General features: G+C 30.4%; 7 protein-coding genes and 1 long non-coding RNA gene across 12 annotated transcripts; 3 read left to right on the top strand and 5 right to left on the bottom strand.

The window, feature by feature from the left end:
• Nucleotides 1-7,755: 7,755 nt before the first annotated feature.
• LOC130974351 (major allergen Pru ar 1-like) lies at nt 7,756-9,180 on the bottom strand. The gene is made up of 2 exons (XM_057899197.1): nt 8,937-9,180; nt 7,756-8,236 (listed from the first exon to the last, which is right to left on the bottom strand). Exons 1-2 carry the CDS (start codon nt 9,118-9,120, stop codon nt 7,950-7,952), a joined length of 471 nt encoding a protein of 156 aa, XP_057755180.1. The 5' UTR covers nt 9,121-9,180; the 3' UTR covers nt 7,756-7,949.
• A 3,788-nt stretch (nt 9,181-12,968) lies between these two features.
• On the top strand, nt 12,969-16,326 carry LOC130974350 (uncharacterized). The gene is made up of 6 exons (XM_057899196.1): nt 12,969-13,199; nt 13,273-13,519; nt 14,473-14,625; nt 14,825-14,930; nt 15,056-15,170; nt 15,942-16,326. The coding sequence occupies exons 1-6, from the start codon at nt 13,152-13,154 to the stop codon at nt 15,966-15,968; spliced, it is 696 nt and encodes a 231-aa protein (XP_057755179.1). The 5' UTR covers nt 12,969-13,151; the 3' UTR covers nt 15,969-16,326.
• A 1,758-nt stretch (nt 16,327-18,084) lies between these two features.
• Nucleotides 18,085-20,884, bottom strand: LOC130974352 (callose synthase 5-like). 5 transcript variants are annotated; one of them, XR_009084472.1, is made up of 7 exons: nt 20,401-20,883; nt 19,564-20,198; nt 19,344-19,445; nt 19,140-19,232; nt 18,936-19,027; nt 18,714-18,840; nt 18,085-18,590 (listed from the first exon to the last, which is right to left on the bottom strand). XR_009084472.1 is itself a non-coding variant. In XM_057899198.1 (6 exons), the coding sequence occupies exons 2-6, from the start codon at nt 19,633-19,635 to the stop codon at nt 18,825-18,827; spliced, it is 375 nt and encodes a 124-aa protein (XP_057755181.1). In that variant the 5' UTR covers nt 19,636-20,178; nt 20,401-20,884; the 3' UTR covers nt 18,085-18,824. The 5 variants fall into 5 exon arrangements, 1 of the variants encoding a protein (XP_057755181.1); XR_009084471.1 differs by having other exon boundaries at nt 19,564-20,178; XR_009084473.1 differs by having other exon boundaries at nt 19,564-20,133.
• A 5,030-nt stretch (nt 20,885-25,914) lies between these two features.
• Nucleotides 25,915-26,580, top strand: LOC130974349 (uncharacterized). Its single transcript, XR_009084470.1, has 3 exons — nt 25,915-26,074; nt 26,172-26,226; nt 26,324-26,580. It is a non-coding gene; the product is annotated as an uncharacterized LOC130974349 (long non-coding RNA).
• Nucleotides 26,581-32,049: 5,469 nt separating this feature from the next.
• Nucleotides 32,050-33,700, bottom strand: LOC130974348 (ABA-responsive protein ABR17-like). The gene is made up of 2 exons (XM_057899195.1): nt 33,375-33,700; nt 32,050-32,613 (listed from the first exon to the last, which is right to left on the bottom strand). The coding sequence occupies exons 1-2, from the start codon at nt 33,553-33,555 to the stop codon at nt 32,333-32,335; spliced, it is 462 nt and encodes a 153-aa protein (XP_057755178.1). The 5' UTR covers nt 33,556-33,700; the 3' UTR covers nt 32,050-32,332.
• Nucleotides 33,701-39,143: 5,443 nt separating this feature from the next.
• On the bottom strand, nt 39,144-40,260 carry LOC130976215 (class-10 pathogenesis-related protein 1-like). The gene is made up of 2 exons (XM_057901009.1): nt 39,977-40,260; nt 39,144-39,535 (listed from the first exon to the last, which is right to left on the bottom strand). Exons 1-2 carry the CDS (start codon nt 40,155-40,157, stop codon nt 39,234-39,236), a joined length of 483 nt encoding a protein of 160 aa, XP_057756992.1. The 5' UTR covers nt 40,158-40,260; the 3' UTR covers nt 39,144-39,233.
• Nucleotides 40,261-43,036: 2,776 nt separating this feature from the next.
• LOC130974717 (uncharacterized) lies at nt 43,037-43,363 on the top strand. Its single transcript, XM_057899573.1, has one exon. The coding sequence runs from the start codon at nt 43,037-43,039 to the stop codon at nt 43,361-43,363; it is 327 nt and encodes a 108-aa protein (XP_057755556.1).
• A 13,731-nt stretch (nt 43,364-57,094) lies between these two features.
• Nucleotides 57,095-58,719, bottom strand: LOC130976207 (pathogenesis-related protein 10-like). Its single transcript, XM_057900997.1, has 2 exons — nt 58,396-58,719; nt 57,095-57,661 (listed from the first exon to the last, which is right to left on the bottom strand). The coding sequence occupies exons 1-2, from the start codon at nt 58,574-58,576 to the stop codon at nt 57,366-57,368; spliced, it is 477 nt and encodes a 158-aa protein (XP_057756980.1). The 5' UTR covers nt 58,577-58,719; the 3' UTR covers nt 57,095-57,365.
• Between the last annotated feature and the right edge of the window lie 5,302 nt (nt 58,720-64,021).

Raw genomic sequence — 64,021 nt, 5'->3', positions numbered from 1 at the left:
CTCAACAATCTGATAGTATGAAGTAATCTATTTTTTACTAAAAACCTCAGAAGAACAAAGTATAATTCCTTTCATCTTTCTAGCTCTTGGTTAACCTTAAAGTATGGATTAATTGTCAAATACTAACTTGTTACCATTATTATAATGAACTGTGAATAACCTAAAAAACTCATTTCTTCATTCATTCAATCTCCTTGGCCAAAGTTTTATTTATCTCAATCATTATAATCATAGAGCTCAAACTCTTTATCGAGAGTTGACGGATTACTTATTGACTAATCATTAATTCTACAAATATTTAAATCATACCAAATATCTATTCAACTAGCACCCTAAGGTATTAGGTGTCCGAAATCAAAGTATAATAAATACGTTGTTAATTACTACGATAGTCGCAGGTCAAAGGAAACTCTATTACCATGTTCATTTTGAGAATATCCTATTGACAAATATGTGGTAATTATAACCATTAGGAATTCTCAAAGTGAGTCAGTTCAATGGTCATATCTCTATATGCACCATATATATATATAATTTAATAAAAGAGATGTATTAATCTTCATCCAATGAAGACCATATATATATATATATATATATATATATATATATATATATATATATTGATCTTTTCGGATTATAATGTCATTTTTAATAATCATATGACCAAGAACAATTTAGATTAACTTATAAAAGATTTATCTCTCAATATTATTATCACTATCACAATGATAAATCTCTAAATTTAATCAAGGATCTTATTATATTAACATTTTAATATAATAATAATAACAAATTATTTGACACATGATTGATTGGATTGTGGTATTAATAGCAAAATATCTCACCAACCAAAAATAACCACAGACCCAATCCTATTTTGACAAAAAAAAAATACTCCCTTTGCGGTAACAAACTGTTAGACTAAGAATTGCAAAAACAACGTAATGGAATGAAAAAAGATTTGTATTGATGAATGGGAAAAGATTAACGACGAAAGGACGGTAAGAAAATATGCCCCTATTCGAATTGGGTGCTCACTCTAATTCACAACCGAATCCACTAATTTCTCTACTGAACTCTCATCACGTTCTCTCCAATATATTCCTCTCTAACTAACTTGCCTAGTTGTCACTGTGATGCCATTTTATCGCCTTTCTCCTCTCATCAGTTAAGCACAAAATCCTTCATCTAAGTGGGCTTGTTTCTAGTCTTGGGAGCAATGGGTTCAACTTTCGTTGGCCCAACCTCCAATTCTGTTACTGCTACAGGAACATTTTTACATTCATTTGGGCTAGAGCTATCAATAATCCTGCCCTCCACAAAGATCTTGTCCTCAAGGTCAATGTTGGGAAACAACATGCGAATTGTGGCTTCATCCTCCCAGGTTGTCTCCTCATGCAAAAGACCTTCCCAATCCACGAGAACTTGAGATCGTGGTCCTTCTGGGGTGTTGGCAGTGCAGCGGGAAAAAATTGCAAGCGGGTGGGGCTGAACAGAGGAGGGCAAGTCGGCAGTCGAAGACAACGCCATAGTCGGGTCGTCGTGGTACTCCTTCAATACAGATACATGAAACACGGGATGCAAGGCACACCCATCAGGTAGCTTCAAACAGTAAGCCATTAATCCAATCTTTTGAACTATATGATATGGACCATAATATCATTTATAGAATTTGTTAAATTTGTCTCATGTGAGAGAACATTGTTTGTAGGCTCTGATTTTTAACAAAACCCACCATCCCACCTCAAATTGTTTCTCCCTTCTATGTTTATTAGCCTGGTTTTGCATCTTGTCCTAAGCCTGTTGCAGTGAGTAGCATAACTCGCGATCGAGAGCAGCTCTCAGACACAACATGTCATCCACCTCCCACACAGTAGTAGAGCCAGGGGTATAGCCAGGTATAGTGGTTATAGGGAAGCCATACAAGGCCTCATGGGGAGACATATTGATTGCTGAATGAAAAGATCCATTGTAACAAAACTCAGCTCAGACAAGGTAGGAGACCCACTTGTGCGGAAAGGAGTGAGTGAAACCCGCAAATACTGTTCCACTATCCTGTTCACCACCTCAGTTTGACCGTCACTCTGAGGGTGATAAGCGGTATTGTAATGCAGTTTGGTGCTGTTGAACTCAAACAGGTTTCACCAAAACTTGCTTAGAAAAATAGGGTCGCTATCCAAAACCATGGTAGTAGGAAACCCGTGGAGCTACACAATTGTATGAACGAAGGCTGTGGCTGCGTCCTTTGCGGTAAAGCCTGGCTTTAGCGCCAAAAAATGACCCATTTTACTGAAACGATCAACCACGACCATAATGGCACTGTGCCCCGCTAATTTGGGTAATTGGACTATGAAGTCCAAAGAAGCGGCCTCCCAGGGTCTGGTAGGAATAGGGAGAGGTTGTAGTAAGCCTTGAGCCTTAGTTGGCACGTACTTAGTAACTTAACAATCTAAACACTGCGCAATAAACTTGTGCACATCGGCACGCATCCCTGGCCAAAAAAAGGGATCACTAAGACCTTTGTAAGTCTTAAGCACTCCTCCATGTCCCTCCTGCAAGGAAGTGTGGAACTCACTTATGAGCAATTCTCGCAACCCTTGAAAATCTGGAACCCAAATGCGACCTTGGTATTGTAGTACTCCCTCTGTCACAACATAATCTGGCCCAAGTTTCCCCTCTCGCAGTTGCTGGTGCATACCAAGCAACTCTTCACACTGCTGGTTAGCATCCCTTAAGGATTGCAACAACGAGTTCTGTACCATAGACAAGGCCTGAAATTCCGGTTGGAGAACTGAGTTTTGGGTGGCGGGAGAGGGCATTTGCCACTTGGTTTAGTTTTTCAGGTCTATACTCAATCACAAAGCCAAGCAACTTAGCTAGGTAATATTGCTGATCTGGAGTAAGGATGACTTGAGTTAGCAACTCCTTCAAGCCTTGGTGATCTATCTTAATAGTAAATTGCCTTCCCAAAAGGTAATGTCGCCATTTTACAACTGCCTAGGTAATCGCATAGAGCTTACGGACATAAGCTGAGACTAGCATCATCTTGCGGTTTATCTTCTTGCTAAAATAGGCGAGGGGGTGGCCATCCTAGGTAAGTACTGCCCCAATTCCTGTGTGGGATGCATCAATCTCCACAATGAATTATTTACTAAAATCCGGTAGGGCCAGCACCGGGGTGTGAAACATGGCAACTTTGAGGTCATGAAAGGCCCGTTCAGCCTTTGCACCCCAAGAGAAGTTATTCTTCTTTAGCAACTCTGTAAGAGGGTGAGCAATAGTAGTATAGCCAGCCACAAATTTCCTATAATATCCTATCAAGCTGAGGAATCCTCTTAGCTATTTGAGTGTCTTTGGTAAGGGCCACGCTTGAATGGCCTCAATCTTTGCCGGATCAACCTTTACACCGGCCACACATATAATGTGTCCCAAATAATCGACTTGTTGCTGGCCAAACGTACACTTTGAGCATTTAGCAAATAGCCGATGTTGAGCAAGGACATTCAGAGCAAACTCTAGGTGTTGTAAATGTTCCTCCCACATCTTGCTGTACACTAGGATGTCGTAAAAAAAAAACAGCGATGAACTTTTGGAGATATGGCTAAAATATCTTGTTCATAGTGGCTTGGAATGTCGACGGGGCGTTAGTTAGCCCAAATGGCATGACCACGAACTCATAATGCCCTTGATGTGTCCGAAAAGCCGTCATAGGAATAGCATCCTCGTTCATACGAATCTGGTGGTATCCGGACCTTAGGTCAATTTTGGAGATAAATTCTGCACCAAACAACTCATCTAGTATCTCTTCAATATTGGGAATAAGAAACTTGTCTTTGATGATGATTGCATTTAGGACTCGATAATCTGCACAAAATCTCCAACTACCATCCTTCTTGCGAACCAACAGCACTGGGCTCGAGAAGGCGCTCTGGCTTTTCCTAATAACCCCTGTTTCTAGCATTTCAGCCACTAATCGTTCCATCTCTTCTTTTTGAAAATGAGGGTACTTATATGGTCGGACACTAACCGATTGCGACCCTGGTACAAGGTGGATTTTATGATCAATCTCTCGATGTAGGGGCAGTTGGGAGGGCTTGGTGAAAACCTCCTCATGGAGGTTTAAAATCTGTTGCACCTCGTCAGCAACCTGGGCAGCCACGATGTCTTCTTGGTTAGTCACCATTTTCATATGATAAAGTGTAGTCACCACCTCCGAAGAGACCATTTTCTACAACATCTTATCGCTGATGGCTTCAGACTGTAGTAGTCGTTCACCCTGTAGCTTAACAGCTGTATTGTTGACAATGAATTCCATTGTTAGTAGTCCATAATGGGTAGTAACATACCCTAAACACATTAGCCATTAGACTCCAAGAACTACATCAGCTCCCTGTAATTCCAAAACAAAAGTACTCACATTGAATTGGTACCCTTGCATGACCAGCGGGACATCTTCACACGAGGCCCTACATCCTATAACATCACCATTACCCACTAATACCTGTAGAGGTGTTGTTTGCTTGATCAGAAACTCTAATTTCTCAGCCACGCTTGCCTTAACAAAATTATGAGTGCTTCCGCCATCGATAAGAACCATAATCGTTTGCCCTTTGTATGTTCCTTTCAATCAAAAGATAGTCAGCTGGTATTGGCCAACCATGGCATTAAAGCTAATCTCGGGTCTCATAGGTTCAACAACAATGGGACTGTCAATCTCAAGTGACTGGACAACCTCTGGTTCCGGTTCTTCCAATATTTCTTGCCACTCCTCTTCCCCTATTAAAAGGTAGCAAGAGGTCTTACAACAGTGTACCAGAGACCACTTTTCTTCACAATGATAACAAAGGCCCTTTTCCCTTTTAGTTTAATTTCAGATGCCGTGAGTTTCCTAAAGGGTGGGTTAGGATTTGGTAAGTTGGGTGTTTGTGTGGTGGTGTTTGATGAGGAGAGCATGGTAGATGGTGAATTATTTTTCTGGGTAGAATTGCGGATGAGGTGTGGTTGGGTGACAAGGTTTGGTGTAAGGTGTAAAGGTTGAGAGGTGTGGGTTGTGGGTGATTTACGATAAAGGGGTGCAATAGCTGCAAGCTTCTGCTTATGCAGCTGTGCCAATGACACTGCAGTGACATATGAGGTTGGTTTGGCTAAGAATAACTCACACTTCATATGATCATACAACCCGACCACAAATAGCGAAATTAACCATTCTTCACTCAATCCAGTCACTTGATTGGACAATTCTTCAAACTAGTTCTGGTATTCAGCCACCGTAGAAGTTTGTTTTAGCTCCTTAAGAGCTGCCTTAGGGTCATAGAATTGATTTTGGCCAAATCTGATCAACAAAGCATCCAAAAAATTCTCCCAAGTGTATTGAATATTATTGTTAATTACTCATCTATACCAGGAATAAGCAGATCCACTTAGGTGAAAGGAAAGCATACGTATCCTCATTTCACTGGGTACCAAGTACCACTCAAAGTACTCACGAGCTTTGAACACCCATTATTCCTCCACCCGATCTCCATCAAACAATGGTAGTTCAGGTTTGTATGCCCGATTCAATGGTAGATGAGAGCTTGGGCTTCCATGTGTATAGGAATTACGAGAAATTACTTCTTCATTGAATTCATCTTCAATCCGTTTCATTTTTAGTGATTCCTTTAACATAGTGTGAATGTCACATATTGAATTTTCTAATCCATCCATATGTGCACTGCAGGTTCCAAGCTGCCTAGCCACTTCTACGTGATCACGTTGCAATGCAGCAATTTCTGTCATGCGGTTAAGTTCATCAGGATTAGCCATTCCCTCTCAATGAAAGCACATGTTGTTAGACTAAGAATTGCAAAAAACAACATAATGGAATGAAAGAAGATTTGTATTGATGAATGGGAAAAGATTAATAACGGACGAACGGTAAAAAAATATGCCCCTATTCGAGTTGGGTGCTCACTCCAATTCATAATCGAATCCACTAATTTCTCTACTGAACTCTCATCACGTTCTCTCCAATATATTCCTCTCTAACTAACTTGCCTAGTTGTCACGGTGATGCCATTTTCACGCCTTTCTCCTCTCATCAGTTAAGCACAAAATCCTTCATGCAAGTGGGCTTGTTTCTGGTCCTGAGAGCAATGGGTTCAGCTTCCGTTGGTCTAACATCCAATTTCATTACTGCTGCAGGAACATTTTCACATTCATTTAGGCTAGAGCAATCACAAACACTCATCAGAAATATTAAAAAATAAAAAATATGAACTATTTTTCTTCAATATCTCCTTGCCACACCCTTAAACCTCCATCTATAGTTACATGCAACACTTAGCTCCTTCTGCTTCAGATTCTTAAACAAACCAGAATAACTCCAACATTCGAGTCCTACAACACACAATGCATGCATCCCCATTTACACATGCACAAATATCACTATCTTTCCCCACTTCACCAATAACCAACCCATTGACCTCACAATTGGCTTCCACCTTCGGTCATATTTACCGAAAATAAGCTGACAACAATCGACACATAACCAACCCACTTCGAGCAGATTTTCTCCAACAACATCATCATAGTTCATCCCTTTCCAGCACCGGCCAGCAACCCTTTTCGGTGAAAGAAATGAAAGCCATTTCATGGCATATTCTTAACGTTGGAACATCACCTATTGCTATTTGCATTCAATTTTTCGTTATAAAAGAATAAAAATTAACTGTGCTTAATGTTTTAAAGAGATGTCAATGCCACTAACGAAAAAGCTACTTATGAACATCTCATTAGATAGTCAGCCCATAGTCACCGCTAACCACCACGGACATAGCCATCAGAGATGCAACCTAATTTTAGTTATATTTACAAGTTTTATGTATCTTGTCTATTTTAATTAAATATAAAATAAAGATATTTTTAAATTTTATCTACTATAACTAAATGTAATATAAAAGATACATAAAATTTTTAATTTTCTATCCTCCACTATTATTTTTGTATCTCTATTTTAGTATCTCAACACAAACACTAAATATACTATAAGATAGTGTTTATTTTCAAATACTAAAATTAGGATTGAGAGATTGTGACTTAGAATACAAAATTTTAGTTTTTTTAATATATTTAAAAAATAAAAATACAAAAAACTAAAATTTTTAAAAATTAAAATTAAAATTTTAACAATATTTTTTTTAATAATGTAACTAAAAATATTTTAATAAAAATTTTTATTTTATATTTATATTAAATTTAAATTAAATAAAATACTAAGACATAAATTAATTTAATCTTAATCTTTCTATCTCTATTTTTTAATTTTTGTCGCTAAGCCTCAATTTCTCTTGCAAACCGACCCTAAGTGATTTTGGTTTCCTCTAAACAACAGAGTGCAATTTTATTGAATTCAGCGTTCTAGTCTTGTGCCAAGTGTAACAAGTTGATTTCTTCAATTTTTAGTTTGACAATTTCCAGAAAATGATTTTTCAGATTTTTCTGTTACTAAAGCATATGCATATGCATATCCCAAGATTCTTCTCTCTAAGAACACAATTGTGTTCCCACATAATATTAATTATGCTTATAATTGAATATCCCTTAATGTTTCTTATTATGAATTTGTTTAGTTTTTTAGCCTACAATTATTACTTAATTATTCTTTCAAAATGCCCAACCTTTTTTCATACAACCTATAATTCTGTAATTTTCTGTTGAATATGTAATTATCATGTGAAATGTTTATATAGCACAAATAAAACAGCAGAGTCAAAATAATCAAACAGAGAACTTTTATTCTTAGCAATATCATTTTTACATATGGCTTCATGATAACTTATGGACTAAACCGATAGGAAATCCATCACGCACGAAATATATAATGAAAATTATATTTGTATATCACGATTTAGTATATGATTAAATATTTATTTCTCTTATGATCGCCAAATATATGACTTGAGTATAATTCAAGCATATGCCTCGGGGTTAGCAACAAGATAGGCTTCAACAACCTTAAAGACAGCCAAAGATTCCTCTTTAGAAGCCTTGATATCTTCCTCTTTGATCTCAACACCTTGTTTGGGATAAAACTTGCTCACACTCTTGGACTTGCAACCACCTTCAGGAGTAGGCTCAAATTTTATGTCATATGACACTGATTCAGCCTTGTCCCCCTCAATCACACTGTAGCTGTATGTGAGATTCTCTTTGTCTATTGCATCAATTCTATGCTTCAAGTGTTTGGTTTCAGAACCTGCATTCATCAAGTTATCGCTACACCATATAATTCTTGAATCAAACGTTTCTTATTATTAGGCCAAATTAAAAGAGTCCAGTTATATATTAGTAATAATAACGTTATTTGATCATTTAAAACCAATAATAATGATGTCGTATTAAAGTAAAAACTCAAATGCAATTGTCTACTTATATTTTTTTTTTAATTAAATCATTTAATAATTTTTAGTTATCAATTTTAGAAAAATTAAAACTTTAAAATGATTTGTGCACTACTGAATCTATTATTCTATACGTGTGTACATATTTTATTTCATTTTAATATTAAAATTAGACAATTATTTCGATATTTTTAAAAACTAAAAAGTAAACTATTATTTTTTATATATTATTACATAATAGAATTATTTTGCATACTTTTAACATATGAGATAGTTACATATTTATTAACCAATTTAACACAGCTAAATTTTTAATAAAAATAATTTTTTAAAATACACATTAAATATACTTTAATTTTTTTAAATCAAACAATATTTTAGATATATTAATATAAAAAGGAAAAAGTATATATTTATTATACAAATAACATAATTCTGACGAGATATATAGTTTTTGAGCAATCCCAAGGATAAAGTGCAATATTTAATTTTTTTTAACTAAACCATTTCTAATCGGATGATGTCAATGTTAAAATATATATAAAATAAACTAGCCTTGAACAATGGTTAACTCCTGAATAGATCCTGGGCCACCATCGCCCTGAACAAGTTGAATGTTCTTAATAGCCTGAGGCATGAGCTTGGGAATGAGATTCTGAGCATCAATGATCAAAGCCTTGAACATTCTCTTTGCTTCCACACTGCTAGTCACCTCATCACTAATTGTCAGAGGATCCATCTTCTTCCTTAATTAAGATAATTAATAACTCTCTTAATCTAATTAAAATAGTGTGACAGATGATCGAGAAGATGACATAGAAACAACAAAGGTGGAGTCATGTATTTATAGATGGTAGCTAAGATCAGAGCACATGATATTGTTCATTATTATTTTGGTGTTCATCATGGTACCTTTCAACCACTTAGATTGCCTGAATTATGAAGGGTGCATGTCCCATAATTATTACCAGCATATGGTAGGTGTTCATTTTTTATATGGCGGGATAAAAACAAAATTAGATAGAAGACTTTAAACATTAAAAATATTATTTGATCGAACAATCTGTATTTTACGACGTTTTTGACCGTCAATAATATAATATTTTATAGTAACGTGTATATTATATATTTAAAAATGAAATTTAGAACACGATATTTAAATAATTTTTTGGTTATTTACAGTATCTTTTAATTTGACAAATTTATTGTAGATCGAAATTTTATTTAAGGGTTTATTATTAATAAATAAATTATATAAAATAGAATTCGAATCCCTAATACAACAGATTCAAAAATTTTAATATGAAGATGCCAAATTTTAGATGACCTTTTTAATTATTTTTTATTCCATAAAAATAATTTAAACATAATATATAGTTATTGAGTTAGTTTTTAAAAAGATTTATCAAAATATGTATATACTAAAAAAATTATAATTTTTTTATAATTTTATTTTTAACATGATAGCTATATAAAAAAATATAACAATATCAATAGTACATTATGAAATTATAAAATGTTAATAATTTATAGTGTTTTTAATTAAAAGATTATCACATATCTTATTAATTAAAATTGATTTTTTCAAAAAATTTAAAAAATTTATAAATAAATTATAAACTATTAATTATGTAAAAGATACAGTATTTTTATAGAATATCTTTATAAATTTTTTCTTTTAACAATAAAAATTAAAAAAAATGAGTATATTTTTATAAGAAAAGAATATCTAAAATATATAATGTGATTACCAAAATATAACTATGGAAGTTATTATTAATATTTTATATAATAATATAAATATTAAATATGTTAATATTAAAAACAAATATCTTTTTTAAAAATAGGTATAGAGATGATTATACAAAAACTAATTTAAAAAGTACAAAAACTTGAGGGTATGATATTAAATTAGTTAAGTAAAAGATATTTTAGTAAGCTAAATAATTGAGACATAAATCCATTACACAGTGAAAAATAATACATATAAAATTATTAAATTATATAATATTTTTTATTTCTGTAAACACATATCTTATATATAAGTATAATCTCTTAAAATTTTAAAAGGCCGAGGTTACTACTTGTCTCTTCTAAATCTATTTCTGCCTAAAACTTACTTAAATAGATTAGTAAATTAATCATTAGATCAACTAAAATTAATTATTTAAAAAATTGAATAACTACCATAGATTGCATAGTTATTTAATAAACTAATTAATTAAAAATTTTGTCCTTTTACTTTCTCCTAAAAAAATTGCTCAAACCTAAGGAATTTTCTTTTGAGTTTAACTTATTTATATCCACCGACTCACCGCTATTATAAGTATGAATATTGTACAAAAACTTTAAATGAAGATGTTATATTTCTATGTGACTATAATAAAGTTGAAAATTTATTTGTTGGTGCAATAATTCATCCTCCACCACTACTATGGATTATCTATTCTTGACATAAACCAGGGATTGAAACTTTTATTAGCATGACCATTTTAATGAGGATCTGTACGCATGCAAAAATAGGAATTGAAACTTAGCCTATTTAATTTAATGGCCGAAATATGTGGTGGAGGTTGCTATTATTACTTTTTAACTGCATTCTTGTGTCCATCAGGGAATCTTCTTAATAACTTGGATCGGAAAAGCCTAGGAAGGCTTCTACCTCTGTATGTGAATTGTGAAGAATGATGCTATCATTATCATCGTATGATTCGGATGTGGAAATGCTTAATACGTATAATACAGATAAAATAGAACTTATAAAATGGACACAAAATTAAGGCAAAAACAAATAATGTGTGTACTATTATGAACAAAATACTCTTATTAGGGATATTTTTTCGGTATGTCTGTTTATGTAATATAATTTTAAAAAATACTTTATTTTTTAAAATAAAATTAAAACAATTTTAATAATAAAAAACACTTTTTAAAAATTTATCTAAATATAAAATAACTTTTATTTTTTTAAAATAAAAATAAATTTTTATTTTCAAAAGTCAATCTAAATTAATCCTAAATAATGTTAATTAGTCAATTATTAATGAAATTTACTAATTTTAAATTAAACAAATTAAAATAAATTACTTGTATTAAAAGAATTTCTTTTAACATAAATTTACACTTAAAAACAAAACTTTAAACCATACAATTTTTTTTTTTTGTTTTTCACAATATCCCCCAACTCAACAGGTCAAAGACTAATCTGTCGCGAATTTGAACTCTATTTAAGGGTCTACTGCAGGCAACTCTATTTAAGGGTCTACTGCAGGCAAATGGGTTGCTGCATGCACAAGACGTAATTCGAGCCTCCGACACTTACTTAAGGCTCCGTTTGTTTGCTGTCTTAACCAGCAATGGACAGAGACACAAAGACACAACAGCACATAGACATGAACATACACAAAATTTGTATCTTGTTTAGCAACATTATACATAATAGTACACTGGTATACATAAATTTATCAAAATAATAAATTTATCCTCACCAATAACACTAATGTATCCACAACTACCACCATCTATAGCCACCATCACCATCTACTACCACCATCTACAGTCACCATCACCAACTACTACCACCATCACTACCATTATTAGATTTATCATCTTTAGTATCATCTAATTACCAAAAAATCACAATAAAAAAAATCACAGGAGAATGAAAGAGACGAGGGAGACGGTGAGAGAAGGAGCAGAGGAAGGTGCTGCAATTTTCTGGGTCACGAGCGTTGGATGGCGACACTGACTTGCTGTGTCGAGAGGGTTGGACAATGCTGCGACTCGCTGTGGGTTGGACGGTGCTGTGACTCTGTGTCGCGAGGAATGGACGACGAGGACGACAGATCTATACAAGTGGCGGCAGCGATGTAGAGGCGGCACAGATTCGAAAAAGGCAACGACAGAAGAGCGTGGAAGAGACACAAATTTAAGAAAGCAAGAAAGAAGAGTGCGGCGATGGAGAGAGACGACCGTCGAAGGATGGAGGCATAGCGGCGGCGACGGGATCTATGGCAGAGGAGAAGAATTTGGAGAGAGATAAAAGGCTAACGGAGAAGAAAGAGGGAGTAGAGAAAAGGGTTAGGATAGGGTTGAGGTAGGGATAAGGCTGAAATTTTTGAAATTAACTAGGAATAAAAGTGAAAAAAATTGTGCCTCATAAGTTGTATCACAGTGTCTCAGCTTTAAGGAGAGACACTAAAAACATGTATTCTGTGTGTATCTGTGTACCACCGTGTTCATTCAAAAATCGTGTCTCAGCAAACAAACAGTAAACGTTACCGTGTTCATTCAAAAATCGTGTCTCAGCAAACAAACAGTAAACGTGTACCACCGTGTCTATGTATCAGTGTCCATGTCTAAGTAAACAAACGCAGCCTAAGCGGACAAATGAGCTTGACCAATCGACCATTTCAAATTAATTATCATACAAATTTTTTAATTGTAACAAATGAAAAAAAAGAAAGAAAAAAGCGCCATGAAAATTGGGTTGAGCCTGATGTATTTGCCTCAAAATTTAGTGAAGCCCAACCCATTATTTATTTTAGGAAATTATTTTTCTCTTGAATATTTTCTGAAAAATTTCCTTCATGAATCATCACTACCGCTGCTTTGTGCTTTCCCTCCAACCTCCAACCTCCAACCTTCAACTTTCAAGGATATCGGTCAACGACGTCGTTTCATACAAAACCCTAATAGTGACCGTTAAAGACGCTGCTGCCGTGAGGAGCGAGGAAGAGGAGGAGTAAGGTGCTTCACTCCGCCGTCAGAATGGCAGATCCCGCCAATGACTTCGCTCATTTCGGCATTTCCGTCATGGTAGGTACCTTTGCCATTTTTTTTCGATTCATTAGCAGAAGAACAAATTGAGCGGTGTTGTGGTGTTTTTCAGGAAAAGGACAAGCTTGTAGGAGAAGTAGTGCGGTTCATGCTTTTCAAAACTCATCAGAACTCTGGTTGCCCTGTTAAGAGGGAAGAACTCACTCAACTCGTGACCAAGACCTACCATCAGCGTAACCTTCCAGCTTACGTCATCAATGAGGCCAAAAACAAGCTTTCTTCTATCTTTGGCTATGAAATGAGGGAGCTTCAGAGAATCCTCCCTTCCTCCAAGTCCAATGCACGCTTCTCCCAATCAAGTTAGCCTTCTCATTTTTAGAATCTTACTTAGCATAGTTCTGTTTTGATTGTGTTCTTTGCATGGCGAAGGAGTTCAATGAATTCTTTTTCTTTTTAATACAAGAGCAATTTTGTAAAGGGATTTGTTTGCTTTGCAGAAGAAAAAATATAGGGAAAAGGTATTATTTAGGGTCTAGAATTTAAAACAAACAAAATAATTTAAAAAAAAAAGTTTGGTTGATGTTGGATGAAAAAAAGTTGGCCTAACATCACTTTTTGCAGAATTGAGTTGAGCCATGCCCTAGATGGTACCTTGCTAAAATTGAGCTCAGCTTTTTAACAAAGGAGCCTACTTCTAAAGCTCAAGCTGTCTCACTTTAGGTCGGGTTTGTTTGTATTGAGAACCATGATGGGACATTGAAATGGGGTTGAATTGATTGTATAATGATTCATGGTATGTTGTATCACTTGTGTTTCTTGATTCTGGAAATCTTTTGTGCCAACAAACTGTGTCTTTTGTTATTTTTTTATGGGTTATATTGTTGCTGTGGATTTGAATTTGTCATCAGAGTTTAATTCTTTGGTGTGTTGTTGAGATCAGTTCACAACCAGTTGCTACCACCATGATTAATAAGCCTTACTTGATTTACAACTTTTCTAGTAATTGATCTTTATCATCATCGGTGTACTCTTGATTATCTTTAATCAGTTGCTGCCACCATATTCTATGTATATTGTATAAAGAATACTTTGGACGACTGAATTCTCATGTATTTTTAATTAGCAGTGCATAGGGTAGAGCCTAGAGAAGGTGTGGTGCATATAGATACAAAGAAAGTAACTCTTTATCTCTTTCTTTTTTATAATTGTTGTGATCATTGTGTATTTCTAGAGTGTTCTGAGTTCTGTGTTTTATGTGCTTTTAGCCTTTGTGCTTCCCTCTAATTGTTGTTGTGTGACTGCTTTCTTTCAGATGTTGCGGATTCAAAATCATATATTCTTGTTAGTCAACTCGAGCCTCAAGTATATGAAAAATATGTTGTAGATGTGAATGCTGCACATCTTTCTGGTTTCACTTTTGTCATAATTAGTATTGTTTATCTTGCTGGTGGAAAAATTACAGAAGGTATGTTAGCAGATTTGTTATCATTGTGCTCAAATTAAATATCTATACATATGCATGTGGTAACTTATGGAATTCACTGTGCCTAAAATCTGAAGGTTTTTCTCTTCAAGATTTTATTGTTGTTGGCTTAGAATTTACCATTGTAACTCTACTTATGTCTTCTTAACATTATCGGGTTCCCTTGTTGAGAATATTGCAGAAGTTTTATGGAGCCAAATGAGAAGGATGGGTTTGAGTGAAGACGAAGGAAAACATCCTGTACTGGGAAACATTAAGCAAACACTGGAACTGCTTGTTCTGCAAAGGTTAGAACAATTTACCATGTGGGTTTAAATTAAAAGATCTGTTGCATTTTGTGGCACCTCTAATTCTACTAAGAAACAACAAAGTAATGCCTAATTGTCCTTTTTTTTTTTTTAAATTGGGATAGGTATTTACAGAAGGACAAAGTGAATGGTCCTGAAGGCACTACTATTTATTACGAGCTTGCTGAGAGAGCTTTGGATGAACCAATTAACAAGAAGATCAAGGAATATGTAGCTCAGGTAGTGTTATGGAAATTAAAAATGCAAGTTTTGTGGTTATGTCTTGTAGGTCCTTAAGGAACTTATAGGTCCTTGAGGAAAATAAAGTACCAAGTAAGTTTAGAAAAAAATTGTGACAGACTTATAAGTCATCGATGAAAAAAATAACAAAATAAGTTCTTGAAGAATTGAAATATTGGACTTGTTGGTCTCTGAAAAATTGCAATATTGGACATGATTCATCTGTCTGTCAAGAGTCTATAAGTCTACTGTTGTAATCTTTCAACGACTTGGTATTTTTTTATCAGTACTTGTAAGTCTATAACAAAATTTTCTCAGAAACTTACTTGGTACTTTATTTTTCTTAAGAAACTGTAAGTTCATTGCAAAATTCTTCAGAGATTTATTTGTCTTATTACTCTCAAATTTGATATAAATCATCAAATGTTTTATGACTTTCCTTTTGCGTAGTTCTGGCTTAGTATCAGCGCATGCTTGCTATTTATATTACTATTGTTGCATTGTTGCTGAACATAGTTGTCAACCTCGAGAAGACAACTAAATCAAATAGAAACACTGTTGTTTTAATGTGTTTCACTAGAAGTTTGTTAAAAAAATTATGGATTGCCTGGTATGTGAATTGAGTACAGATGATGATGCAAATGTTTGATTTAGTTAAAGAAAACCTGGTGAATAATATCAGCTAATGTTTCGAAATGTCAAATATCTTGTTGATTTTGAATACCCTTGTTCTTGCAACTATGCTTCACTGAAAACATGATGCTATTGCAGATCGTCAAGAAGGACAATATTTCATAGGTTCTGCGAGAGTTGTTCGCTCTTCCAGCGCCTCCATTGAGTTATATGCATCGAAGGAATCTCGGTTTACATTTTGCCTTCAGCAAACTCTGCTGAATGAATGTACGTATGCATGGTAGTAAAAATGCTTTACTTTTTTGGGTAAATAGTAAAATGCTTTTACTTGCTAAATGCACCATGCTCTTTTGGGTAAATAGTAGGTTTTCAGTAGTTAGTTACAATTTAGGGGTGAAAATTTCATTACTCTGCATTATATTTGGCTTAGTTTGACAAGGGGCAAACTGATAATTTTGCGTGACCTAAAAGAAAATGACAGAATGCAACATACTAGTAGGTTTATTTAATTAAGTTTGTAAATATCTCCATTCTTTTGTGCATTATTTATTTATTAAAAATTTATATTTTTAATTCATGATTGTGTGTAGCTTGTTGGTATATGGTGTGGTCTTAAAATGTGATATTTTTTATTTCTTAACTCTAAAAAGAAATTAATTTCAAACTTCTTTTTTCATTTCTTTTTTTTTATTTATTTTCCAAAATATGAAACATTATCTTAAAAATAAATGAATTTGACAAGTTCATAGAAGATCAAACCCAACAAGGTCACATGCAAAAATTGCTGTTTCAATTCATTTTTTTATATGAATAACGTGAACTCATTCAAACACATCTGATAACAAGAAATGCAATAATACAAAGGCAACAATATTGAGAAATAGAATCATAGCTCACACCGATCCCTCAAATTATTGCCAGGTAACTAAAAATAAAGAAAGCAACATTATGTTGATAGTAACTGAAAAGACTAATTAAGGGACCTTAATTAAGTTAATTAGTTGTAGTCAGGATTAGCCAAGAGATAAGCCTCAACAGCCTTGGTGAAGGCAGCAGATTTTTCCTTTCCGACATTGAGAAACTCCTCGGTCAATTGTTCATCGCCTTCGGTATAATATTTGTTTATGGACTTAATAATGCATCCTCCATCATCCCTTGGCACCAATTTGTACTCATTTGAGATCTTCTCCAAGTTCTCTGGCAACACTGTCCCTTCAATTATGCTGTAGTGGTAAACAAAGTTCTCTGCATCAAGTGCATCTACCTTGTGCTTCACATACCCTACATTCATTCAATGTTGCATGCACACTAGCTAGTGATTGTTGCATATACTACCTAAAATACTATTCTATGGTTTGAGGTAATTAAGACTTGGTAAATAACTTTAAAAGGATGTATTAAATTAAGGCTTTGTCTTTGGTGGGGAAAATATTTTCCAGATCTTGATGGATCAAGTAAAAAGATGCTAATTCAATGGTTAGGATTATATCTGTACAACAAGTGTTAGAAATTCTATGTTTGATTAGACCAATTATTTAAAAATCGTTTTTTTTTTTTTTTGAAAAAATTGATTTTTTTGGATCAGCTATTTTTTTTGTAACATGGGCTTAAAACAATGTAATGCAAATCCATATTAATTACTACCCATATTTTAATGATCAAACACTACATATTTTAATCAAACACATATTCTCCTGTACAATTTCTTCTTTCATATTGAAATATGATTTTTTTTTTCTGGAAAAACTTGACGAAGCAAATGAAAAAGAGTTTATAATAAATTCCAAGTGATTTAATTTATCATTTCTAATAAGAACAACAATACATATTTTTAAAAAAAATTAGAATAATAAACAATACACAAAAATTACAATGATAAATTTTACACTATCAAACAAAAAATTCTATAATTGTTTTAATATTTTCAGTATTTTTTATTTAGTATTATTTTGGACGATAACATTTTATTATTTATGACTCTATTGTTAGGTATGATCAAATTTTTATTTATTTTGTCATTTTTAATAAAATCAATAATTCATATTATAACAAAATTATAATAAAAATTTAATAAAAAATCAAAATATAAAAAAAAGTATTAAAAATGATAAAAAAAATTAGGGAGAAAATTATTAAAACCAATAATGATCAACAACAAACCTAAACACACGTTAAGTGCGCAAAAGCTACAGTTTCTTGTGTCAAGTGAACGCGCTTTTAGGATACAAAATTATGTCTACTCAGAGAAAAAAAAAAAGTAAAGTTGCCAAACATCTCAACGTATTTGCCAAACTCATCCTTAATAGTAATAGTGCATCAAAAATTATAGTGTCTTGTTTGAACAGAATGAGTACATCAGCTAACGGAATTCCTAAAAATTTATATACCAACATAATCCACAAAATACTAATCTGATTAATAAAAAAAATAGCAAGATTGATCAGCTCTAAGCTTCGTCGTGACATCGGACCTGCAGTATTGTGACTAGCTCAATTGAGATGACCTCAAACACCCCAACACCTTCGAGCTTGAAGTCAGGGTTGTTGTGTTCCCATCTTCCTCTGGCTCTGAAATTTCACCAATTTGTTTATGTGAATCGCCTCCCAGCACATCAATTGCAGGCACATTTGATTCAGGGAGACAATATTCTTGCTGCTGAGTAACCTTATCGAATTCTCTGTCTCCTCCATATCTCCATTAAATTTCAAATACTGAAAAATGGCAGCTAAGGATTCCAGTAGTAGCCTCCACTTACACCCCACTTCACAGATAGAAACTGCCTCTTTCCTACATCGAACAGCCATCGAAAAAATTTCTTTGTGGAATATATCCAAGCAAGAATATAGCACATTTACATGAGATTCAAGCACAAACAAAATGAACCATGCGCAGATTAATTTGTACACTCACGTTATGAAATATGTAGCATAGGCACTTAGGCATGAAGCGAACATTGGACGCCTCACCCCAGATGAGAAGGTACAAGCCCATATAAAGCAACTTCCTCTGTTGCACCTCTTGCTAACCTTGAGGAAGTCTATATAAGAGAACATTATAAAAGTGACCATTAAATTTTATGAGCTAATAATAGAAGCACAAGTGTTCACTGATGCATATACTGTTATGCCTCACCGTAAACTATGTTTTCGTCCCAAGAATTTGCACCGTTTTTTATAATTCTTAAAAAGCTTTTTCATCACTTCATCAAAAGCACGATCATCAAGCTGCAATTCATTCAAATAAAATAAAATACAAATAAAAATAAAAATAAATTAATAGAAAGAAACAGCAGAATAAAAACTATAGGCCAAAGCCAAATGCAAGACAGGTACGTGCCATGTTTAGAGGCTCAGGTTTAGGGTGTAGTCTTATATGAGAATTAGCAAGAAGCAGAATCAAATGCTCTCTCTGATTCCTGATGTTGTCCCTCTGCACACAAATTTACCATATGCAATAAAAATTTAAGCAGATTATACAAAAAAAGTGTAATGAATAATAAATCATTCTCCTCTAGCATAGCGTGTCAGTCAAAATACATGCCTGGAAACCAAACATGGCTTTAAGCCAATCAAGCAAGTCTAGGTCTCCTGTTCTCTGTCTTTGTTGCTCGAAAGAACTAGGCCAGTTCAAGCCTTGTGTGTTCTATAGCGCAAAAACAACAGCTTTAATCTAATAAGGAAAGAAAGTCCAAGAACTCAGTGCAATCCAAATAAAACACAGATAATCAACAACGAAACTTCACTACCAACAGAAGCAATACCTCTTCAAGTTGCATAATGGGTAGAGTATCCTTTCTCAGACATCCAAAATGATACCTGCAAACACGGTTCATTTTCACAAAGATCCCAAAACTCAACACAGAAAAACATAGTGTCTTACTATCTTATAACATTTGAATCGCATTTTACAGCTAGATCAAGAGTTCGTAGCTAAGAGTTCTGCCATCCTGAACCCACTGCTCGAGAATCGTAATCCTTTTCAATGTTTATCAGGCCTGATAAATCATTGTCACCCTTTCTCACAATTACCAAGTTCAAATCAGAGAGGTTATTGAATATGGAAGAATCAATACACAACACACAAGACTTGAATGAATGCTCTAATCTGAATAAATCAGGTTGGGGACAAGGTTTACTGATTTCATTTTCATTAGCAATTCTTAATCTGAATAAACATGTGAGATGTCCAAAGCATGTCTAATTCAGTATCTTTAGTAAAACTATATTGCTTTAATTTAGATGTCCAAAGCAAATAACAAACCTATTCTTTTCCGTATGATTTTCTCCAGAGCCTCCAGCTCAATGAACCTCCTCTGTGGCCTGTGAAAATGCTGCTCAGAGTAAAATTTGTGTCACTTCTTGAAATCATCCTTCATCTACAATCATTTGAACCAAGCTAGATACATAATTAAATAATTTATCAAAAGCCTAGAAACCAACAAAGAGATCAGACTATAATTTTGAGCTACTTGAATATTTAAGAAATTAGATTCTAAACTTTAAAGTAAGCACAAAAAAAACAAAGAAACATGAGCGATAAAAAATTAAGAATTTAAAAACCCTAAATTGAGGAAAAATGTGAAAAGATGTAAAAAGACCTAATATGCACTGATAGATGGACTTGGCCATGCCGGACTTGAAGACGAGAATATGAAGGCAGCACTCGAGGAAGTTCTCGACAGTGAGAGAGAGAGGATGTAATTGAGCTTGTTCTGCGTCTCGTCGAGGAGGTCGTAATGGAACATCCTCAGAGGCTTGGGCGTTGCGACTAGATCTGGAGAGGCGATGAACTGCGGTGGCAACAGCAACAACGACGGTGAGGCGAGCTCTCTCTCCTCTCTGAATCTCTCTATTTTGCTCTTCTCTCAGATCTCCTCAGCCAGCGGCACCGAGTCCACGCCCAAACTGTGCTCCGAGTGCTTCACATCCGCCAGAGCAAAAGCAGAACAAGCGGCAGGACTTGCCGGAGAAGACGACGCAGCGATGACACAGTGCAGATCTCCTCCACCATGACGCGCCGTTGGTGCTTTCTTGTAATAAGAAATTCTGAACTTTTTTCAAATTTCTCTCAACCGTTATTCTGCGAGTGCGAGTGAAGTACCAATTCGGCCCTGTCCATTTTCAAGAATGACAACGCGACACCTCAAAATAAAATCGATCCACTTCGGTTCCTGTCCCATGATTCCGTCACACAACGCGGTCTCTGTGGGTATTTTTCCGTCAACTCTGAACGGAAAATGACGTGTCACGTTTAGAAATGGACAGGAGTCTAATTGTCTCTAAATTTAAATTGGTTAGGGATTTATTTGTCTTTATAATTTTTTAAACAATATTTTTTTAGATTATTTTTTTATTTATTATATTAATATTCTTTTTCTAATAAATTATTAAATATATAGTATAATAAGTACAAACTAATTAATAAATTATTTAAATTTAAAAATATCATTTATTATGAAACTAAATAAATCATTCTCAAATATAATTTTTAAATACATAAATAATAAACATTAAAATTCAGTTAATACATTAATAATAATAACCCTATGATATACTATTAGTATTATGATCTAGATAATTTTTTACAATAAAGTAAAAACTAATGAACACATTACTTGATATATAGTAAAATATTTTTGAGTAATAACAAATTTATTTTTTTATCTCTTTAAACTAAATTAATAATCTATTTGATATCTTTATACTAAAATACACTATGAGTAAACTACTAATACTAAATGAAGTAATATATATATATATATATATATGATGGAGACCATTTATAAACTCAACAAATTTAAGGTATCAATAATATTATTAATCTATTAATAATACATATGATCATAAGGTTATAGATTGATAAAGATTTATCAATAAGAATAATATAAATTAATTAAAATTTTAAGTATATTAAAATTCAATTAAAGAGATAAAAAATAGAATTATTTCAATTAGTATTTAATTATTTCATTAAAGGTTATATATTTTAATTATTTCATTTAGTATTAGTAGCTTGATCATAATGTATTTTAGTACAAAGATATTAAATAAAATTATTAATTTAGTTTAAAGAGATAAAAAATTAAATTTGTTATTACTCAAAAATATTTTACTATATATCAAGTAATGTGTTCATTAGTTTTTACTTTATTGTAAAAAATTATCTAGATTATAATACTAATAGTATATCATAGAGTATTATTATTAATGTATTAACTGAATTTTAATGTTTATTATTTATGTATTTAAAAATTATATTTGAGAATGATTTATTTAGTTTTATAATAAATAATATTTTTAAATTTGAATAATTTATTAATTAGTTTGTATTTATTATACCATATATTTAATAATTTATTGAAAAAATATTAATACAATAAATAAAAAAATCTAAAAAAATATTGTTTGAAAAATTATAAAGACAAATAAACTCCTAACCAATTTAAATTTAGAGACAATTAGACCACTGTCCATTTCTGAACGTGACACGTCAGCATTTTCTGTTGAGAGTTGACGGAAAAATATCCACAGGGACCGCGTTGTGTGACGAAATCACAGGACAGGACCGAAGTGGATCGATTTTATTTTGAGAGGTCGCGTTGTCATTCTTAAAAATGGACAGAAGTCAAATTGATACTTCACTCTTATTCTGCTTTATTTGTGAACCAACCCATGTATTTTTTATTATTTAAATTTATAACCTGATTCTTCAAAGTCCAGATTATTCTTTCCCCACCGTAAAAAGCTCCATGTATCAATTTATTTATGGAAAAGTCTAGTGGGCCAGCAGTTTTATTGAATTTTGGCCAGCATGTAACCAGCAGAGGAAGGTGAGCCATTGGATGAAATTTCACACCAATCTCACATCATCAAATCATCATTGATGGCTAGTTGATGGCTAACAATCACAAAAATTACTGGCCCCTAGCATTGCTCTTTATTTATTTATTTAAAATACCAATCAATGTAATGCTCAAAATATTCTTAATTCGGTATTATCAGGCACGGACTCGCATAGGGAAATGGGGGGCACTTGGCCCCACTGACATTTCAATATTTTTTTTGTATTATACCTATATATAATATGTTTTTGTTATAAATTTTAAATGAGCTACTACAAATAAACTGAATTTATTTACTCAAATTCTAAATTTATTTTTTATCTTTTTAACATTTTGACTATTGATTAATCTATTTAAATTTAGCCTTCTCCTATTTTTAAGTCTTAGTCCTTACTTATTCTCTTAAACTTTCTTTTTAATTTCTTTTCAAATTATTATCAATATTGAAGTGAAGAGAAAACAAAATAGTAAAATATCAAATCTCTCATTATTTATTAATTTTATATTTTTAACTTTTTTTATTCCTTATTTAATAATTATTTTTTTTTCATCAAAAGATAAATTGTAAATTTTCTATGTTTTTTATATATAGCTCTTCATGACTTTATGTATCTTCTAATTTTATTATTCTTCTTTTTGATATTTTCAATTACAAATTTTAATTCAATCAATTATAGTTTAAATATTAATCTAATTTTTTATTCTTTTCATGACTTTATATATTTTATTTCATTCTCAATTTATTACTCTTTATTATTTGTTTTTTTATCTTTTGTTCTAATTTATGTAGTTCTAATTTATGTAATTATGTTATATATAAATTTTTTAAATGAAAGATGAGTGATTGAATGATTGTTTAGTTACATATATAAAAAGAGAGACATTCAATCAGGCTGATAATAAAGCAAATATTTAACATTCTCAAATTATGAAAATAAAAAGAGAAGTATTTTTAAGATTTGCAGAAAAAAAAATTAATGACTAATGTAATTTTTTTTATTTGAATAACTAATGTGTATTTTTATTTTTTTTATTATAGATTAATATATCTTTTAACAATAATATGTATTATTTTTGTCTTTAACACAATTTTCTGAGTCTGTCAATAATATTATATTATATATTTCTCATTTGACTTGAATAAGACATAAAATTAGATTAAAAAATACCCTCAACAAGAGTGAGCTTCTTGATGGATCCAGAGCCTCCATTACCTTCAATGGTTTCGGCACTCTGAGTGAAACCTGGTAGAGCTTTCGGCTACACATTGCTATAGTCCAAGACTATGGCTTTGAATAGTTTTGCAGCCCCTACTGGAGAACATTCCTTACACCCCTACTGGAGAACATTGCTTACTTTCGGAAGTGAAAATTCCCATGATATTTTTATTTTGGAAAAAGGCTTCTAAGAAGATTTAAAACACTAAGTAAGAATTTGTTATTTTTTGCTTTGAAAGTGATGCAGGAAGGATTGAGTATATGTCAATATTTATAAGGGTTTTAAGGTCTCCCAATAAATAATCAACTCAACATTTGGTCAAACGATCTGAATTCATACGAAACTTAATGGGAAACACAGAGAGAATGAGAGAGAGAGAAAGTTAGAGAGAGAGAGGGTGGGAAATAGAGAGGGATAGAACTAGGAATCAGATCAACGATCTTCGAGTTTGGAATCGAGAAGAGTATCAGCAGTTGGAGAATGAGTCGTTCTTAATTTTTTTGGATAATCTCCTAGAAAACATTTCGAAAAGAAAACCGTTTCAATTGTTCAGTTGGATTGGACGCATAAATGAGATATATCTATCACGTAAACAAAAAAGTTGTAATTTACACATTTTTGCATTCATACAATACACTACAAAGGGAGGGGCGTTGAAGGCTATAACAAAAATTAATCGTATGAAATTGAGAAGTAAAGTTGTGTTTGTCGGAGAGAAAAAAATACAGGAGAATGTCGGATGCGAAGGACACGAAGAAGTTACAGCCAAGAGGTGGCAATCGAAATGAAATGGTACGTCAGCCGCAACGAGAACGAGAGAAAATCCAGAAATCCTCAGCTAGCTGCTCTCAAGATGTGAGAAAGGAAAAAAAGGACCAAGTTCCACATGGAAATGGGTGGACGAAGAAGTTGAAAGTGGCTGTAGTGAAAGAAAATTGGGACTGGCTACAAAAAAGTCTAATAGGTGGAACGACGACGGCTATTGATTTTAGGTCCTTAAAGGATATGGTTGCGAAGAACTTGTCTCAAGTTATTCAAGTACGCGAAATGGGAGCGTATAAAGCTCTTTTGACTTTCGACAGTCTGTTAAATGCTGAATAGACATATACGTTCAAAATGAACAGCCTACTACAGATATTTCATAGTATTTGAAGGTGGAAAGAGTCGGAAAAAAGTGAATATCAAAGAGTATGGTTAGAATACTTCGGAGTTCTATTACATGCTTGGTCAGTGGATACATTCAATAAGATAGGGGTCAATGGAGGGAGGTGGTTGGGTATGATAAAGCAACGGAATCGTATATATCATTTAGTGTCGGCCGTGTACTTATTGATACGTGTGTTATGGATGTGATCAACGAATGGGTCCACATCACAATAGGCACCAATGGCTTCGACGTATTGGTAAAAGAGGTGGGACGTATTGGCGACGATTTTGGGGAGGGAGGAACGTGCGTTGGATGTTGACGGAGACGAGTCGCGGCATCAGTTGGGCAGTGTAGTGGGCGCTGGCTTGACGGAGGTTGACCGTGACTCCCGCATTAGAGAAGGACGACTTGCAAACAGAGGTGAAGCCAATTCGCAGCGGACTTGTAAGACCCAAGAAAATTATAAAAAGGATTAATTGAATAATTAATCATCAAGTTAAAATAGTTAAAACGCGTCTGGACGGAGTCAAAAATCAAAACTAAAGAATTTAAAGATTTAACTATGATAATTGGATTCAGTGAATTTTTTTGAATGGGAAAAAATAATCTTCTGCAGAAATATACATAAAAATGCGTACTGGTAATTCAACCGGCAGTACCGGCTTAAGTCTGTCCGACACTGCGAATGAGTAAATTAATTATAAGTAAATAAGATTAAGAATTTAGAATTTATAATTTGAGAAGACAGAAATATTTAAAATAAAAATTTAAATATTAATTTTAAATATTTTGACCTAAAATTGAGCCAACGGGCTAAACCAAATGAACCGGGTCCAAGTGGCCCAAGCCCACACTATACAAAGATCTATTTCAGCACAAAACACCTCATTCTTTCATTCTTTTAAAAGAGAACACGGTGAGAAAGAAGAGAGTAACCAAAACCTAGAGCACTATTCACTTTCATCTTGTTTTGCTTGTAACTTTCGATCTGGAGCACTGATTGACGAGTCGTTTGCGGCCACGCGTAGCTCTTCTCATCCTCTTCAATTTTATCCAATATTTGTGGTAAGGAACTCTCAGTTTTTAGCCCAGTTTTCTGTTCCTTACAGATTCACATTTTTTGTTTTGGGGTTGTTGAATTTTTGTGATTTTGGTTGTTTAGGGATGCTCTAACATGAATTTCTAGTGAGTTCCATCTATATTTCGTGTCGGTTAAGGTAAGGAAGTTTAATTCTCTTCATTATCTCCAATTTTATGTATGAACCCTAGAATAAATGTTAAGATATATTGTTGTGATTATATTATATGGAATAGAGAATTGTTGGGGCTGAATTTGGTGTGGAGTGGAATTTGATTGGCAAATTTGGGTGGCGGACCTTGGAGATTGAGCGAGGAAAGGCTTCAAGAGTTTGAACCGCTGACATTCAAAGTACGGGTTTGAGTTTCGAGTAGACATTGTGTAAAGTTATGTGAATGCCTAGGTTAGTTGACCTTAGGATAGGTGTGGATTGAAATTGGTTGTTGTTATGGATAGTGAATGGCTATATGTATGTGTGTATTGATTAAGAATTATTGTGACATTATGAAGTGAATGACATTTATTGATTTTATTGTTAATTGATTTGGATATTGGGCCGGAGGCCGTAATAGGGTGAAGAAACCCCTATGAGGTAAGTGAAGGTAATCAGTGTGAATTATTGTAATGGTGGTGGACTTGGTGATTGATTGGAATTGAATTTAGAGAATATTTGAAGGATTGAATCTTAAAATGTTGAACTACTTGCTGAGAATATGAATTTTGAAGTCAAACAGAAATTTTGAAAGTGAACCAGTAACTCAATAGTGTTTGAAATGATAAGAAAGTAAGAGCTAAGTAAACTATAACAAGTATGATTGTTAAGATTCAATTGTGAAGGTTTTGTATTAACTGGAATATTAGTTATGATTTTTCAAAGTTAAATCGTGGGATCTGATTTTTTGCATTATTTTAAACGAAGTGAGAAACTTTGAAAATCTATAACTAATTCTGTAATGATCGGAATTGCATGAGACTAAGACTGGATTAAGATTGGGAATATAAGGAGCTGGACTGCTGAATTTGAGTCATTTTTGTTAAGTTTATGATTTATGGTAAATTTTTGAAGTGTGGTTGTTAAATCTGATTTTTCTGCAGAATGCTTAACACAACAGCAATTTGCTTTTTCTATTGGAATGTATCTAGTTTGAATTTTGAAATGAAATCAATTTTAAATGAAACTCTGGTCCTAATACTTTAATTTTATAAAAATTTATAATTTTTGAAATTGTAGTTTTAAAGATATGAATTTTTGAAATATGACGCGTTATGTAGTAAAAGTCATATTCTGCTCTTGTAAATCAATAAATTTGAAAGTTTATAACTTTTGATTCTGGATTAGTATTGAGGTGCAACTAATTGGAGGTGAAAATTAAGTATGTTTAGCATATGTAATTTAAATTTTAGGGTTGTCCATGTTTTACTGAGTGAATTATGGGACTTGGAAGAGGATATGCTCATTGGCTTTTAAAACAGAATTCTGTAGAAAATTACTCAACTTTCAAGTTACATAACTTTCTCATTAAAAATAGTATTTACCTGGAACCAATTGAAAAAGAAACCTAAATGAGTGAAGTTGAAGCATGTTAATTTTTAAGGTAATTGGATTTAATTTGAATTTTATATTGAATTTTGAATATCATATGCTGCTGCTGTTTTCTGATTTTTAAGCACTGCAGAATAATCACGGTTTTTCTTCTATTCCCGAAGATAGAGTAAGTGAAAAATTATTATTTTTGGTTTAATAGAAAGTTTAATCCGAAAAGGTCGTATGGATATAAAGTTTGTGTAATTCTGAGTTCTTTTGATATTTTAAAAATAAGATTGTAATTTAGCCGCTGATGATTGTTTTGGTAACTACCTTAGATATAAGATTTAAGAATTAATTTTTATACTATTATCAAATATTTTTTAGAGTATATTGTTATAACAATTACTGATAAAAGACTGATAAATTTGAATTTTTAAAATTTGAGAACTTTTTAAATTAATTATATTATTTATATATTAAAATTAACTATTAAAATTAATTATTAATATAAAATATATATTAAAATATAATACATACATAAATATATAATGACTAATTTTAATAATTAATTTTTATTTTTAAATAAAAGTTTTAACATTTCACCCTAGTAATAATAGCTTCGGAAGAAAAGCAAAGGGTTTAGAAGAAATCGGTTTAGGTTACAACTATTCGTTCACGGAACAAATTTTCTCACAAGATTAATAGTATAATCAAAATAAAAAATATTATTTATATATTAAAATTAATTATAATATATTTATATATAAATATATGTATAATTTAATTTATTTTTAATATATATTTTATATTAATAATTAATTTGGTATATATATGTAATATATTTTTTTATTAAAAATAAAAAAATTTAAATTCGTAATTTTTTAAATAAATATAAAAAAATTATGTTATTCTTATTAGTATGATTGAATCTAAATAAACAATAATCATAAAAACAACAAATAGAACAGATCATAATTTCATAATAATCACATGTGGAAGCAAGACTTTGGGGGTGGTCTAAGGTCCATGATCTACTGGACCGAAAAATCAATCGGCCATATATTCAACTCTGGTAGACTAGTTATAGTTTTTCTTTCCTTTTCTTCACGTTTAGTTTTGGGAATTGACTTAGGTGGGGAAACCTAAAATAGATTTTGGTGGTCTTTAAAAAAAATATAAAATATAATATAAAATGACTATTTTATACTTATTTTTTTATTTTTTTATTTTTTTAATAGATTTTTTTTAATAAATAAAATAATTATAATAATTTCTAAAATAAATAATTTAAAAATATTTACTAAAATAAATAATTTAAAAATATTTATCAAAATAAATATTTTTTTATTTTGTTTATATTGTAAAGAAAATAATTTTACATATATCTCGTTTACAATATAAATGAGATATATGTATTTATAAATAGTTAAATATAATTTTTAAAATAATAAAAAATATTGATAATTTAAATTAGACCAAACTCTTAAAAATGGAACGTTTTAAATAATAGGGAAAGTGGACGATTTTAAATAATAAAAAAGATAAAGAATCCATTTTAAATAATAGAAAAGATGTAATGTTCATTTAAAATAAACACATTAATACTAAGATAGATTATCCATTTTAAATTATTTTAAATAATTTAAACGTATTAACGTGTTTATTTTAAATGGACAATCCATCTTCTTTATTATTTAAAATGGACTGTTTATCTTCTCTATTATTTAAAATCGTCTATCTTTTCTATTATTTGAAACATTCCATTTTTAAGAGTTTGGTCCAATTTAAATTATTAATAATTTTTATTATTTTAAAAAATTATATTTAATTATCTATAAGATGCTAACTCATACCAATTAAAAGATGGCATGAAATTGATGCACAGTAAATAAAACAGAAAAAATGAGAAGAGAATTGAAATGGTTATCTCCCACTCTTCTCCTGTTTTATTTATCCTCATCAACTTCTCTTAATAATTGACAAATTTCTCCTAATAATTGGTAAACGGTTATCTCCTACTCTTTATCTATTTTATTTATTTCCATCAACTTCTCATAATAATTGGCAAATAGTTATCTCCTACTTCTTCTGGTTTATCATTATTTTTACTTTCATAAAAAAAATAGCCACATATAAATGTTAAAAAAAATAAAATGGTAACAAAGAAGAAGAATAAAATAGACATTTTCAAGTAATTTTTTTAAATATTTTAATATAAGTATGTTTTATAGAATTATCTTTTATATAATAAAAATATTTTAATCTTATCCGTTGATTTAAATTTTTAATGGATAAAATTTATAAAAAATCTTGGACCATTAAGGATCCAAATATTCTTTCCTCACCTAAAAACCTCCTTAGTTTTGTATTAAGCGATGAACATAAGTTAAAAATTCGATATACCAACCATGGGAAGATTAACCTTAACCTATATATTATCCGATAGGAGTGTTTATGGGCAGAGTAAAATTGAGTTTGTTTTCATTCAGATTTGATTTTAAATATACACTAAATCTATTTTTTAAATCTTAATCTAATTCTAAACTCAATAAAATTTAAACATTTTCGAACCACAGCTATACCGAATTCAAATTGAATAAAAACTGGGTCTTTAAAACTTTAACAATAATTTATAAAATAATAAATTTATAATTAATATAACATAATATTAAAATAAATTTAAAACATAATTTTTTTAGGAGTGACCATGCACACCCTTATTATCCAATAATATTGTTAGGTTATTTTATCATACAATATGTGTCTATATTTCAAATATTATTTTTATATAAAAGTTATCTTGTTTATGTATTGATATATATTATTTATATTTTTTTATTAAAATGATGAACTATAAAATAATAAATTTGTTCCAGAAAAATAATTAAATTATAATGAAAATTAAAATTGAAGTTAGCTATAATTATATTTTTATCCGTATTTTACTTATAAATGTCAATCTAATTTAACTATATTTTTTATAAAATTTGATTATAATTATTAATAAATTTTAATTATATTATTTAGATAATTTGATTATATTGTTTACAAAGTTTAAATATAAATGTGAATAAGTGATTTTTTTTATTTTAACGTGTATTTCTGTATGGATGATTTTTTTCCCAATATTATTGATAATACTTGTAATTTTAGACGTCTCTTTAATTTTAGCCTAAAAATCATATTCATTTACAATTGCCAGCTATATATATCTCGAAAGCTAGAAATTAAAGATTCTCTAGAGGATGATCCACGAGGACTCTCTATGGACAAGAGTGCTATATAGCATGTAGAAACCACTCTCTATGTACTGTTTACCAAACTGAAATATGGGGGTGTTGCATGGCTTCAAAATTGGATGGGATCTGAGAATCAGGAAAATTAAATAACAAAAACTGTATCCGACTTATTTTGAAAAAATATTTTTAAATTTTGTTATTTGTAAAAATATTTTTAAATTATTTAAAAATATAACAAAAACATATTTTTGTGAATTAAGATGTTTTATGTTAACCAAAAAGAATGATGTGATAAGTAAAACTTTTCATATAGTAAGTGAAATTTTAATATTAACAAATAAGTCATGTCAAATTTTTCTGTTAAAATAACAGATTTTTAAACACCATTCACTATTTTTTTCATATCCTAAAATTATTTAAGAGTATTTTTGTTGATAACAAAATTTAAAAACATTCATATCAGCGCCAAGATAATTTGGGCGCATTTTAAATGGTTTATCCGAAAATTTGTTTTGGAGACAAACTTACTGTCAGTTTGCGAGGTGTTAAAGGAACGAACCAAGCTGGAGAATCACCCAAAGAGAAATACAAGTAGAGAGTGGGAGTTTCACTTCTTAGATATGCCTTCTGTAGATTTAAGGAAAGTCATTGATGATGATTGTAGAGAGGTTTTTTAAACTCTGATTAATTAGTGTCACATTTTTAGTTTGCTTTTATCTTGGACTTTTAGCTACTTTTTCAATTTAACCATCTTTTTTCTTACTGTTAGAACATTTGTTAATTTGTAATATTTATATATATAGTATTTTTAAGATACTATTTACACACCATAATCACTCATTGTATATTTATTATATAAATATATATAATTTAATTAAATTTTAATATATAATAATTTTACTATACCCCTAACATAATTGATAATATTTATACTTTCACTTATACTCCTAAAAAAAGTTTTAAATATTTTTTTAATAATGTAAATTATCAATGCTCCATTAGAAAAGAAATAAAAGAGACAATACAATTAGTACCTAATTTTATTCACGAAACCAGCTTTTCTGTACCCAACAAGAAGTTAATTATTCCAATCTTTTATCACTTTCATATTCACTAAGATGATGAGTTGTTGAGTGAGAGAAGCAGAAGAACAGAGCAAGCTAAGTGAAAATAAATAAAGTAGAACTCAGTAAAATCAATCCAAAAGCTCAAACACTTTGATCAATCAAACCTGAGAGCTTATTACAAGTGACAAGAAGGCAAATCCAACCCCAAGCCACATATACAAAGACTCATATCATATGACACAACAAATTACAAAAACAACCACCAAACATAATAATAAACTTTTTTTATTGTTTACATCAATCAACCAAAAGCAACTCTCTCTCTTTTTTCTTTAAATATATTTATATTACCATTATTAATCTCTCCATCTTTCATCATATCTTAAGAGACATAGGGTAATAATAAACACTCTAGTTGGACAAAACATAACCCTCAATAGCCTTGAAGATTCCTTGGCTCTTTTGTTTGACATCTTGATGAACTTCATCAGGGAGAGGAGCATCACCCTTGGTGTGGAATGTAACAGAGACCTTGATTTTGGATCCACCATCAGCAGCCTCAAGCTTTGTCTTGAATGAAACTTTCTCTAAGATCTCTTGGAACCCTGTTCCTCCGGATATTGTGTAGTCATATGTGTAGGTAGCCTCATCAATTGCATCAATCTTGTGTAGCACATAACTAGTTTTCCCATCTGATCAATAATACATAATTAACAAAAAATATTACTTAATTATTATATCTATTATGTTAATTACATAGTAGGCAATAACAACCATTTGTTGTATTGTATTCTCAGTTACTTTAGTTTTATCCAAGTTGAGGAAAAGATTCCTTACTTGGATTTTTGTTGGAAAATTTTCTGAGGGGAGACTTTTTTTTTTGTTTCTTCTATATTTTCTTTACATTAATGGACATCTCAATCAATTTGTTAAAAGATGCAATAAATTATAAATATATTTTTAATTAAATAATCAGTTGTGAGAATAAATAATAAATTTATATAGTAGAATAATAATTTCATAATAAAATAATCAAATTTTTTTATAAAATAAATAATACATATTTTTATACAATTACCTAATAGTATTGATTTTTTTTATGTATATATAATATAATCGTATATTTATTAAGGCAGTGAAGTTCAAAAACTTGAGAGTATTATGTTATAGGAAGAGTTTTAAACGTTCTTCAAATATCCGTGTTGTAATTATTTAAAAAAGATAAAAAAAGTGCTAGTGACCAGTAAATTTTATAATTTATAATTATTAATTAATTAATTATAAATATTTTTAATAATATAAAATTATATTTAATAATGTAAAATTATTTAGTTTTTTTAATTAAATATTAATAAAATTTTAATAAAATGACGTGTCTCTGGATTTTTTTTATTTAATCGTTAATTTGAATTATTAATCGAAATAAGGATTAAGGAAGTTTATATATGCGAACCTTCAACAGCGGTAACTTTCTTAACAGTTCCAGGGCCTCCGTTTCCTTCAACGATCTCAATACTCTGGATTGCCGGAATCAGCTTTGGGGTGAGTTCATCGCCGTCTACCACGGTGGCTTTGAATAGTTTTGCTGGAGGCACCGGTGAGGTTGACTCCTCTTCAAAAGTGTGAACACCCATAACTATATGATTGAGTGAAGAGAGTTGTGAGAGTATTCAACTTCTTAATTAGTAGTGAGGGTGATGCGGTTTGTAACAAAGCAAGAGGTGCTATTTATAGAGACTCTTCTGCACTTGGATTAGCTTAGGACAATTAATTAAGTTCACTATGGCTCACTAGCTAGTTGCGAATTGGAATAATAATAATAAGGTGGCTGCTTATCTCATAAGTTTAATTTATTGGGACAATGTGAAGTGGGATGGGGGAAAAGAAAACAAACAAGACCCGAGAATTAGTCAAAGTAGACGGATTTATTTTAAAATTTAAATTTGTGTAATTAAAAAAATAAGCAATAAGGCTTCTAGACGGTGTATGATGTGTTGGTTTTACATTGACAAGTGTTCAGCTGGCACAAATTAAATTAATGAAGCGGTGGATATTAAAATATCATTTTCATGTGACTTCAATATATCTAGTTCATCCTTAAGTGTAAGAATAATTGGTCCGGTAGGGAGTTAAAAATTTTGTTACATATCCGTCGTCACTTATCATTTGAATGATATTTTTTTAATAATTGGATTATTTATCACCAATTAAAGAAGATTTTTTACTCGATCACACTTTTGGTTTATTTAAATAATTTTAAGAAAAAATTACACTCCCCTCTCTTGCGAAATGCTAAAATGACACCCCCTCTCTTCTATTTATAAAATATATATTCTCCTCCCTTATAATTTTTAAAAAATCTCCTCTTTAATCTATTTTAAATTTTTTGTGTTAACTAATGTTAACGTTATCTATTTTTCAAAAAAAATTTATTTTTTACAAAAATATTCTTTAACAACAAATTTATTTTTTTATTATTTAATTTTACTTACTAAAATACCATTTAATAAATTATTTTTTATTAATTAAATTCTATTTTTATCAAAATAATTTTAATAATTAAATTATTTTTTAAATATCTTTTAATAATTTTTTAATTATTAAATTATGATTTTACCAAAATTTTTGTTAATAATTTTTTTATATTTTACTATTAATTTTTCGATATTAATGTATATTATTTTAACATTAAATAAAAAATATTACCATTATTAATATGTATAATAATTAATATATATTAATATTAAAAAATAATCTAAGAATTTTTTTAATATTAAAATAATATATATTGATATCAAAAAATTAATAATAAAATATAAAAAAATTATTAACAAAAACTTTGGTAAAATTATAATTTAATAATTAAAAAATTATTAAAAAAAATTTTAAAAAAATAATTTAATTACTAAATTTTTTTAAAAATATTTTGATAAAAATACAATTTAATCAATAAAAAATAATTTATTAAAGTGTATTTTAGTAAGCAAAATTTAATGACAAAAAATAAATTTTTTATTAAAGGATATTTTTATAAAAAATAATTTATTTTTTTTAAAATAAATAAAATTAATATTAGTTAACATAAAAAATTTAAAATAGATTAAAGAGGAGGTTTTTTTAAAAATTTGAAAAAAAGGAATATATATTTATAAAATAAAAGAGAATAAAGTGTTATTTTAACATTTCACAGAGGAGGAGAATGAAATTTTTTCTAATCTTAAACACTATTAGGACACACACTTCTCATTTTAAATTATGTTCACTGGACAGTAAAACTGCAAAAGCGATTCAGGAACAAGCAAGGGTTAACTTTTAAACATTTTCTACTTTTTTTTTTAACAAAAGAAAAACAATTTCTAGTCATTTTTATAGATACTATGAGTTTTTTTTTTTATAATTTTATACATAAAATTTATTTATCCAGAAAAAAAATGATCTCTCTTGCTTTAAAAAAAAAATTAAGGTTAGTTGTTAGTCAATCAATCTTAATTATTATTAATTAATAGGGGTGGGGAGATTCGATCAGAGACTAAAATAAATCAACATTACTTGACGTAGTATTTTGAAATTCCAATATACAACTCCGAGTCCTCACGTTATCACAATCATATAGCGGTTGAACCAGATAGTCTTTCATAAAGTTTGTATTCTCTCACTTGAAGATATATGTTACTCTGAAAATTAAATCAATATATTTGGATTGGACGTAAATTATATTGAATTATAAATCAACAAAACTTTTAAAATAAGAATTATCTTAGAATAAAAAAAATTATTATTTTTCATTCTCACTTTTTTTCCTAAATATTTCATAAATTTAATATTTTTTTACCAACCATATTATATATACAATAAAAAATTTATATTAAAATATGTATTAAAAATTAACTAATATATATATATATATATATATATATTTTATATAAATATTAAAATTAATTTAATATCTGATTTTTTTTTCGACCTAAGTACTGGGCCCAGTTGAGGAGAAATTAATTAATGTAAAGTGTACGTGTATGCATTAGTGACAAAACACATTGAACTATTTAATTTGAAGTTGTAAAAAAAAGTCGTACTATATGTTTGTAGTCTTTATCATCCAAATGCTAAAATCACGCAACGTAATTTTAGTACCCTCAAAGCCAGTTAATACAATTAATTAGTCCCCGTCATGCGTAGTATCAATTAATTTGACTAAATACTCATCAAAGTACAAAAATACAATAATGTCATGTAGATTAATTTGACTAAAGAGAATATATTAGCAACTAAAATTATATATAAATAATTGCATCTTTTATTTTTTTAAAAAGGTAAAAAGCTTATTTGATTTTAATATGAAACTCTTCTATTTAAATTTTTCAAAAAACTGAAAACTGATTTAGTTTATAAAAAAAATTAGTTATTTTTATAAAATTTACATAAATATGTGAAAACTGATTTTTTTTATTAAAAAATATTTTTATACTTAACAAAAGCCATAACCAAACATATCCTAAATTAGTAATATAAATCTTTAAATTAACTCCTCCCTCATCCAGAATCTTCTCCAAATATCCTAAAACTCTTTTATTTTTTATTTTTTGTAACTTAATTCTATTTTTTTTATTAAAATATTTTCAAGGACGGCAAAGTTTCAAAATTGGCAACCAAATTAAGCTTGTCGCTTTATAATTTATATAGTGCTGAAAATTCGTGGTTCTTGGGACTGATATTCAATTATACGCTGAATTCATCTCAACCCTTATCCAACTGCAAAGACTTTTGATAAATAGAGTTGAAGTCCATTTCCTAAAATATAATAACCTTTTGTTGAGGGAAAAAATCATAGATAAAAATATACAAGGGGAACGTTTTTATGTGGGATAATAATTGAACAATATTGGGAGAATAAGAATTGTCTTCCTCTGTCAGAGAGAACAGTTCATTTGGATGGAAATATGGAATGAATAAATAAAATTCTATTTTGACAACTATATCTAACCATTTTTATAAGTGTTTTAAATATTCGTAATATAAAAAATTAAATATTATTTAAAATTATTAATTTATATTTTAAAATATTTAATTTAATTTAATATTTTTATTTTATTTATTTAATTATTAAATTAAATTTTATTTTATAAATTTAAAATTTTATTTATTTTAATTTAATAAAAAATTATAAATATATCATAAATTATTATAATAATTATATAAAGAAATTAGAAATGTACAATTTTTTTTAGTTTTATGATAAAATTATTATATAGACAAATAAAATTGAGTGAGTTTTTTTATATTGCATTGGAGAATTAGATAAAAAATTAAAGAATTTTTTTAATTTATGACATGAACAAATTAAGTTGAGAAGTCTATTTTTTTATTGTGTCAAGAAATTAGATAAAAAATAAAATGATTTTTTTTATATTCAATTTCAGTTTATATATTTTTTTTTATTTCAATTTTAATGTATCTTTTTATTTGATTTTATTTATTATTTTTTTGTTTACTCTTTTTTCTGTATCGATTATAAAAAATAAGAGGAAAGAATATTATACATGTCAAAGCTTTTTTTTAATGAAATATATATATATATATATATATATATATTTAAAAATTTAATAATTCTGTTAGTACTTATAATTTTACTATAATTTTAATTAGATCTATATATTTTTTTAATTGAATTCCTACACCATATTAGATTTTGTAATTAAACCCTTATTAACCGTTAATGTTAAAAAAATATTTATAAAATATAAATTTACTAATATACCCATGTCTTCAACACAGAAGAATAATCATCTTGCTCCCTATTTTTCTATTCTGCAAACCCAAACACCAATTTTCGCAAAGCCATCTTCCTCCATTCAATCCAACCTTTTCAGTGGCATTCCGTCGAACACCTCACTCCCAACCTCTTCCATTCCGATCCCTTTTTTCTTCCACCCTCACCGCGTTCCATCACTATCCCTACCTCATCCACCATCTATTCACATACATTTTGCACCCTAGCCTCTCAACCGCGTCGGTTTTTCCGGTAATCATCATCGTTGGCACCGCAAAAGTCTTGACACTGTCACCTCTCTCACCGACGTAACAGGTTCTCTTTCAACCCAGATAGTAACACCGTTTTGCACCTCTCATTGGCGTTGAATTCTTCTACCTCCGCCGACTATTTCTCACCGGATGAAGCCGTATCGCGATGGAAATTTACGGTGTTGCGGCAGTACCAACATTTTCTCGACAAGACCACGCTGCACATGCTCTGTCGCTGGATTGGTTCCTTGATCATTGCTTGTATTTACGTTCTGCGCATATACTTGATCCAAGGCTTTTACATCGTCTCCTACGGCTTCGAAATCTACATGTTCAACCTCTTTATCGGCTTCCTTTTTCCTCAAGTTGATCCCGAAATTCAGGAACTCTACGACGGTGCCACTCTCCCCACTAGGGGCTCCGATAAGTTCCATCCTTTCATTCGCCGCCTCCCTGAGTTCAAGTTCTGGTATTCAATCATGATTAATTTAGAATGGTCATTTTAGTAGGTATGCAGATGGTTATTTTAATTCTTATGTGGATGGTTATTTAATCGGATTGGGTTTAGTTATATACAATTAAAATATACTAGATGTTCAATTAATTAGATATGCAGATGATTATTTTTATACTTAAGTGGATGGTTATTTTCAATAGGAGTGGGCGACGTTGGTGATGGTGTGTGGCAAGTCAAGCAGCGACGACGAGGAAGAGTCTGGCAGCGCCATTCATTTTTGGTCTGGAGAAAAGCAACGCCGATGAAGGTCCTTGTTGACGAACCAATGGCGATGAGGAGGATCCCGACGACAACGATAGGGCTGGTTGGAGACCAAGTGACGACGATAACGACAGAAGATTCTGAAAAAAAGCTAGTGTTTTAGTAAATTAGGGTATAATAAATAGTTAAAATTTTTAAATTATTGAATGAAATTTTTTGATTGGGTAATTTGGATGAATTTTTTTTTTAATTTTATTGAACCAAATTTTTAATTCATTGTTCATATTATTCAGATTCTCTATTATCTATCTAGCAGAACCAATTAACTTTTTATTTTACTATGTCATTATCAATTTAGAAAATACCTTATTCACCCCCTTTTCAATTAGCTTAATCAACCCACCTATATATAATTAGCTTAATCGTTGATATATATTAACTTAGATCCAATTTAAGTATAACAAAGTTTCATACACACGTGTATCCAATATGAAATTAAGTTTTCCCTATTATATGGCAGCTCTTATTGTTGGGCATGAAGGTGATGAATAGCAAGTGTATATATAGATTTGGTTATACATAATGAGGATTTGCAAGAAGGTAAGCCTCAATGAACTTGAGAAGGCCTTCAGCCCTGCTTTGGTTACTCTTGAGCACTTCATCACACACCTCAGCATCTCCTTTGGTGAAATACTTTATCTTCACCTTCCTAATGGATCCTCCTTCCTCTTTTGGACCTTCCATTACTATAGTCTCAAATGAGATCTTCTCCCATGTTTCTGGTAACCCTACACCCCCAATTATGCTGTAGTTGTATACCCTTTTGGCCTCATCAACTTCTTCAACTTTGTGCAATACATACCTGCTTTTCCCACCTTTAATAATATAAATAAAAGTCATTAGCTTTAACATTTCTTATATATATATATATATAAAGCATTTTCTCTAACATCTAATTAGATATCAGTGTGAAATACGGTTTTTTTTTTTTAAATATATAAGCGGTTTATTATTTATGGATATGGATAAATTTTCAATATTAAATAAGAATATGCATGGATTAGAATCAAGTTAGGCAGCACACGTATATTTTGATCATGATGAGTATGTAGACTATATCCTTTTTTTTTCATCATAAATTAGTATTATTATATATGAAAATTTTAAAAATAAGATTAAAACTCTTTTGATAAACAATAAGAATATATAATTGAAGATTTGAAGTACAGTGGGTGGTGTGTTAAATATTAATAATTAAAAGATAAAACCTATATATGCTTTCCTCTTTTTTTTTTTTTTTTTTGGCTAGCACTGACCTTCAACCAAGGTGATCTTCTTTATTGTTCCAGCAGCACCATTTCCTTCAATTGTTTCAACACACTGAATAGAATCTACAATCTTTGGGAAGAGATTATGAAAATCTAATGCCATAGCTTTGTAAAGCCTAGCAGGAGCCACAGAAGATGGAGTAGCAAATTCGTGTGTAAAGATACCCATTATTATGATGAAGAATTTAAGATAATGATCTCTAATAATCTAAGTTAAAGTTAATTAGATTTCACAAGGAGAGGAACATAGTAGTGATCATGCTAATATACAAATTAGTCTGTGGTTAATTAATATTATAAGCGAGGTACGGTGTATATTATTTATATATAATGCATGATTAAGTTGATGTTTTTGGCGTCTTTGGAACAATAATCTTTAATTTGAGGAGTCTCCCTTTGGTGGCGCAAAATGTTAAAATCTTCCCCTGTATTATGATGTGATTATAATAATTATTCTTTTTTAAAGTAAGGTACTCATTACCAAGTCATTTCTCTATTTAATTATATCTTAAGAGCATAATATATTGTTTTCAAGTACAATAATTCATCCTCTAAGTTATTCGGTAATATAATATATATACAGTATTATTAACATCAATTATGACATAAATATATTTACTCTTTATTTCGAACTTGATAAAGATAATAATTTGGTTCAGATTTTGTCACATCGAAAGTTAGGTGAACCTTTATTTTACAAATTATTTAGCATTATCTATTTGTCTATGAATTGACGTGTGACTTTGTCTCCTTGTTAGAAACTTATTATATGGCATATTCCCTTTACTTGGACAAAAAATTATTATTGATTCTAATTTTATGAAGATTATTTATTTATTTATTTATGTATTTGTCTTCTTATAAGACAGGAAAGTTGGATATTTACTATCCATTACATAACAATAATTTTGAGTCGATTTTCCAAAGTTAGTCTCCTCTGCGACTATACGGTCCATGTTTGAATGAATGAGCCACCTCAGAGTCTCCTTAAAAGACTCTTCATAGTTCATAGTGCTTTTTATACATTTCATAAACCAGAGGCTGTTATCTTTGAGTCTTTTTCTTCTTTTTCTTTTTTCTTTTCTTTTTTTTTTGGTCTTTATCCCTTCTTGTATCAAAGAAAAGAAGAAAAAAATAATTAGGCCGCCGTTGCCCCTTCACAAAATAATGTTATAATTACTTTAATTAACTATTAATACATAAAAAAATTAAGGTATTTAATTAATTATTTATATAAAAATATATTAAAATATAAAATATATATTAATAATAATGTTAGAATTTAAAGAGGGAGTTAAATCAAATTAATTTTAAAATTAAAATTCTTTTGTTGTGTTTTTACAGAAATAAATTATGTAAAAAAATTTTTATGTTTTGTCTCTAAAATTAAAACACAACAAAATAGAAAAGAAGAGAATCAAATAAACATGTATTTTAATTCGATTTTCTTATGTAATAAAATATACATTCGATCTCTACTATAATTATGGAGATTGGGGGTGAAGGAAAGACAGAGATAGTGAAAAAGGTGCGCAAAATGTATAAAGTGAATTTTATAGAGTTTATTGAAACAAAAAAAAATTATTTGGATAAAAGCTTGGTGTCTCGTATATGGGGGGATAATAATGTGTCTTGGGAAGGTTTGGAATCTAAAAGAAGTTCAGGAGATATATTATATTTATGAAAAAATAATTTTTTTAAAAAATCTCATGTACAAAAAGGTAAAAGATGGGTGGCAGTGAGGGGGTATAATAAAAGAAGTTAAATTAAAAGGTACAATTTGTGTAATATATAATCTTCATATTAGAGAAGAAAAGTTAGAGTTGTAGTTTGAGTGTATGGGGTTGAAAATGAGTTGGGGTGTGCTGATTTTATTCGGAAGAAATTTTAAGGAAATTTTGATGACTGAGGAGAGGGTAGGATGTAAAGCATTGTCACTGAGTAGTAATGAATTTAAAGAATGGGTGGATAATATAGACTTGCTAGAACTGGAATTGTTGGGCAGAAAATTCACGTGGTATGGTGGGAGGAGCTGCAGTAAAATAGGTAGAGTTTTTGTTGATATTGAATGGCTAGAGGCTTTTGACATATTCATTTTAAAGGGTTTGAATAAGTCGATGTCTGATCATTGTCCTTTATTAGTGAATTTCAGAGATGGTGGATTGGGGTCTTAAACCTTTCAGAACATTAGATGCATGGTTAACATATAGTAGCTTCGAAGAAACAGTGAGAAAAGAGTGGAATAAATTGGAGGGAAGTAGTATAATTGACAAGATGGAAGCCTTGAAAAAGCCACTAAAAATATGGATCAAAGAGAAGTTTGGGAACGTTGATTCCCAAATTGAGAAGATTGAGGTAGAAATGCAAAAAGTTGATGAAAGAATGGAGGATGGAGAAGTGGATGATTGTCTTGTAGCAAGGAGTAAGGCCTTAAAGATTTTAGCTGAAAAGTGGTATGACAGGAAAGAATGATATTGGAAATAACTATCAAGGTCGAAATTTGCCTCAGATATGGATCGAAATACACGTTTTTTTCATAATATAGCAAAGAATAGAAGAAATTGCAAAGTTATTGACTCTGTTTGTATTGGCGGAAGACAGTTTGAAGGTCCGAATAGAATCAAGAAGGAGATTCGGCGATTTTTCATGAAACTGTACACTAAAGATCAACACCTTCATGTTGAGTTCGACAATGGGCTGGTGAATAAAATTACAAAGGAGGAGACTAGTTAGATAGAAAGAATGCCGCTAATGAAAGAGATAAAGGATGCAGTTTAGGATTGTGAACCATCTAGAGCTCCAGGTCCAAATGGTTTCAATTTCAAATCTATAAGAAAGCTGTGGGATGTGGTGGGTGGAAATTTTTGTAGTATAGTGCAAGATTTTTTTGATAAAGGAATGCTCCCAAAGAAAGCTAACTTGACTTGGGTGGCATTAGCGCATAAAGAAGGAGGGTCTGATAAGTTAAAAGATTATCGCCCAATTAGTATGGTGAAGTGTATATACAAAGTAATAGCAAAGCTACTATTAAAAAGACTTCAACCGTTGATGACTGCCTTGGTGGGTGAAGAACAGTCTGCCTTTGTGAAGGGGAGGAAGATTGTTGATGGCGCATTAATAGCTTGTGAAGCAGTTCATTGGTTAAAGAAGAAGAAGGCTTCGGCTTGGTTGATTAAACTTGATTTTCATAAGGCTTATGACAGGGTCAGATGGAGTTTTGTGGATGTAGTGTTAGAGAATATGGGATTCGGAGAAAAGTGGAGAGACACGACAGCATCCATGTCCATTTTGGTGAACGGAACACCAACCATTCCATTTAAGCTACATAGGGGCTTACATAAGGGTGATCCATTATCCCATTCTTATTTGTTCTAGTTGGTTAGGTATTGAATAGTATGCTTGGTAGGTTGTCTGAAATTGGGAGAATTAAACCGTTGTAGATAGGTAGAGACAAGATACAAATCTCACACTTACAGTTCACAGACGACACAATCTTGTTTTGTCCTTGTGACGTTGAGTCTGTGACAAACTATAAGAGGATCTTATAGGACTTTGAGATTATGTTTGGGCTAAAGATCAATTATGACAAATCTGTAGTCATTGGCTTAAACTGTGGAGAGGAGACAATTGATGAAGCGTGTGGTATCTTCGAGTGCAACAAAGCTAAACTTTCGATCCGGTATTTGGGGATTCCTCTAGGAGCAAATCCAAAACGTGTGAAGACATGGGATCCTATTATAAAGAAGGTAGAGGAAAGACTTAAGTGTTGGGAAGAAAAGTTTTTAACAAAGACAGGTAAACTAGTCCTTATAAAGGCTGTCCTAAATAGCCTTCCTATGTATTACCTTAACATGTTCAAAATTCCTAAGGCTGTCGCTGCGAAGATTGTTTCTTTACAGTCGGTATTTTTTTGGGATAAGGCAGATGGTGGAAAGGGTATGCCAACGGTAAAGTGGAGTACTGTACAAAAACCAAAAAAATAAGGAGGTTTGGGGGTGGAAGACATATCTTTGAAGAATACTGCTCTATTGTTTAAGTGGTGGTAGAGGTTCAATAAGGAGGAATGTCTGCTTTGAAAGAAAGTAGTTTGCTCTTGCAATAACATTGATGGTGGTGTGTCTTTTGAAAATCAAAATTTGAAGAGAACCGGGAGTGTATGGGCTGACATTGGCAACATACGTATGAGTGAGAGTAGTCTTGTGGGTATATATCAAAAGGGTCTTAAATTGCAAGTGAGTAACGGAACTAAAACCAAATTCTGACACGACCTTTGGTACAGGAAGGTAGACTGAAAGAGGTATTCTCGAGTCTTTACAGGGCGACGTTGAACAAGGAGTTCTCAATCAGTGAGTGTGGCATTTGGGATGGTTATATTTGGAGATGGAGCCTACAATGGAGAAGAGCTTTATGGGAATGGGAGGAACAAGACCTTGTAAAGCTTCTTGTAATTTTGTCAAAAATCGAAATCAGACAAGAAGAGATGGACACTTTGAAATGGAATCATGACAAGCAAAGTAATTTTTCTGTTAAATATTTTTTAGATGTGGTATATAAGAATAAGGAGATAGGAGTGGAACCCAGTATGTATAATTTCACGAAACAATTGTGAAAAAGTATTGTGCCTCCACGGATTGAGTTACTGATGTGGTTTGTAATTTTGGAAAGAATGAATACTAGAGATAGATTATGTAAGTTTAAGATTGTACCAGAAACAGAATTTTTTTGTGTCTTATGTAAGGATAGGTTGGAGACGGTACATCACTTGTTTTTTTCATGTAATCGTATATGGAAGTTGTGGGGATCAATCTTGGTGGATTGTTGTGTGATTTGGGTTTGGCCAAGAACCACCAAAAAATGCTTTGAGGTGTGGATGGATAGAAAAATAAGGAAAGATATGAAGAAAGTGTGGATGGTGTTATGTTTCTCTGTAATATGGGGGAGATGTAGAAATAACATTGTCTTTAATAATAAAGTGTTGGTATTAGAAAAGTTAAAGGAGGAAGTTGTAGAATGCACAAATCGATGTTGTCAAGATCAACAATATAGGAGTGATGTACTTATGAGTGCGAATATCAAGTCTAAAGTAAATAAGAAGACATATGAAGTTGATCTTTGATGCATAATGTACTGATCTATGAGAAAGGTAAATAATTCTGTAGAATAAAAGTTGAAAGGAGAATGATCATGATTTGATGTTGTATATCTGATCGGGTTCATCTTGAAGTGTCTTTGGAGGAGCTAAAATTATTATAGTATTTTGCTTTCTGTTTGCTGTTTAATGCTAGTTTTTATTTATTTTTTTTTTTGTAGTTGTTGCCTTGTTTTTTGTTGCTGTTTTTTGGAACTACGCCCACTTTATTTGGTGTTGGGTGGAGATGTAATTATCTAAAAAAATTTTTTACTATAATTAAACTGATTACATACACCAATACTAATGAATTACAATCTAATTTATCTGGTATTAACTACTAAATTTTTAGACAAGCCTAATCACCACCAAATGCTGTCCCAATATGACAAAGAAAAATCCAATTAGTTCAACAGCCACCAAGTACTATTCTAACTTGACAAGGGAAACAAATCAGTTTATCACGAACCAAATATACAAAAAATAGCTTTTTTAATATATCTCTCTTGATTCTTTTTTCTCATGGCCTTTTCATTTTTTCACCTCATTATGATTTGTCTTTTTCTCAAATACAGAAAGATTAACATCAGATAGTCATAATAAATAAATCTAAAATAAAGCTCAAGAAGAAGAAAAATAGTCCTATATATATAAAATAATGCTCTGAATTTTTTTCACTCTATTTTCTTTACTTTCAAATATTATTATTAGAGAAAAGGACAAATTAGTCCCTGACTTTTTACCCCACGGACATTTTAGTTCCTGACTATTGGAAAATACTTTTAAGTCCCTAACGTTCTTAAAAATTAGACGAATCAGTCCCTCCGTCCATAAGCCACCGTCAGACTCAACGAAAAAGGCTGACGTGGGTCTCCCTTTACTTACCTGGCATCACGGCGTCCCACGTGGCACGTTAGTGGGATGGAACTTTTCAAAAATGGACACATAAGTTCCTGTCACTCAAAACGACGCCGTTTTGTGTGCTGCCCTAATCTTCAAATTCGTTTGGGTTGTTCGTTTATGGTGGTGGTTGGTGGTGAGGAGAAGAGTTATACGAATTTCAACAATGGCTCCAAAGAAGTGAAGAACTGTCTAAATTTAGACATTCCACTATCGTTTTCTAACATTTCAAGAAGGGCACAAGAAAATGGTGAAGGTTTAGGGTGGTTGAGTTGTGTCTTCACAAGGTTACTACTGCTACTATTATTGTCTTGGTGCTTCACCTTTAATGTAAGGAAAATCTGCCACCATCACCAAAGCTGGAGTCTTTCGTTCACAATTTGTGAGTTTCTTGATTTCTTTTCTCTCTACTTTTCTGTTTTTCTTTTATGGGAGTCTTGAGAGTATTGACAATTCCTATAATGAGTTTTGATGGGAATTAAGAACATAGCTCAAAGTTTCTATCTTTATTACAGGGTTGTGATGGATATCTTTGGTAGTTTAGTTTAGTTTCTGGGGTTGTTAAGTGGAAGTAAAAGAAGGTAACTTTGTGAAATCTGGGGCTGGTTCCTTCCCAGCTAGGCAAATTTTGAGAGCTATATCCTTTTTTGTTGTTTACTGCTGTGGAGAGCTTGTATTGTGTTACCAGGGAGATAGAAAAATTCGTTGAATTAGACTGGATTTGTTGTAGTTTAAGACAAGATTTCCAATCCATGGGATTTGCTTAGATCTAACCAAACAAGAAGTTTCCATGGCATGATTGAGACTATGTGAAATTTGAAGTATGGTACTGAAAATGGCAAAATGAGGTTTGCTAATAGCTATGATATGATTTATTTGATATTGTGAAATTGAGGGTTAGGGTTCATGAATGGGGAAGAAGATGTTAAGAAAACTTGGTATTTTCTGAATTTCATGCTGAACAGTCTAACTTTAGGCATTCCACTATGCCTTGTACAACTTTTCTCCTCACTACCAGCCATCACCATAAACGAACAACCCAAACAAATTTGAAGATTAGGGCAGCACACAAAACGACGTCGTTTTGAGTGACAGGGACTTATGTGTCCATTTTTTGGAAAGCTCCATCCCACTAACGTGTCACGTGGGACGCCGTGATGCCAGGTAAGTAAAGGGGGAGCCACGTAAGCCTTTTTCGTTAGGTCTGACGGTGGCTTATGGACGGAGGGACTGATTCGTCTAATTTTTAAGGACATCAGGGACTTAAAAGTATTTTCTAATGGTCAGGGACTAAAATGTCCGCAGGATAAAAGGTCAATAACTAATTTGTCCTTTTCTCTTATTGTTATGAGGCCAGCTATACAGTGTAAAATTTGCTCTTCAAATTTGTTTCATTGCCTTTACAATTTCCTCTAATTCTATCCGTTTCTCTTTTTCTTTCTTGCTAGCTCTTTTTTTTTCATTTTTTCATTTAATAATATGCACCGTTAATTTAAACATTGACTCCAAGTTTCATTTTTAACTATTAAGTTGAATTAGAAAAAGTAACCTCCAATTTTATCTTCTTTTTTAAACGGTGTAGTAAAAAATTAGTAACCTTAACAAACTTACTTTTGCATGCACAAAAATGATAACACATCTAATATATTTCGCTTCTGATCTAATGTAGTCTTTGATTTGTCCTAGACTTCATTGTTTGATTTTTTCTTTCTTTCTCTTTTGATGTAATATTTGGAGAACCCTTTTTCATTTTCAAGATGTAGGATGTTTGGAAACCCTTTAGAATAGGAATTGAATTCAATTCCAGTATTTGAAACAAAAAATAGTTAAATTAATTTAGATGGAATTCAATTCAATTTTATTATTTTCTTTCAAAATCAATTTTGACCCAAATAGGTCCGATTTGAAATTTCATTCTATTGGAATTTCACTTAAAACTTAAAATATCTAAAATATCCTTATAATCTAATTACTTCTTCTTAACTTTTCTCACTCACATTCTCTCAACATCTCTCACCTTTCAACACACATTCTTTCTTTTCTCACCACCTTCATTCTCTTTCCTTTTCCTCTCTTTTCTTCAAGTCACTTAATATATATACTTTTTTTTAAAGGTCTACTATGTAAATCTAAAAAAAAATTATCCATATGTATAGATTTTATGTGTTTAACTTAGATTAATGACATCAAACATTTGTTAATACGTGTTAACATTTCAAGTGAAGTTGTGTCAATCATGACACTAACAAAAAGAAGCATAATTTTTTTCTATTTTAGTAATATGAATTAGTTGTTATAATTTTTATCATTAATAACTAATTTTTTTACTTGCTATGTCATTAGACCACTCAATAAGTTGGTTCTTGGTAGTTCATATTTATTTTTTGTTGTTGGTTTGTCGTTAAAATCAACTATGAATAACTATTTAATTTTTTAATTAATAATAATATTTTTTAAATTTAATATTTTTAGATTAATCTAATTTTTGTTTTTTCTTAAAGAGGTGAACAAATTTTAGTTAAAAAATTTAGTTAAAAATATATTTTTTAATTATTTTATATAATTTAATAAATAAATATATTTATTATTTAAATATGATGTTATATTAATAAAGGATAAAATTGTCTATTATAAAAATTTAATTCATTTGATAAATATTCTAAACACTGGAATTCAATTTAATTCTATAATTTTACTAATTCATTTTAAATATTAAAATTTAATTCAATTCTGACTAAAATTTAATTTTTAATAAAATTTAATTCAATTCTATACTATTAAAAATTTTTAAACAAATTGTTTAGCTTAAACCTATTCTGAACTTTCTTCTTTGACATGGTGAATCCTTGTTAGCCTTAGTTAGAGATAAGTTACCATTGGTCCAAAGGTATGATAAACCTCATTATTTTCATTGGGTTGTAGCTTTGATTGTGAGAAATCTTTGTTGATGCTCCAAGTTATGAGTTTGTAATTTTGAATGCTTCTTGTTTTTGGGCTTGCTACATTAATTAAGTTTGTTAGCATGCATATGAGTTTTTAATCCAATAATAAATGTTTGTCATTATATATCACTATATTAAAATCAATTCTAACTCAACACACATTAAAAATAAGTTAAACATATGTAGTTATTAAAAATATACACGGATCCGATTGTATTTAGCTAAAATATTAATTCAATTTATACTAAAAGAACACATGAAATTAAATTGGATTGAATCAGATATACAAGTTTGTTTATTTCCATATCTAATTTGGTAATTTTCGAATCAAATATGTGAGTATAAAACATTTCAACTTTTTTCATGAATATGTTAATTTTTTTGGGTATGTTTTACTTTTAAAATATTATTTTATTAAATAATAAAAATATGATAACCAATAATAAAAAGAAAAGAATACCGCAACTTAACAAATAATATTTTATTTTTTTAATTTTTAATTAAATTTATCCGATTGAATCCATATATTTAATACAAATATCTAATATTCGATTCTATATGCAAACGGATCGGACAAGATAATATCCAATAATCTAATAGATTGGATGATGTTTATAAAATGCGAATGTAAATATAAATTGAATTTATAGATTGAGTGGATAAAATATTTTTTATGTAACTTAATATTTATACGCAAATATATAAATATATACAGGGTAATTCACATTAATAAATCAATATTTATCTAATTTTATACGGGTCATTTAAAATAAAAAATGTAATGTGAATCACGTCAATTATATTTTATGCAAATTGAATGAGTCAGATTAAATTTAGCTCTTTATACAAATTAAAATAGTTTAGTTCGATTTATACATATTTATATATTGTCTTAATAAATTTAATCAGACTGTTTTGATTTATGCATGCATGCTATCCTAATAAATCTAAACAGAGTGATTAGATTTACTAGGACAGCATGCATGCATACATAAATCGAAACAGGATAATTAGATTTATATAGATTTATATAGAAAAGTAATTGGGGAGATCCATGTAACGTTTTTTAATAATCATAAATTTTTACTCATTTGATAATTTAAATAATTATCAATAACTATACACTATTCACATACGGTTGTTACCTTCTTTGATTCTCCATAATATGGTTGTACTAAATTTTTGTATTCAATTTTTTTTAGTTAAATTTAAAATTTTAAACATTATTTTAGATTAGCAGCGTACAGGAACAAAAAATTACTAATTTTTAAAAAAATCGATGTGATTTAAAATTGTTCATTTAAAATTAACACATTATTTTTATAAAAATCAACACATTTAAATTAGTATTAAAAAAATAGTATTCAAAAAGAATAAAAAAATTAAAAATTTTGATAAATTTTATTTGAACATATATAATTAAAAATTCAAATGTGTTGTTTTATAGAAATATAATGAGCTAATTTTAAATGGACAATTTTAAATCACTACTTTTACGTAAATTCATTTGTTTTTTTTTCTAAAAGACTAGTGATTTTTTACTGTACGCTAGTAATTTAAAACTAACCGTCTATCTCTACTGTTATTTAAAATCATCTATTTTAAATAGTTCAATACAAATAAACATGAAAAAGTTATTAATTTAAAATTTAAAATATTGATGAGATATAATTTAATTAAACTCGATCTAAATAGTAACAAAATATATTAATTTTTATTTTTAAATTGGTCTAAATTAAATTATTAATATTATTTTTAAAAATTATATTTTTATATTTATAACTTCATATATCTCGTTTACTGGTATAAACGAGATAACTATGAATTTATCCCATTATGTGTATTATTTTTCTAAAATTCTATTATCTCGTTTGCAAACGAGATAATACCAAATAAAATCACGTCTTATCTCGTTTATAATGTAAACGAGATATAAGTAATCTTAATTTGTTTATACGGTAAACGGAATATATAAAAAAATAAAAATTAGTAAATATGTTATAAATTACCTATATCCATAAATAATATTTATTTAAAAAATTCTAATGTATGTGTACGTATAGTGTATCAATATTTTAAAGAAATATTTTTTATACATAATTTCATAAATTAAATAATAATTTTGTTAATACAGTATTTTAATTATTTTTTTTAAATTATATATTATAAATCGAAATACAATGGTTTGATTTTTGCATGCATGTTGTCCTAGTAAATCTAATAATTCTGTTTAGATTTACTAAAATAGCATGCGTACACACATAAATAAAAATAGTACAATTAGATTTATTAGGATAACATACAAATATGTATAAATCAAATCAGACTATTTTAATTTATACACAAAGTTAAATCTAATTTGACTCATTTAATTTACATAAAAATATGATTGAAGTGATTTATCTTATATTTTTTATTTTGAATAATTCGCATAAAATTAAATAAATGTTAATTTATTAACGTGAATTATCCTCTCTATATATATATGGTAATTAATTTTGAGTGCCGAAATAACCATTTTTTAAAGTGACTTGCTACTCTCAATGGGTCCAATTCTACATTATTCTTACATGAAAGAGGTGTTTGGATATCCAACTAAGTGTATATTTAATTACTAGCTGCCGTAATTACTGAAAACTATGAGAACACTTAAATAAGACCTCTTTAATATATGTCAACTAAATCCCAATTCAACAAAGACGTCACAACACATCAAGTAGATATGAAAGTAGTATTCTTATTTTATCATTTTTTTACCAATATATTATAAAATAAATAACTAATGAATAGAAAATAAATATAAAAATATAAATAAAAAATTTTATTATCAGTATTTATTAATATTATTATCTTAATATAATAAAAATATATATATATATATATATATATATATATATATATATATATATATATATATATATAAGAGTATTTTTATATTTGTAGTGTGTTTTAATTGCTTCAGTTTATACTCTTATTTATATATGTGTAATATTAACTTTTTCAAATCTTGAAAATCTTGGACCGTCTTTCATTCAATATTTGTACCATTCAAAAATATTTGATTGGAAGAATAAGTCATGCTGAGTGGATACTGAATAGACATTCATATTGTAACACTCTCTCTTAGATGTTTATTAGAAATATGCCTCATTAAAATTTTACTAAAGAAAAATTCATTAGAAAAAAATTTTAGTGAAAGAAAAAGAGTATAATATCTTTTGTGATGAAGACTGCCTCATTAAAAACCTTGTAAAAAAACCCATTAGGGACAAAAACTTGGCCAAAAAAAAAAAGAGTACAGCCTCCCCTTCTTGTCGACATTATTTAATATCTCGGAATCGGCGCATCCCAATCTGATGTACCAATCTTTTAAAGGAGGATTTTTGAAATGACTTTATAAATAAATCTGTCAGATTATCACTTGAGCGAATTTGTTGGACATCAATTTTTCTTTAATTTTGAAGGTCATATGAGTAAAGAAGAATTTTAGAGAAATATGCTTTATTCTATCGCATTTGATGTATCCACCCTTAAGTTAAGCAATGTATGCTGTATTATAGTTGGAACTATTTTTCTATCAGTTAGTCCACAAGATGATAGAATACATTTGATTAAACTTCTGAGCAAAAAATACTCGCGACTAGTTTTATGTATCGCTAGTATTTCAGTATGATTAGAGGATGTTGCTGCAATCGTCTGTTTTGTGGACCTTCATGATATCACTGTATCACCATATGTGAATAGGTATCCTGTTTGAGATCTTCCTTTGTGTGGACCAGACAAGTATATATCGTGCATCTGCATAGCCAACTAGTTGTAACTTAGATCCATATGGATAAAACAATCCCATATCAACCGTTCCATGAAGATATCAAAAGATTTGTTTGATTCCATTCCAATGTTTTATGGTTGGAGAGGAACTATACCTTACTAGTAAATTCACCGCAAATGATATGTCAAGTCGTATATTATTAGCAAGATACATTAACGCTCAAATGGTACTAAGATATGGTACTTCAGGACCAAGGATATATTCATTTTTTTCTTTAGGACAGAATTAATCATTTTTCACATCCAAGAACCATACGATCATTGGGATATTTAATGGATGTGACTTATCCATATAAAATCTCTACAAGATCTTTTCTGTGTATGTTGTTTGATGAATAAATATCCCATTTTTTGTATACTCGATCTGCAGGTTGAGACAAAATTTAGTCTTTCCAAATTTTTTCATACCAAACTCTTCATTTAGAGATTTTATAATGGTTGGAATCTCTTCAGGGATTCCAATGATATTTAAATCATCAACGTACACAGCAATTATAATGAATCTAGATGCAGATTTCTTTTTGAAAACACATGGGCATATATCATCATTCTTGAATCCGTTTTTGGCTAGATACACAATAAGACGATTATACCACATTTGTCCAAATTGCTTTAGACTATATAAAGATCTTTACAATTTGACTGAGTATAACCCTGCGAATATTCATTGGACAGTTTAGATAGATATCTTTAGTCCTTCAGGGGCTTTCAAATAGATATCACAATCTAATGATCCGTATAAATAAGTTGTTACCACATCCATTAGATGCATATGTAGTTTATGGTATGTGGATAAACTTACTAAATAGCGCAATATTATTGCATCCACTACAGGGGAATATGTTTCTTCATAATCTATACAGGGACTTTGTGAAAAACCTTGTGCCACAAGTCGAGCTTTGTAACGTACAACTTCATTTTTCTCATTTCGTTTTCTCACAAATACTCATCTGTATCCAACAGATTTTACATCTTCTTGTGTACGAACTACAGGTCCAAAGACTTCACGTTTTGTGAGTCTAACTCAACCTTCATAGATTTTTCCCATTTTGGCCGTCTTTTGTCGACATTCTTTGATTGTTCTTGGCTCAAGATCCTTATTTTCATGCATGATGTGTAATGCTACATTATATGCAAATATTTCATTGACAATTGTTTTATTTCGGTCCCATTTTTCTCCTGTAAAGACATAATTTATCGAGATCTCGTCATTTTTATAATTTTCAGGTACCTGAACGTCTTCTGGCATTAAAACTATATCATAATTTTGGACAATTGTAAGTGTATTTACTATGTTTTTATCTTTTTCAATAGGAATAGTATTTACCTTTTTTTCTTTTTCGAGGATTTTTATCTTTGGAACCGACAGGCCTACCACGCTTCTAACGTGAATTTGTTTTGGTGGCCATTTGTCCGACTAAGACATCAATTTGAATTGGAGTATTTTCATCTGGTATATAGGATTTAGTAATCCATTCTGTATCAGAAAATGCATCAGGCAATTCATTTGATATTCTTTGCAAATGTATAATCTTTTGAACTTCTAGTTCACATTGCCCTGATCGAGGATCTAAATGCGTCAAAGATGATGCATTCCAATTAATTTCCTTTTTAGGAAGCTTATTCTTTCCCCCTAATATTAGAAATTTTGATTCATCAAAATGGAAATCTGTAAATTGGGTTTCAAACAGATCTCTTGTTTGTATCTCAAGATACCTCACTATAGAGGGAGAATCATATCCAACATATATCTCCAATTTTTTTTGGGTCCCATTTTGGTGCGAGAAGATAGTGCAATAGGAACATATATCGCACACCCGAATATTCTTAAATGGAAAATATTTGGCTACTGGCCAAAAGCTAGTTGCATAGGAGAGAACTGATGGTAACTTGTTGGCCTCAAACGAATAAGTGTTGCGACATGTAAAATAGCATGCCTCCAAATCGAGGTTGGGAGATTTGTTCTCATAAGTAAGGGTCGGGTCTAGCAATTAATTGGAGGCGTTTAATAAGTGATTTTCCATTTTGTGTGTGAACATGAGCTACTGGATGTTCAATGCTTATTCCGTTAGCCATACAATAAGCATAAAAGACTTGGAAAGTAAATTCACCAGCATTATCAAGACGAATTGTTTTGATGAGATTTTCTGGAAATTGTACTTTTAGTCGAATAATTTGAGCAAGTAATCTCGCAAACGCCAGGTTGCGAGAAGACAATAAGCGCACATATGACCATCTTGAAAATGCGTCTATTAGGACCATAAAATATTTAAAAGATCCACATGGTGGATAAACATGTTCACATATATCGCCTTGAATCCTTTTTAGGAATTCAGGTGACTCAAATTCAGTCTTTATTGGTGATGGCCTTAAAATTAGCTTTTCTTGAGAACATGCAGCACAAAAAAATTCACTAGATTTAATAATCTTCTAGTTCTTTAGTGAATGTTCATGGAAATTTTCAATAATTCTTTGCATCATGGTTGTTTGCGAATGACCCAATCGATCATGCCAAATTATAAATTCATTTGGACTGGTAAACTTCAGGTTTATAATGGCATGTGATTTAATTGCACTAATTTGGTATAATATAACCCAGATAAAAATGAGGATAACTTTTTTAAAATAACCTTTTTATTTGAATCATGAGTTGTGATACATAAGTACTCATGATTTTTCTCATTCATTGTTTCAATATGATATCTATTTCGACGAATATCGTTAAAACTCAACAAATTTCTTAGAGACTTAATAGAAAATAGTGCATTATTTATTATGAACTTTGTTCCTTCGGGAAACAAAATTATAACTCTTCTGGAGCCTTCTATCACATTGCATGAGTCAATAATGATATTAACACATTCTTCTTTTAGTACAAGATGAGTAAAATATATATTACTTTTTATAATGGTATGTGAACTTGGCACTATTCGCAAGGCAAACATCTTCACTATTTGTCCTTGCCATTTTTTTCAAAGACAAATAATAATTAAAAAAATGAGTAAAAGTATATGCACAATAAAATTATTTTCTTGATTATTTTTCTAAAAAGTACTGTACATAGTCTCATATACTAAAATTGTATTATTATTATTATTATTTTAGAACTTAACACATTTAATAATTTTGAAATTCATAAACATCCCACTTAAAATTTAAATACAAAGAAAATAAAACTTAAAAAATTTTTTTACATTATTTATTTGCATTAGTATTGAATCCAAATATCAAAATTTTTTTATCATTAATCAAATGACCAATATTTTCTTTGGGATCCACAAAAAAATCAGATACTTCATATTGAGTGGTGTAATTTTCAGCAGCACCCTTTGAAACAAACTTTGTCTCCTTTCCTTTCTCGTCATTTTTCTAGGATACTTGATAAAGGTCAACTAGGTGCCTCGGGGTACGACAGGTACAAGGCCAATGACCCTTTCCACCACAACAGAAATATTTATCCTTTGTTGATTTATTTTACCCATTATTTCTTTCTTTATCCCATTTCTAGTGAGGTCCTTTCTTGTGAACATAATTTTTTTTGTTACTAAAACTTTGCCATTTACCTCTTTTGTGATAATGATTTGCTGCATTTGCTTTAGAAAATGGGGCAGCGTCAACTTGACGTGCTTCATGATTTTTTAAAAGCACTCATTATTACATTCACCAACAAGAAGCCAAAAAATTAGTTCAGAATGTTTTTTAAATTTTTTTTCTCGATACTGCTGTTGCAGGAGCATATTCAATACATGGAATGTCAAAAAATTTTTCTCTAACATGTCATTATCAGTTATCTTTTTCCCACATAATTTCATTCATGAGGTAATTCGGAACATTATTGAATTATATTCATTTATGGATTTAAAATCCTGTAGATGCAAATGCATACACTCATATCGGGCTTGAGGAAGTATCACTGTCTTTTGATGATTATACCTTTCTTCAAAGTTTTTCTACATATCTGGAAGATCTTTTAGTGTTAGATATTCATTTTTTCATCCTTCGTCAAGATGATGACGAAGGAAGATCATAACTTTGGCTTTATCCTTCTAGGATGCATTATTTTCAACCTTAATGGTATCTTCAAGATCCATTGAATCAAAATGAATTTTAGCATCTAGTATCCATGATGAGTAGTTGTTTCCAGATATATTCAAGAGCATTAAATTTAAGATGAGAAAACTTTGATATAATGAAAATTTATTACCTGAATCTTCCTATATTTTGATAACGTGTTGTGAAATAAATAAATAATAAATAAAAAATAAATATAAAATAAAAAATATAAATAAAACACTCTACTATCAGTATTCACTAATATTATTATCTTAATATAATAGAAATGATTCATATATACATGTGCAATATTAACTTTTTCAAATTTTGAAAAAGTTACACCATCTTCCATTCAATACTTGTACTGTCTAAAAGTATTTAATTAGAGGAATAAGTTTGAGTGATCACTCACTAGATATTCATATTGTAACACAATGCAAATTTTAAAAAGATTTTAAAAGACATCCATAACATAAAAGCTCCTACATAATAAATGCAAGCTAATTAAGCACTAATTATTTAATTAATAATCAGGATTAGCCAAAAGGAAAGCCTCAACAAGCTTAACAACACCTTCCACTTTGGTTTGAGAAGTCTTAAGGTCTTGTTCACTCATCTTATTAGCATCACCCTTTGTGAAAAACTGAATATGAACCTTCCTAAGGGACCCTCCATTGGGTGCTTCCACCATTTGGCTCTCAAATTGGACCTTCTCCAATGTCTCAACCAACCCTGTTCCCCCAATTATGCTGAAGTTGTACACAAACTTTTCAGCATCAATTTCATCCACTCTGTGAAGAATATACTTGCTTTCCCCACCTGTAACAATATTCTTTTTTATTATTGTTACTAATTTGACATCATGATCATTAACTAATAGTTAGTTCATTTAAGGAATTTAACAATTGTTTTTCTTAAGAAAAAGGAAAATAGATCATCTTCAGTAAAAAAAATACTTGAGAGAATAAAGTGTGATCTTTCATCTTTAATTTTTTAAGTGGGACCAAAATTAAATAAAAAAGAGAAAACAATAAAAGATTAGATTAAACACTGGATATCAACCAAATTTTTTTTTCTACTGGAGAGGATCCACTCCTAATAAAAAGTGATACCCCAATAACCATAGTATATCATAATAAAAAAAAAAATACTATAATACAAATAAAATTTGAAAAATAATTCCAATCTTTTTTAATGCCCTTAATAATTTTATTTAGTCTTTTTTATAGAAGGACTATTAATTTGCTAATTCATATAAAGAGAGATTAAAATCACTTTTATTTACTTGAGAAAAACACGGACACGCATATTTGACATTATCAAAAAATAATAATTGTATTATTTTGTGTTTTTTATATTTTTATAATATAAAAATCAATATTTTAGTTTTTGAATTTTTTATCAATGATTTTTAATACTAAGAATAAAAAATATACAAAAGATATAGAGGAAAATAGCACATGTAACAGAACTACCCTTCTAAGCTATATATGTATGATGATGATGATGATGATGATGATGATGATGATGATGATGATGATGATCTAGGGTACCTTCAAGGATGGTGATCTTCTTGATGGTTCCAGCAGCTCCATCACCGTGAGTGAATTCAATACTTTGAATGGGTTCGACGATCTTGGGGATGAGATTGTGAAAATCTAAACACATGGCTTTGAAGAGCCTCGCAGGAGGCACAGCAACAGGAGTAGCATATTCCTGAGTAACAACACCCATTAATATATTAATTGTTCTTAGTTGAAGATGGAGTGTGTACAGATTTTTTATCTATGCATGATATGCTGTGATTTAGGATTTGGAATTATCTCTTTTAGTGCCAACAATAAGTTTCTATTTCAAGGGAGAAACAACAAGCATGAGAATATATTATATGTTCTTAAAATTTTTTATGTCAAATTAATTAATTATTGTATATTTATGTATACATACATTATTTATCTTATGCTAGGGAAAGGGACATTTTGGCGTCAATAATGTCAATAATGTCTATGCCTAACTTTCACATGATAATATATGAATTATTAAGAATCATTTTAGGCTATCCTAATTGAACTGACAGCTAATTTGATCAAAGTATTGACTTATTGAGTCATTAGTTTAACTAATAGATGATTGGTTGAATTAATTAATTTAGTTATAATTAATTAAATAAATATATAAAATTATAAAAAATAAAATTTAAATTTAAAACGCATGAAGAATTAATGCTTTTTTTAAATATATAAAAATATAGTTTAGTTTTATTTATTTAATACATGCTAAAAAATAAAAAATAAAACATTTTATATAAATATTAAAATTTAGTTTATTTTATCTTATAATAAAAATATATATATATATTTATATAAATTTAGTTTATTTTACCTTAATATATATATATATATATATATATATATATATATATATATATATATATAGCTCCTCGTGGAGTAGATCCCGCATCCAACCAAGTCTTTGACCAGGGAACGAGTGCTCTCCTTGTCTGCTGCCCCTCTTCCTCACAGAAGCCTTTGTGTCATTCTCCATTCGATTAGGTCAACCTCACCCACGGCAATCAATCCTTTCTGAGACGGCCATCTCGAGGCGATCACGACCTAGATAGGATTTAGTGTTCGATATAAGGGATAGGATCTCATCTTGTGTGTTGGCCGAAGTTACAATAGTCACATTGAACTATATATATATATATATATAGCTCCTCGTGGAGTAGATCCCGCATCCAACCAAGTCTTTGACCAGGGAACGAGTGCTCTCGTTGTCTGCTGCCCCTCTTCCTCACAGAAGTCTTTGTGTCATTCTCCATTCGATTAGGTCAACCTCACCCACGGCAATCAATCCTTTCTGAGACGGCCATCTCGAGGCGATCACGACCTAGATAGGATTTAGTGTTCGATATAGGGGATAGGATCTCATCTTGTGTGTTGGCCGAAGTTACAATAGTCACATTGAACTATATATATATATATATATATATATATATACTGTGTCAAGAAGTGAAAAAAAATAAATTCGATAAGTAATAGCAGGCAGTACCATTAGATATCCTTTAAATTTATTCTTTAAATAATCTTTTATTACATCAATTTAAAAAAAAAATAAATACATCTAAATAGATTTTATGTTTTTAAATTTAAAATTTAAATTCAAAAAATAGTTTCAAAATAATTAAAATCCACAATTCAATTTTAAACATGTTAATCCCTAATACATTTAAAAACAAACCCCAGAGTAAAAACAACAGAGGCTTCATTCCATTAAACAATTCTAACCCAGACCTAAAGCCAGCGCTTCAGATTTTTCCTCCGTCGTCAGTCTCTGCCCGCACTCTCTTCCTCCCGCGTCGGTCTCCTCCCCTTGCGCAGCTCTTGCATACCACGCTCCTCTCCCTGTGCAGCTCCATCATGCCGCGCTACTCCCCCTGCGCAGCTCTGTCGTGTCGCCTTCCTCCTCCACGCCGCTAGCTCCTTCCGTGCCAGAAACACTCATCGGGTATTTAGATGTGGCTGTGTTGATAATTTTTGTTCACTATTCTGCATGATTTGTAGTGCTTTCTCTTCCCTATCTTGTCCTTTTTTTTTGTTAATAAATGTGTTTATGCTATTTTTGCTGGCTTTTTTTTTTCGATTAATGAAAGCCATAATAATTTTGGATGTGTTTATATTGTTTTTGTTTTTTTTTCTGATTAATTAAAGCATAATTTTAGATGTGTTTATGTTGTTATTTTTTTAATCTGGTTAATGAAAGATTGTATAATTTTAAATGTTTTTATGTGTTTAATTGGAGCCAGCTAAACCTGTAATCAGGCTGTTGTAAAAGAGTATACATTCTAGTTTTGGATGTGTAGATAATTTTTGTTCACTATTATGCATGATTTATAGTTCTTTGTCTTTTCTTTCTTGTTTTCTATTTTTTTGAATTAATGAAACTCAGCATAATTTTGGATGTGTTTATGCTGTTTTTTCTGATTAATTAAAGGAAGCATAATTTTAGATGTGTTTATATTGTTGTTTTTTTATTCTGATTACCGAAAGGTTGCATAATTCTAAATGTGTTTATGTGTTTAATTGGAGCCAGCTGAGCTTGTAATCAAAATGTCATGAAAAAATAATGACATTCTAATTTTGGATGTGTAGATAATTTTTTCACTATTCTTCATTATTTGTAGTGATTTATCTCCTCTTTCTTTTTTTTATTTGTTTTCAATTAATGAAAGATAACATAATTTTAGATGTGTTTATGTTATTTTTTATTTTTTTCTCTATTAATGAAAGGTAACATAATTTTGGATATGCTTATGTTGTTCTTGTTTTGTTTTTTTTCTGATTAATTAAAGGCAACATAATTTTAAATGTGTTTGTGTTTACTTGGACCAACTAAGCTTATAATGATATTCTAGTTTTAGATGTGTAAATAAAATACTTATAATTTTTTTTTATATGAAGCAGAAAAATTTTACTATGAGAGAACAATATGGTCTCTATGAAAGAGAGAGAGAAAGAGTGTGAACTAGAGATTGGTGATGATGAAGTTAGTACATTACGAGAGAGGGAGAAAATAAAGGAAATGCTTTATTATAGTGATAAGGAGTTAGAGATTTTTTAGTTGATAAAATTTAAAATGAAAGTGATTCCTTAAAAATAGGAAATATGATTAATTAAAAAATTAAAATAATAAAATATTAGATTTAAAAGCTGAATAAAGATTGAATTTTGTTGTACAAGTAGCATTTTCCTTCTATTAAACCGGAAGATCTTGGTTTACACTTCACATCACAACATCCATCCATGATGGTTGTAATGACCCAATTTTCAGTATGACTAGATCATACCAGAAACTGAGTGCTACCAACTTATCTTCCTAATTATTATCTATTATTTATTATATGAGCTTGATTTGTTGTTAAGAGCGTAGTTATTTAGTGAGATACTTTTTTTTTGAAAACGTTCGGACTAATAAACAGAATCATTCACGATTAATACGCAAATAATAACAAATACAACAGTTATAAACAACCACACTTATATACATCTCAAACAGTTAACAATATTCAGTTATCCAGCTTTTATTAAAGTAAAGATCTTTAGTTAAAACACCCCTAGATATAGCGAGATAATAATTATATACATATATATACATACAACATCCCAGGTCCTGACCTGTTCAAGAAATCCTTAAGCTGGCACCCAAGCTAGCCTAGACTTTATACTCACCTACTCTAAACTACTAAAGCAAGGAAAAGTGTTATCTAGGTCTTCAAGACTCAAGTAAGGTGAAATGTCATCAAAAGGTGGAAGATCGTCTACCACTCCTCTGCACGATCATACATTGCTATATGACGTCTCACTGATACTCCATCAGGTAGTCACATAACAGGAGTCTCGTACATATGATTTAGGTTACAGTTTACATACAAACGGGGTGCAGACGTTGGCTGGTCTCACAGTATATACATATAAACAGAGAACGAGATTTACCCTAGACTCAGAAGACTACCTAGAGCGGAATCCTCTTTGCAAAACGGTCATCAGTGAACTACGGAAGGGTACTCATGCTTCCATCTGAAGGGGGAAGGGAGAGAAAAGGGATAAGAACTGGAGAGTTCTTAGTAAGGCCGGGCTTATTAGTTAAGTTCATTAATTCGGTGTTGTTTAGCAGACAAATAGCAGAATACAGAGAAGCAGTAAACAGAAGATATAGATAAATAAAGAAATTAAGAAATCAGAAAGTAGAACACAAACAAAGAATACAAGAAAATAAATCACAGACACAAGGAATAGAATACAAATAAAGAAAGCATACATTCATAGAACAATCATAGTAGAGGAAATGCACAACTAAGTATGATGCATGTCTGCCCTATGTAGGCCATGAGCTCACGTGTCGGTTTACACCCTGCAGCCCTACATTACCTAGGAACTAGTCCTAGATATGGCTTCATCTCTGTAGGTGAACTTCGGCCTACGGAAATGGCGCCCCTGTAAGTGAACTTCAGCTTACAGGAATAGTCTAAACACAACACAACAACTTTCTGTAGGTGAACTTCGGCCTACAGAAATGACACCCCTGTAAGTGAACTTCGGCTTACAGAAATGGCGCCCTTATAAGTGAACTTCGGCTTACAGGAATAGTCTAAATACAACACAATAATTTTTTGTAGGTGAACTTCGGCCTACAGAAATGGCACCACTGTAAGTGAAATTCGGCTTACAGAAATGGCGCCCTTGTAAGTGAACTTCGGCTTACAGGAATAGTCTAAACATAATACAACAACTTCTGTAGGTGAACTTCGGCCTACAGAAATGGCACCACTGTAAGTGAACTTCGGCTTACAAAAATGGCGTCCCTATAAGTGAACTTCGGCTTACAGCAACTCTCTGTAGGTGAACTTCGGCCTACAGGAGCAACACCCTGAGATACACAATATTCACAAGTTTCGCCCGAAGGCTCATAATTCACATGTACCTATACTTTCCATCACTTAGCAATCATCTTTCCACAATCATAAATCAAGCATCACAGCATTACAATGATCTCATTTCACAGTTCTTTGTTTACTCTGTAAAGTCAAGCACACTGCCATATAGCTCTTAACTTCTTTTTTTTCTAACATATTTGCAAGTTTCTAAATACTTTTTTATTACCTTACATTCCTCAATACCTTCTCTTATACCTTTCCTTAGGTGTTTAATAAAGAGAATTAAAGAATTCTGGACTCAAAACTGCCTTCATGAATCTTTTAATTAGAGAAAACTGGCTTTTATCAATATTTTAATATTACAATAATAATATTTTATTCAACTTTAAAAATACTTGCATTTTCATCCCTGAACTTTTTAGAAATTACATTTTGACCCCTTAACTTTAATATTTGCACTTTCGTCCCTTAACTTTTTCTTAATTAACTTTCAACTCCAAATTTTTTAATAATTATAATTTGACCCCAAAAGCATCAAAACCAACGTTTTTCTTGTCCTTCAAAGGCCAAAAATATTTTTCCAAAAGTTCATCAGATTTCAGCTTGATTTTCAACCAGTTTTTCAATCTTTTCGGTAACCGATTTTTACCTGATTTTGACCAAACTAAAGAGAAATATTTCAGCCATCAAATACACATAAAAAACACATCAAATATCATGAATTTCATGGCTGAAAAGCCATATTT

Source organism: Arachis stenosperma, chromosome 4, assembly GCF_014773155.1.
Source record: "Arachis stenosperma cultivar V10309 chromosome 4, arast.V10309.gnm1.PFL2, whole genome shotgun sequence".
Taxonomy (NCBI): Eukaryota; Viridiplantae; Streptophyta; class Magnoliopsida; order Fabales; family Fabaceae; genus Arachis; species Arachis stenosperma.
The sequence above is the reverse complement of the archived record's forward strand: the minus strand, read 5'-3'. Positions and strand labels throughout refer to the sequence as shown.

Bases quoted from the DNA above. Each gene is read 5' to 3' on its own strand.
- LOC130974351 (XM_057899197.1), bottom strand. From the start codon at position 9,120: ATGGATCCTCTGACAATTAGTGATGAGGTGACTAGCAGTGTGGAAGCA. The intron at 8,237-8,936 runs GCTAGTTTATTT...TGATGAATGCAG, and splicing joins GGAGTTAACCATTGTTCAAG to GTTCTGAAACCAAACACTTG.
- LOC130976207 (XM_057900997.1), bottom strand. From the start codon at position 58,576: ATGGGTGTTGTTACTCAGGAATATGCTACTCCTGTTGCTGTGCCTCCT. The intron at 57,662-58,395 runs GTACCCTAGATC...ATATTGTTACAG, and splicing joins GAAGATCACCATCCTTGAAG to GTGGGGAAAGCAAGTATATT.
- LOC130974348 (XM_057899195.1), bottom strand. From the start codon at position 33,555: ATGGGTGTTCACACTTTTGAAGAGGAGTCAACCTCACCGGTGCCTCCA. The intron at 32,614-33,374 runs GTTCGCATATAT...ATTATTGATCAG, and splicing joins GAAAGTTACCGCTGTTGAAG to ATGGGAAAACTAGTTATGTG.
- LOC130974717 (XM_057899573.1), top strand. From the start codon at position 43,037: ATGACTGCCTTGGTGGGTGAAGAACAGTCTGCCTTTGTGAAGGGGAGG.
- LOC130976215 (XM_057901009.1), bottom strand. From the start codon at position 40,157: ATGGGTATCTTTACACACGAATTTGCTACTCCATCTTCTGTGGCTCCT. The intron at 39,536-39,976 runs GTCAGTGCTAGC...ATATTATTAAAG, and splicing joins GAAGATCACCTTGGTTGAAG to GTGGGAAAAGCAGGTATGTA.
- LOC130974352 (XM_057899198.1), bottom strand. From the start codon at position 19,635: ATGAACCGTGTTTGCAGGTATCATTTTGGATGTCTGAGAAAGGATACT. The intron at 19,446-19,563 runs GTATTGCTTCTG...TTTGCGCTATAG, and splicing joins CCATTATGCAACTTGAAGAG to AACACACAAGGCTTGAACTG. The intron at 19,028-19,139 runs GCACGTACCTGT...AATGAATTGCAG, and splicing joins AACCTGAGCCTCTAAACATG to CTTGATGATCGTGCTTTTGA.
- LOC130974350 (XM_057899196.1), top strand. From the start codon at position 13,152: ATGGCAGATCCCGCCAATGACTTCGCTCATTTCGGCATTTCCGTCATG. The intron at 14,931-15,055 runs GTTAGAACAATT...AAATTGGGATAG, and splicing joins GAACTGCTTGTTCTGCAAAG to GTATTTACAGAAGGACAAAG. The intron at 15,171-15,941 runs GTAGTGTTATGG...ATGCTATTGCAG, and splicing joins TCAAGGAATATGTAGCTCAG to ATCGTCAAGAAGGACAATAT.